Source organism: Moschus berezovskii, chromosome 17 (genome assembly GCF_049115385.1).
Source record: "Moschus berezovskii isolate FMDL1 chromosome 17, NW_MosBer_1.0, whole genome shotgun sequence".
NCBI lineage: Eukaryota > Metazoa > Chordata > Mammalia > Artiodactyla > Moschidae > Moschus > Moschus berezovskii.
The window spans coordinates 81,789,887-81,861,975 of NC_142476.1; the positions used below are offsets into that span (position 1 = coordinate 81,789,887).

The following is a 72,089-nucleotide window of genomic DNA, read 5'->3' on the forward strand; positions in this document are numbered from 1 at the left end:
CACTGTAGAGTTTTCCAAATTTGCTGGCTTATTGAGTGCAGCACTTTCACAGCATCATCTTTTAGGATTTGAAATAGCTCAACTGGAATTCTATCATCTCCACTGGCTTTGCTTCCTAAGGCCCAAGTGACTTTGCATTCCAGGATGTCTGGCTCTAGATGAGTGATCACACCATTGTGATTATCTGGGCCATGAAGATCTTTTTTGTATAGTCCTTCTGTGTATTCTTGCCACTTCTTCTTAATATCTTCTGCTTCTGTTAAGTCCATACTATTTTTGTCCTTTATTGTGCCCATCTTTGCATGAAATGTTCCTTTGGTGTCTCTGATTTTCTTGAAGAGATCTCTAGTCTTTTCCACTCTATTGTTTTCCTCTATTTCTTTCCATTGATCCCTGAGGAAGGTTTTCTTATCTGTCCTTGCTATTCTTTGGAACTCTGTATTCAAATGGGTGTACTTTTCCTTTTCTCCTTTGCCTTTCACTTCTCTTCTTTTCATAGAATTTGTAAGGCCTCCTCAGACAACCATTTTTCCCTTTTGGATTTCTTTTTCTTGGGGATGTTCTTGATCACTGCCTCTATACAATGTCTGTCCATAGTTCTTTGGGCACTCTGTCTATCAGATCTAGTCCCTTAAAACTATTTCTCACTTCCACTGTATAATCGTAAGGGATTTGATTTAGGGTCATATCTGAATGGTCTAGTGGTTTTCCCTACTTTCTTCAATTTAAATTTGTATTTGGCAATAAGGAGTTCATGACCTGAGCCACAGTCAGCTCCCAGTCTTTTTTTTGCTGACGGTATAGAACTTCTTCATCTTTGGCTGCAAAGAGTATAATCAATCTGATTTCAGTATTGACCATCTGGTGATGTCCATATGTAAAGTTCTATACATGTCAATTTGATTAAGTTAATTGATAATGATGTTCAAATTTTCCTTGTTATTAATGATTTTTTACTATAGGTTGTCTCAGTCACTTAAGGGAAGTATCTAATTTTTCAAATGTAGACATAAATTTGGCAATTTTACCCTTTATTTCCGTCGTTTTTTAGTTCACCAATCTTGGAGCTCTGTTATTAGATATGTGTAAAATTTAGGATTTATGTCATCTTCCTGAAGTGATTAATTCTTTGGCATGAAATCTCTCTAGTTATATGTAGGTTAAACATCTTGTCTAGACATCTTTAATAAGAATTAAAAAGTCCATGTTACTTTCTTATGCCTAGTGTTTATGATACGTATTTTTTGTACTTTTTCTTTTATTTAATATTTATATGTGTAAAATGCATCTTTGTGAACAGTTTGTAGTTGTATCTTGCTTTTTCCTTCAATCTGACCATCTCTGTCTTTTAACTGTAGTGTTCAGTTTATTTATATTTCAGAAAATTCTAGGCAATTTGGGACTTACATCTACCATCTTGCTATTTGTTTCTTATACTTCTCATTATTTTTGTTTTCATTTTATTTTTTTCTGTTTTCTTTTGCATTAAGGAAATTTATATTTTTATTTTAATGCTCAGTCTATTTGCTATGGACTTTTAAGTCATAGCTTTTTGTTTTATTATTCTGTTGACTGTGGTAGGAATTGCAATTTAAATCCTTAACTTCGTGACAGTTAGTCACGCAGTTGTGTCCAGCTCTTTGCGATCCTGTAGACTGCAGCCCAACAAACGAACTACCACAAATTAAGAAAGAAAACAGATACCTCCCGCTGTTACTACAGTAATAACTTGAAAGTGTGATCAGAATAAATTATGTAATTGACTTATAAAATCACAGTAGGGCTTTTTTCTTTTGATGATAACAAAATAGCTTATATCATATCAATTCTCAAGATGAGAAAAATATGAAATCTATCTAAAATTTTAAAAGTACTCATTTGACAACATTAGAGAATAAACGATGCTTTATTCCAGAAAGGAGCACAGTTCATTAGTGTGAGTACTACAGTTCACGCTACCTTTCCCTTGTAGGGATTGCACCAATTTTTCCATGGTGCACAGAGACTGCATAGATAATAGTGACCTGAACTTTGTGGTAGGCTTACTGGATTGGAGAATTTAAAATAGAGTTTAGGGCTAACAGGGAAGCCAGAATTGGAAGAATATATCATAAAGGAGGCAGTTTGTAAATGGAAAATAATTAAAAATATAAAATTCTTTATTAAGAGTGTAAAAAAGGTAAACTGCAGTTTGAGATCAAATATCTGGAAAAGTTTTTATATTAAGAATTTGTAATTTACTCTGACTAATAAGCCAATAAAAATCCAATAAAAAAGGGAAGACAACCCAATAGAGAAATGGGTAAAGAATTTAAAACCATCACTTTGAAAAAGGTAATGCCAAGTATTCAATAATGACTGGGAAGGAGAATGCTACAAATATTCAATGCCTTATATTAGATTTGTATATTCAATCTGTAAAAATTTATTGGCCAGAGAAATAGTGATTTGTGTTATTTTCTCAGACTTTTCTACAGTTCGCAACAATGCTGTGAAAACATACATATTTTCCAATTACTTCATCAATGGAATGGTGTGACTCACACAGCATCTCTCTTTTTTTGTCTGCCAACTTAGGTAAGAATCCATCAAACTGAATTTTCTGTATCATAATTTTATTTTCTCTTTAATTATAATCTTGAACTTATGGCATTTTCATGCCTAAATGCTTTCTTTTAAATTTTTTTATTGAATATAGTTGGTTTACAGTGTTGTGTTAATTTCAGGTGTACAGCCAAGTGATTCAGTTATATATGTTTATATATATGTATAGGTAGATTGAAAGAGGTAGAGATTCTTTTTAGATTCTTTTTTCATATAGGTTGTTACAAGGTATTGAGTATAGTTCCCTGTGCTATACAGTAAATCTCTGTTGATTATCTCTTATATATTTATATAGTAGTGTATATATTTTGACTTCCAAGGTGGCTCAGTGGCGAAGAAACTGTCTGGCAAGCAGGAGACATGGGTTTGATCCCTAGGTCAGGAAGATCCCCTGAAGAAGGAAATTACAGCCCATGCTAGTATTCTTCCCTGGGAAATCCCAGGGGCAGAGTGGCCTGGGGGGCTACAGTCCATGGAGTTGCAAAGAATCGGACATGACTTAGCCATTAAGCAACAAAAGTGCGTATATTTTTAATCCCAATCTCCTAATTTATTCTCTCTTCCTTACAGTTTCCCCTTTGGTAACTATATTTGTTTCCTATGTCTGTAAATCTGTTTTTATTTTGTAAATAAATTCACTTGTATCATTTTTTTTTTAGACTCCACCTATAAGCAATATCATGTGATATTTATCTTTGTCTGACCTACTTCACTTAGGATGATAATCTCTAGGTCCATCCATGTAGCTGCAATGGCATTCTTTATTTCTTTTTATGACTGAACTGAACTGAATAATCCATTTTATACATGGACCACATCTTTACTCATTCTTCTGTTGATAGACATTTGGGTCACCTTCATGTCTCGGCTATAGTGCTGCTGTGAAGATAGAGGTGCAAGTATCTTTTTGAACTATGCTTTTCTCCAAATACATGCCCAGAAGTGGGATTGCTGGATCCTATGATAACTCTGTTCTATAACTTCTCAATTTTTATTATTCAGATTTTGAGTTATTAGCCATTAGCAGACTTCTCTAAAATCTGACAAATCTATCGTTGAATTTATCATGAATTGCTTCATCAGTACAGTTCAGTTCAGTTGCTCAGTCCTGTCCGACCCTTTGCAACCCCGTGAACCACAGCACGCCAGGCCTCCCTATCCATCACCAACTCCCGGAGTTCACTCAAATTCACCTCCATCGAGTCGATGATGCCATCCAGCCATCTCATTCTCTGTCGTCTCCTTCTCCTCCTGCCCCCAATCCCTCCCAGCGTCAGAGTCTTTTCCAGTGAGTCAACTCTTCGCATGAGGTGGCCAAAGTATTGGAGTTTCAGCTTTACCTAGACATTATTTAAGCTGCTTTTCCCTTCTGTTGCCAACTGAAAGAAAAATTTATCCACATTTATCTTGAATTTGACTGCCACAAACATTAAACTAGTTAATGACCACCCATTCAGAGATAAATAATGAGAGAGGGCACATATTAGTCTTTGTATCTGAATACAAAGACTGTTGGAATAATGGGGCTTCCCAGGCGGCACAGTGGTAAAGAATCCACTTCAGTGTAGGAGACCCAGGAGACTCAGATTAGATCCTTGGGTCAGGAAGATTCCCTGGAGGAGTTATCTGGTCACCTACTCCAGTAATCTTGCTGGTAAAATCCCAAAAACAGAGGAACCTGGCAGGCTACAGTCCATGAGGTTGCAAAGAGTTGGACAGGACTGATTAACTAATACACACCTGGAATAATGCAGGTATACATGAGAAGTGCTTTGGTAATACAGCATAAAATTTCATGTGTTTTTCAAAATGCTTTGAGCTCAGGTTGATTTTCTAGTCTTTTCTGAGCTAATTGTCTTTCCTTCTCTGAGTATTATTTCCATTTTCCCTCTAGTTCAACAACATATTGTCACAGTCACATAAATAATTGAGCAAATATGTTCAATTTTAGCCAAAATTCAAATTAATTTTGTTCCCTCCTTTAATAAGCATTTATGAAGAATCTTCTGTTTAATTTCAAAATGCACAGATCTAGATCAACTTCTTTGCCATTAGCAAGCAAATGGTCAAAAACAATTCCATTCTGCCTGTATGAGAACACCAGATAATTTAGAGACAGAAAATTTCCTCTGTCAGAATTATATTCGCATATAATTATGAATAATACAAGTGGAAACAAAAATAAAAAGATAAGATTTTGAGATTCCCTAAAAATATTACTGTTTATTTATTTTCTTGAAGAAATATAATTATTTAAAGATACTTGAAACATAGACCTATAGCTGTGCATTTTACTAATAATCATATAATATATTGAATAATCTTTCAGAGATGCAACCTTAAAATAGTCAACCTTTCCCTACTCTTTTATGGATGAATTCTATGAAAATTTCAATTAACAGATAATGTCTCCATTTATTTTCTTTCACTACCTTAGAAGGTCATCGTCCACATAAATAAAATCAATAGTTCTCTTAACTACATACATTGTCTTAAAACTATTAAAATTCAGTTAATTGTGGTTCTTAAAATCACGTGCAACATAGTAAATCAATGCAGTAACATTTTAATATTCATCTCTTTACCAAAAGAACTTTTAAAAACTGCTTCCTATACTCTTTTAAGTATGAAGCTTTCATTGATTAAATGTAGTTCCAATATTTCGATTGGAGTGTCTATTTCAAGAAAAAACTTATTTCTGAGACCAGATTCCCAAATGCAGTTTTTCAAAACCAAGTTTATTTGCAAGTTATAGGATTCTAAGTCTCTGTTCCTTTTCATATGCAAAGTTGTTAACATAGACTGCTACTTGCTAATCCAATATCTTTTTGCCTTTTTATTACTTAACACAGATATTATTCTGAGTAGGAATGATGCCAAGTAAGAGCCTAAATCTTTCAGTCTTTCTTGCAGTTGGAAATATCAATGGAAGTTATGTAAGCGGTGATTTCAGAGCATCCTTAAATGGACTGGCTCCCTTCAGTATTGTTGCTGTTTTTCTTTTATTCCCTTATATCATCTTTTTGCTTAGAATATTGGTGGATGCTCACAGTATGTGAACAAGGATATACTGTACAGCACAGGGAACTCTATTCAATATTCTGTGATAATCTGTATGACAAAAGAGTCTTAGAATGGATATATGTATGTGTATAACTGAATAACTTTGCTGTACCCCTGAAACTAGACAACATTGTAAATCAACTATACTCCGGTAAAATTAATGTGTTTTTTAAAAGGCAAGCAAATAAATAGCGGTTGGCTCCTGCATAGATTAAAATGAAGCTGGTGAGAATTCAATCAATATGTTATTAATGTTTTTCTTTCCTATGGGATCTACCTGCTTTTGACTAATTCCTACACACACAAACACACTTTCTTTACAGAACAAGCTAGAGAAGTGACTGTTTATATCAACTTTTCTCTGCTTCAGTCTCACCCCTTGGCACATCTATAAACTTGGCAGTTATTCAATATTTGTCTAAGAAGTTGTCAGCTACCAATCTAGCTGGTGTTGAAGGCATACTTTCATGACACACGTTACTGTGGTTGATGTCTCCACCCCATAATATCAGGCTTTTTTACCCTTAAACCCAGATTTCTCAGCTGCTCATTCCTTGTTTCAAAATTCCCTAGAAAGCCTCTAATGCTAGAATTCACAAGAGTAGTCTGAACATTTTCACTGTGGTCATTTAAGATTGCTATTTGTTTTCAGTTCAAGGAAATAAACAACTTGGGATCAAGGGAGAACTGGATTTAGGCCATTAAAGCAATTGTACCTTAATTTTCCAACAACAGTATTGTGATCTTTTCACAAAGCTGGCACAGCCTTTGATGACACTTGGTTTCCCTGTGGTTTCTCCCCATCCCTCTCAAAACAGTTTATCTCCTGACTCAGTTATATTTTGATGTCTTCAGCACAGTCACTAAGATACAGTGCTATATAATAGAGTCTAGTGTAGTTGGAATGTGTATATGTATATTCCTTATTAAGATTATTCCTAAATATTTCTAACAATATTTCTAATAATATTTTTGTTTTATTTTATGAATGGAATTTCCTATCACAATTTTTCAATTAGTTATTGTTTGTTTGCATAAAAAAAATATTTCAATATATTCAAATTTCTAATTCAGTGAGTTCTCTATTAGTTGATTAAAAGATTTTTTTTCCAGTTTCTCTTCTTTTTTAGCTTTTTACTTTAATTGAAATATAGGTGATTAACAATGTTGTTTTAGTTTCAGTGTACAGCAAAAGTGATTCAGTTATGCAATACATGTATCTGTCCTTTTTCAAATTATTTTCCCATTTTGGTTATTAACATATTATTATGTAATTTGGTTCCCTGTGCTATAAGTAGGTCCTTGTTGATTTTCCACTTTAAATATAGCAGTATGCATGTATCAATTCCAAACTCCCTATCTCTCCTTTTCCTACCTGCTCCCATAACCTTAAATTCATTCTCTAAGTCTGTGAGTCTGTTTCTGTTTCTCTTGATTTTCTTGTGAAACAAGCCTATTAGGTGCAAATAATTGCAAATTTATTCTTTTATTTCCAAGAATTCCCTTATTGCATTGGTCACTATTTCCAAGAGCACATTGCAGTCGACATCCTTATTTTGGTCATAAATTTAATGTATTACATTTTATTTTAAAATTTAATTCATAAATCTTTAATTTTAGTTATAAATTTTATTTAATAATATTACTTTGAACAATATAGAAATAAAAATTTGCAGCAATACCTTTATGAAAGTAGAATTCAGAATGTAAAGTGAATACATAAAAATTGAAGAACTAAATTTGAGGAAATTGTGGCAATTGTATATGATATAAAAGTTTCCACATTTTATCTGCTTTAAAAAATCCACTGTATACTCCAGAATCAATCTCTCCTTATCAAAAGGTCTTACATAGTCATGGGGAATAGATTCCCCTTATTTTATACAACTGTTGATTCTTTTATGTCTGTATTAGGAATTATTACTTACTGTTTTCAGTTCAGTTCAATTCAGTCGCTTAGTCGTGTCCGACTCTCTGAGACCCCATGAACCACAGCATGCCAGGCCTCCCTGTCCATCACCAACTCCCGGAGTTCACTCAAACTCATGTCCATCGAGTCGGTGATGCCATCCAGCCATCTCATTCTCTGCCGTCCCCGTCTCCTCCTACCCCCAATCCCTCCTAGCATCAGACTCTTTTCCAGTGAGTCAACTCGTCGCATGAGGTGGCCAAAGTATTGGAGTTTCAGCTTTAGCCCTTCCAATGAACACCCAGGATTGATCTCTTTTAGAATGGACTGGTTGGATTTCCTTGCAGTCCAAGGGACTCTCAAGAGTCTTCTCCAGCACCACAGTTCAAAAGCATCAATTCTTCAGCGATCAGCTTTCTTCACAGTCCAACTCTCACATCCATACATGACCACGGGAAAAACCATAGCCTTAACTAGACACACCTTGGTTGGCAAAGTAACGTCTCTGCTGTTTAATATGTTATCTAGGCTGGTCATAACTTTCCTTCCAAGGATTAAGCGTCTTTTAATTTCATGGCTGCAATCAGCATCCGAAGTGATTTTGGAGCCCCAAAAAATAAAGTCTGAAACAGTTTCCACTGTTTCCCCATCTATTTCCCATGAAGTGATGGGACCAGATGCCATGATCTTCGTTTTCTGAATGTTGAGCTTCAAGCCAACATTTCCACTCTCCTCTTTCACTTTCATCAATAGGCCTTTGAGTTCCTTTTCACTTTCTGCCATAAGGGTAGTGTCATCTGCATATCTGAGGTTATTGATATTTCTCCCAGCAATCTTGATTCCAGCTTGTGCTTCTTCCAGCCCAGCGTAAACTTACTGTTTTAGTTATTTCTAAATATTTATGTGCCCTCACTGGATTGTGAAGTGTTCAGAACTATAAACAGTGTTCTATGGTTTGTATTCATCACATAATCTAGCTTTAATGACTTGTACATAGCGGGTATTCAATATGTGTTTATGGTGGAGAATACTGTGTTGTTTATTTTGCAAAATTCAGAGTCATATTATTGTTGTCAGCAGCAGGGTCTGTCTATCCAAATGTGTTGCCCAGTTAATCTGTGAGTCTAAATGGTTCTGGTAAGTTCTGCAAAACCAGAATCATGAAAAATATAAAAAGAGTAGAAAGTATTTTAGGCGACTGTTTTTTTTTTATAAAATTATATTTTTAATGTGAGTTGAAATGAGAGTAGGTTATGGATTTTTTCAGTTTTTCACAATATATTTAAAATAAAGTGCTCTTAACTGGCATTTCTTCCAAGCTATTTTTAAAATACCAGGACAAGTATTTTAAGTAAAACTGTACACTGTATTAATTAATTATGATCTGAACAATAAATACAAGAGGTATCTTGCAGGAAAAAGATCTATTTCTTTGTCCAGAGGCATTTATGTTTCTGGCAGAGAAGGTTTAGAGAATCAGGGACTTTCTGCTCAAGGGTGTCTTCATTTTTTTCTTTTGACAGAGATTTTAGGCTCTGAAACTGACCTCCTGCTAATGCGTCTGAAACTGGATGGGTATCAGAAGCAGCAGCCACTTAAGACTAAAGCAATGAAAGATGTGAATTATATTGCTCTTCCCTGTACAAGAGACTCAGGGTAGAAAGAAGTGTAAAGTTGTTTCATTTTTTGAACTAGGAAAATAAAATATATATGTGTGTATATATATATATATATGGGGCTTCCCTGGTGGCTTAGAGGTTACAGCGTCTGCCTCCAATGCGGGAGACCCGGGTTCGATCCCTGGGTCGGGAAGATCCCCTGGAGAAGGAAACGGTAACCCACTCCAGTATTCTTGCCTGGAGAATCCCATGGACGGAGATGCCTGGTAGGCTACAGTCCACGGGGTCACAAAGAGTCGGACACGACTGAGTGACGGAACGGAACGGATATATATATATATAAACTGCCTCTAACTGGACCTTATGACCTTAGAGTTCTTCCTGATAAATTGTATTTTGACTTATTTTATACATGAGAAATCTGAGTTCCAATTAAAATGGCTTATCTAAGTTTAGTATTGATAAGGGGCAAGATACCATTATTGATGTGGACCTCAACTCCCCTGAATGCCAAAAGAACACTTTGTGTTAAATGAAGTTTATGAAGTACTGCTTCAACTGTTAATCATATTTACCATTTGCTGAAAAAAAATCTATGTAAGTAGTTACATAGATTATTTCATCAAATTTTCAGAACAAATGTTAGCTTTCATACTGATATACTATATATAGATGAAAAAAAAATGTGTTCCAAGAAATTGTAATTAAAGTTTTCCAAGGTCACGTAGTTGTCAAGTAGGAAGGTTGTACAGTCATAAGAAAAGTAAATAGCTTATTTATTAAAAGTTTAAAATTTAAGTGTATATGAATTTTGAAATTAAATATTACATATTTAATTAGAAAATTTCTATTACCTGTATAAATAATTAAATAAGTCCTAAAAATTTCATTATTTTGTGACAATACTGTGTTGCACACATATCTTTATCAGTCATGTGAGGTTTGCAGGAAGGGAAATTTGTTCTGAGTTAATTCTGTGGGAATACCATTTCTAAATTTATACATGCTGTAGCTGAGTGATTATAAGCAAGCAAACTACAGAACGAGACTTTCTTCCTCATCAAAAGAACCAGACAAACTTCTAGCATATGGAAGCATTTCTGCGCTACAAGTTATTCTGAGAGGGATGCACATGATTTATAAATACTGTCAAATAAAATATGCATTTCCAAATGCTAGTTATATGGCAAAATATATAGCATGGATAAAATGCCCTTCCACACCTTCTTATAATAACTTCCTGATGCACTCTGCAGTTGGACCAATTCAAATTCATATCTGACTGCACCATTCATAATCCATGTGGTCTGGAGTGAGTTACTTGACCTCTCCTGGTCCTTCTCCTTTTTCTTATCTGTAAAATGTAAGCAACAGTAACTTCTATATACGGTTGTTGTAAGATTCAAGCTAGATAATATTTGTAAGGCAACTAGCCCTGTGCCTGATATCTAGCATTCAAAAGGTATTCATTCTCATCTGTCTTCTGTAAAGCTATTACAAGTATTTCTCTTGCAGGAAAATCCAGGCTGAATAAGGTAACATCAGTGTTTCTAGTTTTCTTGGTAGGAGTCTTTATGCCTCTACTTATGAGCAGGATTATCAACACACAAGATATGATCAACATTCATATCTTAACTATTAGACTGGTGCAAATCCGAAAGGTATTTGACACCACCTCTGTTGGTGGATTGTGAGGAAAGCCACGATCATAGAGCGTTGGTGTATGTAAAGTGTCAAACCCCAGTGGAGGGCAATTTGACACTTTCTGAAAAAAACTCAGAAATACATACATTCTTGGAATCAGTAATATCTGTATCTCTATATATAGATATATGGAAATTGGCTTACATGATTATGGAGGCTGAGAAGTCCCATGATCTGCCATCTGTAAGCTGCAGACCCAGAAAAGCCAGTGATATAATTCAGTTTGTATTCAAGGGCTGGAGAATTAGGGAAGTCAGCGGTGTCAGTTCCAGACTAACAGATAACATTTATCCAGGACTAGATAAAGCGAGGTGAGGTGTCCCTGCTCATACAGCGAGGTAGGAGAAAAGGGATCAATTCCTTCTTCTGCCTTCTGTTCTATTCGGGGCTTCCATATTGGGAGAGATGATCTGTTCTGCTGAGTCCCCTGATTCAAATGCCAATTTCAACTAGTGACAACCTTATGCAAATTCACCCAGAAATGTTTAATCTGGGAACCCTGCAGCTAGTTAAGTTGATGTTAACCATCACAATGTTTATCTATGTAAAATACATATGTGAAAAGAAAAATATCTACATATGTATACAGATATCTCTCTATCTCTATTTACCTATATTTATGGAAGGACTGATGCTGAAGCTAAAGCTCTAATACTTTGGCCACCTGAGGCAAAAAGCCGACTTATTGGAAAAGACCATAATGCTGGGAAAGACTGAGGGTAGAAGGAGAAGGGGGCAACAGAGAATGAGATGGTTGGATGGCATCACCAAATCAATGGACATGAGTTTGAGCAAGCTCTGGGAGATGGTAAAGGACAGGGAATCCTGGCATGCTGCAGTCCATGGGGTCACAAAGAGTCGGGCATGACTTAGTGACTGAACAACCTATCTACTGTAGCCCCCCAGGCTCCTCTGTCCATGGAATTCTCCAGGCAAGAATACTGAAGTGGGTTGCATCTCCTTCTCCAAGGTATCTTTCCGACTCAGGGATCAAACACATGTCTCTCTCATTTGCAGGCAGATTCCTTACTGTCTGAGCCACCAGGGAAGCCCCAGCTATCTATCTGTCTGACTCCTGAGTGGAATATATCACAGTTTGATTCTTTACCAGCTGAGTCAACAGGGAAACCCATGAGTGGGTTGTTTAGGAGAAAAAAAATAACTCATTTAAATTTTCTTGTTAATACAGAAAAGAATTTGGGGGAGATCCACAGGAAATGAATGGGAGTGAAATACATAAAAAATGTGTGGGAAATAAGGGTGGGAGAAAGTTTTCAGTTTGCCATTATAATATTTAGGTATTTGATAGAACTTGGGGCTTCCCTGGTGGCTCAGAGGGTAAAGCATCTGCCTGCAATGCGGGAGACCTGGGTTCGATCCCTGGGTTGGGAAGATCCCCTGGAGAAGGAAATGGCAACCCACTCCAATATTCTTGCCTGGAGAATCCCATGGACCGAGGAGACTGGTAGGCTACAGTCCATGGGGTCACAAAGAGTCAGACACGACTGAGCAACTTCACTTTCTTTTCTTTCTTCTTTCTTTCTATATAGAATTTGAAGATTAAAGAGAGGTAGAAAATCAGTAGGAGGGCTCTCAAGCAGCATTCTAGAAACCAGATATCTTACCAACGTGGCCACTCGGATAGTAAATACGTTGTTTAAACCATGTGGATACAACTTAAATCTTTTCGTTTTCCTTTTTAAAAAAATGAATAGTTTGAACTTCATAGTGTGTTGCATATTATTTACATACTTTAATTGTTTGAAAATGGGTTTCTTTTTGGCACATTCTGCTTTCTTTGTTTTAAATGTTTTTTTATTGTGGTAAAAGTCACATAATATAAAACATACTTTTGAAACCATACTTAACTGTACACTTCAGTGGCACTACATATATTCCCATTTTTGTGCAACTCTCATTATCCATTTCCTGAACTCTTCACCCTCCCAAACTAAAATTCTGACTGAATTACGCACTAACTCCCTCTTCCCCCTCCACAGTCCCCCTCCCGACACCCCTGGCATCTACTCTTATACTTTCTGAATCTATGAATTTGACTAGTCTAGGTGTCCTGTATAAGTGGAATCAGACAGCCCTTGTCTGCACCCAATATATATTGGGATGCATTTTTAAGCTTAATATATGTCCTACAGATTGCACCTTCTTCACTTTTCCCCCCTATGATATACAGTAGGTTCTCATTAGTTATATCTTTCTGACACATGCAATGTTTATACATAACCGAATGCAGGTATTCAACTCATGAAGATAAAGTGTACATCAAGTGAGGCAATGTGCTTTTGTTTATAAAACGAGATATGTCTATAACTTGGTTAGTCCCTGCTGTGACTCTGTTGAATTAGCATTTGTTAAGTAGAGCCCAGGGATGTTGGATGGTGAGCTTGGGTTTAGTAAAATGCCACAAAGGAACAGGAATGCCTATGGGCTCAGTTACGTCTGACTCTTTGCAACCCCCTGGATTTTGCCACCCCATGGACTGCAGCCCACCAGGCTCCTCCTTCCATAGAGTTCTCCAGGGAAGAATACTGGAGTGGGTGGCCATCTCCTACTCCAGGAGATCTTTCTGACCCAAAGATTGAACCTGTGTATCTTGCATCTCTTGCATTGGCAGGCAGATTCTTGATCACTGCACCACTTAGGAAACCCCTTATTAGTCAGAAGTCTTGGAAGTGGTGCCAGTTAAGCCTTGAGGAGGGTCACATGGGGAGACCAAGGCAGGGAGAGAGAGGACCTGGGGAGAACGCGTCATTAGGGTCCGAGGGTGGAAGACTTTGGACTTCCTGGGTAGAGCTGGATTGATCAGTTCAAACCAAAAAGAGTGGGGCTCTGGTAAGCACTGTCAGAGGTTTATCTAAGAAGCACACAGTGGAGGGACCTGGGAGGCAGCAAGTCCATTCCTCACAAAGGCCTTTGGGCAAGCCATATCAGGAACTTGATTCCAAAGCCCACATTGTATCCTTAACCACTTCATAATGAATACAAAGCAGAATGTGTATGTTGATATTCAAGAGTCAAAAAGTATTTAAAGAAAAAACAAATCTCCAGACTTCCTAGGTGGCCCAGTGGTTGATTCTGGGCTTCCAGTGCAGGAGGCGTGGTTTCCATCCATGGTTGGAGTAGTTCTCACATGCTGTGCAGCATGGCCAGAAGGTTAAAAAATAATCGCTAAGACTCTGGCCATATTCTTTTTGTTGTTGTTGTTGTTGGAATATAGTTGTAACTCCTCTTCCTTAAAATAAGGTGGCCATTATCTGAGATTACAGACATTTGACCATGCTGTAAATCCTGTTCTCTGTAGTACTTGGGGGATCAACAGTGAAAGGGGGAAAATCAGCATTTAATAAGGGCCACTCTGAGACTAACGTGATACTAAATATTTTTCAAGTCATTTCACTTAATGTTCACAGTCATTTAGATAATATCTATTACCACTGTAATGAAAATTGATACAGAAAGAGGATAAGTAAGCCTCCTTAGGGCCTGTAGACTGTGGTGATGGAGCAGGAATTCAAGTCTATTTTCTATTAAAGCCTTGTTTCCACCACATTTCATGAATTCTCTATACATACGCAGTAATCTTTTTCTTAATTTTCTACTCAAACATAAAGACATATAGAGAATGGTTTTTAGATAAGACACTTGAGAGTCCCTTGGACAGTAAGGAGATCAAACCAGTCAACCCTAAAGGAAATCAACCCTGAATAATCACTGAAGGACAGATGTTGAAGTTGAAGCTCCAATACTTTGGCCATCTGATGTGAAGAAGCAACTCATTAGAAAAGACCTGATATTGGTAAAGATTGAGGGCAGGAGAAGGGGGCGACTGAAGGTAAGATGGTTGGATGGCATCACCGACTCACTAGACATGAGTCTGAGAAAACTGTGGGGGAGAGTGAAGGACAGGGAAGCCTGGTGTGTTGCAGTTTATGGGATCACAAAGAGTTGGACATGACTTAATGACTGAACAACAATTTAAAGTACGTATTTACCTTTCACCAAGTAAGTAGTTTTAGAGACCAAATAGAACATGTTCTCAACTTTTGAAATTCCAAACATATTTTGTGGAAGTTGTTAGAAACTTGGATCAACTTTTCTCAGAGGAAGAACATGACAAATCATAATTAAGATGTCTGGTTAGTCCACAGGACCTGATAATGTAGCTGGCCAAATAGGCTCATAGGACCATACAACTTAACAGTCATTTCAGAAAAAGACAAAAACAAAAACAGAAACTTCATATTCCCATTGTTCCCATATTTCCAATGCCTTTTTATCTCATCCCTAAGTTTGGGAACCCCTCTCTTCCCATCTCCATAGTTCGTTCAGGGAACAAACTCCTTCCAGGATAAGTATCTGTGAGAGGGGAGATGGAACATGTATGTATCAGGGGAGAAGAAATGGAGGGCAAAGTGTCTCACGCTGATACTCATGTGTTTAGGTCTGATGAGTGTTTCTAAAATGTTCATGTGAAAAACTATGATTATAAAAATGTTACTGTATCTCAAAGGTAAAAGTTAAAAATGTCAAATAAAAATATATATTCCAGCAGCAGTGGCTTTCAGAAAGGGGCAGGCCCACTTAGAGGTGAAGTGTTCATAAGAAGAAGCCTGCTTGGGGTTATTTAATCTATTTTAAAAGTTTCTATCTGTTTTATGATTACCCAGAGGTTGGGTCAAATAAAGCAATCGTATTATAGGTAACTGAATTTTCCTCTTTTCTACGAAAGGAACATATTGAGGCAATTAAATAGATAATATAAAATAGCTGAGAAACAACTAAACATGAAAAAAAAATACACTGAAGACTAGGAAAGACAGCATTCTTGGTTGCCAAATCGTTTTAAGTGTTACGGAATAAAGGCCATCGGAAACATTTTCTTTATAATGAACAGCTGCTAGCTGAAATCAAACTTTGTGTGTACACAAAAAGCTTTTGCCATGGTCCTTGTGTGGGTGGAATAATAGTCAAAATGATTCTAATAATCGAAATGAAGTAGGCTGTACAGTTCTCAACTGCCACAACAAAAACATTTTAGAAAATTGGATCTTTCACACGCCTGAAACATGTAGCAATTTGTTTTTATGGAAATTACATTTATAAGCGCAGTGTTAAACTGAAAGCAAGGTCCTAGCCTAGACCTCTCTTCGAGATTTAACATATCCAAGTAAATTAACCTACTGAAATTCTTCATTTGTTTAAATTGGTTCACTTAAGAAGTTGTAAAAGCCTTTATTAAAGAACTTTCTGTAAGGTTCTTTACATCTTTATATAGTCTGGGTAGACTCTATCATTCATTACCCTGTGGCCATGTTTCCAAATATAGTTACTAAGGAACAGACTCTACTATCACACTTTGATATGTAAATATAACTGGGGGAAAGGGACGTGTTTGTGCGTGTGTGAAAGAGCTGTTGAAATATTTTAATTCATCAAAGGAACTAGAATTGTGAACCTGCTTGTTTTGTGTCCTCTAAGACCAACTTCTAAGGACAGAATCAAGCAGGCTCATTACCCAGTGTTTTCCATTAGGATTAACCATAGTCATTGCCAGGGGCCCGGAGGACAGGGTGGGCATCAGGTGGGCACCTAACCCCCTTGTTTCTTCCTGCTGGGCTGGAGTTTGCCAGTGGCTGGCTCCGTTCCTCTGCCAGAGGGTTCTGTCCCGTGTCTCCAGCTGTCTCTGGGTCTGGTGTCTGCACAGAGGACAGTGTGAGGACCCAGGGAGGGGACAGCCATCCACAGGCTGGGGAGAAGTTCCTGGAACCGGTCTTTCCCTCACAGCCTTCAGAAGGAACTAACCCTACTTGACCTCTGACTTCTGGCTTCCAGGACTGTAAGAAAGTAAATGTGTCTGTATCTGTAAGTTCCACATCAGCTGATTCAACCAACTGTGGGTCAAAAATATTGGGGGAAAAAAAAATCCCAGAAATTTCCAAAGAGGAAAACTTGTATTTGCCATGCACCAGCAACTATTTACATAGTATTTATATTGTATCAAGTATTACAAGTCATCTAGAGAAGATTTAAAGTATATGGGAGTCTATGCATAGGTTATATGCAAATATTGTGCCTTTGTATATAAGATGCTTGAGCATGCCTAGATTTTGGTACCTGGTGGGAGTTCTGAATCCAACTCTCCAAGGATATGAGAGATAACTGTGTGTTATTTAAGTCCCTCAGTCTGTGGTATTTTGTTTGGGGAGCCTTTATAAACCACTACAGATTCTTCTCATTGCCCCTTCAGAGATAGGCATGGTAACAGCTTTCTGAGTCGGGATGTTGAAAATGAACTTGACACAGACTAATATACCATGAAAGGTTGTTGAACATGAACCACAACATACAGAATGTTCATGTGAAAATGTTCTAGGAGAATATAATAACCTAAGATTGCTTAAAGATTTAGGAGAAAACCTCACAATACCTGAGTGTATTCATAATAAGAAAAAATTGAACTGTTAAACTTTGTTACTTTTCTAGAGAAAGCTTTCTGATATGTATGGTCCTCTCTTTTCAGTTTTTGTATTATTCAAAAGAAGTTTTAAATTTCTTACAGTATTTCTTAAAGTAATTTCTGTGTTCTATTATTTTGCTACAGTGAGAATATTTAGGGTTTGACTGAGCTAAATGCTCAATTTGGGTAACTAAATGACATTTTCAAAAACTGATTAAAAGTTGTGAATAACATTAAAAATGACCACATAGAAACTGCACTGTCGAAGTTTCTACCTTACGTCTAGATTTTGGAAGATTAAATCATTTCCTGATTGATTTACTTATTTGATTTTTTTTTTATTGTAGGTGAAGTAAAAACATGCAATCTGTATGTTAGGTTTGTTTCTGATGCTGTCCATAAAAGTAGAGACCTCTGTGAATGTCTGTTGTAAACAGGATATTACAGACTAAAGTAAATGCAAATAAAATTAAAACAGACATTGTTAAAACATTTTAGGTATCAAAATTTTGCCCTGACATTTACTTTAGGTGGTGTAGGGACTTGATTACCTAAAGGGTTTTCCTATTAAAAAACAACAATAACAGCCTCTTGAGGAAATAAAAAAATAATATTCTTTATAGTATATTGATAGTCTTATGAAAATAAGTTAAAAAGAAAAAAATAAAAAAAACAACTAAGGTGTTGTTGTTTAGTCACCAAGTCCTGTCTGATTCTGTGCGGCCCTGCGGACTGTAGCCCTCTAGTCCTTCTGCCCATGGGATTTCCCAGGCAAGATCCTGGAGCCAGTTGCTATTTCCTCCCGCAGGGTATCTTCCCAACCCAGGGATAGAACCCACATCTCCTGCATCTCTTGAATTGGCAGGCAGATTCTTTACCACTGAGTCACCAGGGGAGCCCGCTATAAAAGCAAAAAATGAAGGTAACAGAGCAATGAGCACTAAGCATTTGTATTTGTATTCATTGATGATGGAGCCTTTTGACAGAGCACCACAAGCCTAGGCAACACCTGCATTAGTCAAGAGAAGGCTCCAAGTGCTGTAAACGTTTTGTAGGAAGGCAGAATACCTAGCTTCTGGATGAAACAATCACAAATTTCTGTGCATAAAAGAATCTTCCATTTTGATACTTAGCATTCACACAAACTAAGATTACAGTACAACCATACATAAACTATTATTTTTTTTAAAGAGCGAGAAATAAGGGGAAAAAAAGCAGAATGAAAGATTTGCATTTATTGGCGAGCTATGAAAATAAAAGAAGTCAAACTCTTAGAAATACAAAATCAAGATGCATTGGACATGTGAATAAAATGATGGAAAACAAGTTAGATTTAGCTAAAAAGAAAACACTTTCATCAGAACATGAATCAGAGGAAATACTCAAAGCAGAGCTAAAAGAAATAAGGATATGTAAAATGTGGAAAACAGATAAAGAGGTACATAAAAACTCAACAACTTCTATATAACTCTTACCAAAATTGAATCAAGAAGAAATAGAAATCTGAATTATTCCTATTAAAGGAATTAAATTTGTAACAATAAATAAAAATATTCCCAGGGAGAAATCTTCAGAATAAGGTGATTTCATTGGTGAAATCATTGGTGCATCTTCACAGACATTTAAAAAAGAAATAACATCAGCTTTGCAGAAAATTTTAGAAAACAGAAGAATGAACAATTTCTAGCTTATTTTATTAGGCTAACATAACATCTATAAATAAATTTGACACATAATGAAAATAAAAGAAAAATTGCAGATCAATATTCCTATTCACATAGAAGTAAATACATTCAACAAAATTTTAGCAAGTAAAATTCAACAATATTAACAAGGATAGTAAGCCCTGATAAAAATATAATTCATTACTAAATTTAGTCAAGGCACAGACCAGTGGTAAACAATCAAAAATAACGTTATTTCTAGATAGTAGCAAAAATCAATTAGGAAAAATATTGAGATATAGGGGTCGCGGAGAGTCAGACACGACTGAGCGACTGAACTGAACTGAACTGAACAGAACCAATAAAATACCATTAATATCATAAATTACTTTGAAATATAATTGATAAAGAAGTCCAAGCCCTTTACCCAAGACAGAATAAAACAATGAAGAATTAAGATGTTGTTCAGTCACCCAGTCATGTCCGACTCTTTGCAACCCCATAGACTGCAGCATGCCAGGCCTCCCTGTCCTTCACCTTTTCCTGAAGTTTGCCCAGATTCATGTCCATTGCATCGGTGATGCTGTCCAGCCATCTCATCCTCTAATGCCCTCTTCTCCTTCTGCCCTCAATCTTTCCCAGTATCAGGGACTTTTCCAATGAGTTGGCTGTTTGCATCAGATAAGGAAAATACTGGAGCTTCAGCTTCAGCATCAGTCCTTCCAGTTTTCAGGGTTGATTTCCCTTAGGATTGACTGGTTTGGTCTTGCTGTCCAAGGGGCTTTCAGAAGTATTCTCCAACACCACAGTTCAAAAGCATCAATTCTTTAGCATTCTGCCTTCTTTAGGGTCCAGCTCGCACAACTTAATGTGACCACTGGTAAGATCATAGCTTTGATTATATGTTCCTTTATCAGCAGAGTAATATCTCTGCTTTTCAACATACTATCTAGGTTTGTCACAGTTTTCCTGCCAAAAAGCAATTTTCTTCTGATTTCATGGCTACAGTCACTGTCTGTAGTGATTTTAGAGTCGAAAAAGAGGAAATTTATTACTACTTCCACATTTTTCCCTTCTACTTGCTGTCAAGTAATGGGGTTGGATACCATGATCTTCGTTTTTTTGTTTTTGTTTTTTTTTATTTAGTTTTAAGCTGGCTCTCATTGTCTTAGCTTTCTGCCATTAGAGTGGTATCATCCACATATCTAAGGTTGTTGTTTCTCCTGACTGTATTGATTCTAGCTTGTAACTCATCCAGCCTGGCATTTCTCATGATGTGCTGAACGTATAGGTTAAACAAACAGGGTGACAGCAGACAGCCCTCTTGTACTCCTTTCCAAACTTGAACCAGTCAGTTATTCCATACAGAGTTCTAACTGTTACTGCTTGACCCGTATTCAGGTTTCTCAGGAGACAGGTAAGAGGGGCTGGTATTCCCATCTCTTTAAGAGCTTTCCATGGTTTGTTATGATCCACACAGTCAACGGCTTTAGTGTAGTCAATAAAATAGAGGTAGAAGATCTTCTGGAAATCCATAGCTTTCTCTATGATACAGTAGCTGTTAGCAATTTTATCTCTGGTTCCTCTTCCTTTTCTAAACCCAGCTTGGACATCTGGAAGTTCTTGGTTCACATAATGTCGAAGCCTAGCATGCAAGATTTTAAGCATGACCCTATGAGCATAGGAGATGAGTGCAGTTGTCCAATGGTTAGCACATTCTTTAGTACTACCCTTCTTGGATATAAATAAAATAAAGAAGCTTAAATAAATGGACAACTACACCATATTTACTTTTTATTGTAATCAATAGTATTGAGTTCAGTATTCTCAAAATTGATTTATAGACTCAAAACTGTCTTTACACTTTTAAAAAAAGGCCAACACATTTTTTTCTTTTAGAATTTGTTAAATGTATTCTAAAATTTGTATGAAACTTCAAGACTTTCTTAATAATTTTGAGAAGGAACAATTTTGAAAAGGAAGAAGTATGTAGAATATATAAAACCTCATCTGAAGCTCAGTGGTAAAGAATTTGCCTGTCAATGTAGGAGACACGGGTTTGATCCCTGGATTTGGAAGATCCTCTGGAAGAGGAAACGGCAAGCCACTCCAGTATTCTTGCCTGGACAATCTCATGGACAGAGGAACCTGGCCGGCTATGGGGTCACAAAGAGTCTGATGCAACTGAGCATTCATGTGCACCCATCTGAAGCTGTGCCATAAAGCTATAATATGTGGCGTTTGTATGAGGATAGTCAGTTAGGTAGATGAAGCAGAATTAAGTTCAGAAATTAACCCACAGTTAATATAGTTAAGAAAATAAATACAATGTTATCTATTTACTTAGGAAATGCAAATTAATATTATAATTAGATATCACTTCTCATCCACTAGAATTGATAGTTAAAATAATTGGCAATATTAAATGCTGACCAAAACATAGAGCTACTGAAACACTTGTATCACTGACCAGATTGTGAAATGATACAACTACTTTTGAAAATGCATTGGCAATGCCTTTGTAAATTTAAACTTATACTTACCACATATTTCAAAAATTATACTTCTTGTAAATAACCACAATAAATGCAAATGTGTGTCTACAAAAGGAGCTGCACTTGGTATTCACAGCATCTTAATTCATAAGACCCAAGTACTGGAAACAAGCCAAATGCACAGCACCAGGTGTATGCATAAGCAAATTGTGGGACAGTCACATGGCGGAATATAAATGGGCAGTAAAACAAGTGAGCATTGATAAGACAGCAATAATTGAGTAATGGAAATCAGAATCGGATTTTGCATATTTCATTTGAAATTTTAGAATAGGTAAAGCTAATCTATTTCGACTGAGTGACTGAACTGAACTGAACTGAACTGAATTTATTAAAAGCAAACATACCTGTGGTTAATTGGGGCACAGGTTTGGTGGAATTGATTGTAAATGGACAAGAAAATTTTTTTACTTAAAAATGTTCTATACATCTATTGAGCTAGTGGTTAGAAGGATTTAACCATTTGTCAAAAACTCATCAGACTATATACATATATATTGTATGTTAACTAAACCTCAAATGTGTTGATAAAAGACAAACAGCTAAGGGAAGTAAGATAGATTCTCTACAAAGAAAGGACAGTTGTACTCAGAGCAAACTTTTCAGTGTCAAAGAATGAAACTAGGTAAAGTGGAAAATAGCCTTAAAATCTTCTGAAAAAATAACCATCAACTCAAATGGTGTATTCAGCAAAAGTATCTTTCAAGAACAAGGGCAATAAGGACATTTTCAGATAAACAAAAACTAAGACCACCCTCAGAGCTTCACTAGAGGAACTACTAAAGGATATACTTTAGTAAAAGAAAGAAAAAGAAACAATGAGCCCTGAAAATGAGTCTGAAATTCTAGAAGCATTTTTTATAAAGAAATTGGTAACCATATGGGTATCAGAACACATATTATTTGTATGAAGTAATGTTGTAATGTTCAATTGAGCTAGGCTAAAGAGACCAAAGCCTTTGACTGTGTGGATCACAATAAACTGTGGAACATTCTGAAAGAGATGGGAATCCCAGACCACCTGACCTGCCTCTTGAGAAACCTGTATGCAGGTCAGGAAGCAACTGTTAGAACTGGACATGGAACAACAGACTGGTTCCAAATAGGAAAAGGTGTACGTCAAGGTTGTATATTGTCACCTTGCTTATTTAACTTATATGCAGAGTACATCATGAGGAACGCTGGGCTGGAAGAAGCACAAGCTGGAATCAAGATTGCCGGGAGAAATATCAATAACCTCAGATATGCAGATGACACTACCCTTATGGCAGAAAGTGAAGAGGAACTCAAAAGCCTCTTGATGAAAGTGAAAGAGGAGAGTGAAAAGGTTGGCTTGAAGCTCAACATTCAGAAAACAAAGATCATGGCATCTGGTCCCATCACTTCATGGGAAATAGATGGAAAAATAGTGGAAACAGTGTCAGACTTTATTTTTTTGGGCTCCAAAATCACTGCAGATGCTGATTGCAGCCATGAAATTAAAAGACGCTTGCTCCTTGGAAGGAAAGTTATGACCAACCTTGATAGTATATTAAAAAGCAGAGACATTACTTTGCCAACCAAGGTCCGTCTAGTCAAGGCAATGGTTTTTCCCGTGGTCATGTATGGATGTGAGAGTTGGACTGTGAAGAAGGCTGACCGCCGAAGAATCGATGCTTTTGAACTGTGGTGTTGGAGAAGACTCTTGAGAGTCCCTTATACTGCAAGGAGATCCAACCAGTCCATTCTGGAGGAGATCAATCCTGGATGTTCATTGGAGGGACTGATGCTAAAGCTGAAACTGCAATACTTTGGCCACCTCATGCGACGAGTTGACTCACTGGAAAAGACTCTGATGCTGGGAAAGGTTGGGGGCGGGAGGAGAAGGGGACGACGGAGAATGAGATGGCTGGATGGCATCACCGACTCTGTGGACATGAGTTTGAGTGAACTCCGGGAGTTGGTGATGGACAGGGAGGCCTGGCGTGCTGTGATTCATGGGGTCGCGGAGAGTCGGACACGACTGAGCGACTGAACTGAACTGAACTGAAAGAGACCAAGATGACACCACCCTTATGGCAGAAAGCAAAGAATTACTAAAGAGTCTCTTGATGAAAGAAGAGAGTGAAACAGTTGGCTTAAAACTCAACATTCAGAAAACTAAGATCCTGGCACCCGGTCCCAAAACTTCATGGCAAATAGATGGGGAAACAATGGAAAGTGACAGCCTTTTTTGGGGGGGCTCCAAAATCACTGCAGATGGTAACTGCAGCCATGAAATTAAAAGACGCTTACTCTTTGGAAGAAAAATTATGACCAACCTAGACAGCGTATTAAAAAGCAGAGGCATTACTTTGCCAACAAAGGTCCATCTAGTCAAGGCTATGGTTTTTCCAGTGGTTGTATATGGATGTGAGAGTTGGATTATAAAGAAAGCTGAGTGCCAGAGAATTGATGTTTTTGAACTGTGGTGTTGGAGAAGACTCTTGAGAGTCTCTTGGACTGCAAGGAGATCCAACCAGGCAATCCTAAAGGAAATCTGTACTGAATATTCATTGGAAGGACTGATGCTGAGGCTGAAACTCCAATACTTTGGTCACCGAATGTGAAGAACTGAACGTGAAGACCTTTACCTTCCAGTGAAGGTCTTTTCCAATGAAAAGACCTTGACGCTGGGAAAGATTGAAGGTGGGAGAAGAAGGGAACGGCAGAGGATGAGATGGTTGGATGTCATCACCAACTCGATGGACATGAGTGAGTAGGCTCCAGAAGTTGTTAATGGACAGGAAACCCTGGCATTCTGCAGTCCATGGGGTCGCAAAGAGTCAGACACGACTGAGCGACTGAACCGAATCAATCTGAAAAAACACAGGAAAATTTCAAGTAGAAATAATTATTTATCAACAATAATGGATAAAAGTACTTATCAAACAGAGGTGGATCCCAGTGAAAGCAGTTCATCAAGGACAATTTTTTTTAATCAAGGACTATTTTCTGTAATACAGAAAGGAGTGGTTGTAGAAAAAATTATTATTATAATTATTAAATTAATAAATTTATAAATTAATAAATTATTAAATTTAATAATGTTAAAATTTAGAAAACCTGTCTTCCAAATTGAGAGTGGGAAAATAGCCTTATAGTAATGAAATAAATAACACATTATTATAACAAGAGAAGAAAAAGAAGCCAAATAGCTATAGAAGCTATTTTTCAAGTAGGAAATCAATAGAAACTCCAAAGAAGAAGGACGAGCAAGATGTGGAAGAAGCCAAGGGTGAGCCAGCTCAAGAGGTCAGGAGAGAACCACAGTCAGATGGAAGAGGCAGGGAAAACAGAGGAGGAGGTTTTCAGGAGGCAGACTCTGGGGGTGGGGGCGTGGACAGGCGGAGAGATGGAATAAAAAGGTATTAGCACTTTAAAGGATAGTATGTTTTCATTCTTAAATTAGGAAGTAGGTAAGCACCTATTCGTTTTATTATTGTAATTCACATGTTCATACTATTGTACATATATTATTTGATTTTTTATTGCACAATAAAAATGTATTAAATGTAGGAAAACTTCCATGTTCTCACCACCCAGATCAATAAATATTGGATTTAGTCTTCCTTAATAAATGGGCACAGAATGAAAATAGATGAGGAATTTTTTTTTTTAAGACATTGGGTAACCCTTCTCACAGGGCTTGATGAGTGAGAAGGAGAATTCCACCCTCTGTGTGTGCCTTGTATTCATCATGATTTTCTACCTCGGTACACAAGGAGGTGGAGCCCAGAGATCAGTGATCTCATTAGGGAAAAAAAAAAAGAAGAAACTAGAACTTTCAGGGTCTTGAAAAGAAGGAGCCCAGACATCTGTACAGGGTTTCCTTGAGTTTTGACTAAGCATTAGGCTGTGTTTGTTCATAGAGATGTTTTTGTATGCATTTATTTAAAAATACATGCATGTGCCAAAAAGAGGTTGAAAAAAGAAATGTGAAATATTAACTACAAAAAAAACCCTCATATTTGTACAAAATATAGTGATACAACTGAAGTAAATGTAACTGGAGAAGGCCATGGCAATGCACTCCAATATTTTTGCCTGGACTCCCTCTTATTGGAGGGAAAATTTCAATATTTGAAGATTCAATTCTTCTCCACATTTATCCATAAATTCTCAGTGGTGTCCAACTTTTTGTGACCCTGTGGACTATACTGTCCATGGAATTCTCTAGGCCAGAATACTGGAGTGGGTATCCTTTCCCTTCTCCAGGGGATCTTCCCAACCCAGGTCTCCCTCATTGCAGGCAGATTCTTTACCAACTGAGCTATCAGGGAAGACATAAGTCTAACTTAATCCTCATTAAAATGCAAAAGATCTTTTAAAAAGTTTGACAAAATGACTCTTATTCAGAAGGGTAAATATACCCGAAAAATCCAGAACATTTTTGGATAAAAATAATGTTGGAATGATTTATGCTATCAGCATATCAAAATTTACTATAAGGTTCCTTAACTAAAATATTGTACTGTCTGGCACAAGGACTCATGAATAGAATAATGAAACACACCATAAATTGAACCAGGCCTATATGGAAATTTAATATTTTCGTAAATGGTATTTCAAATCTCTGACAAAAGAACAGATTATTAAGCCTATTTATGTATGTTGAATTGTGAGTATTTAACAATTCAAAATGTATTAAAGAAAAAGTACCTGTCTCATAACCTCATACTATGGAAATATATCAAAATATGTTTGTAGTGGAAATTATTACATTAGAGTAAAACATACATAGAAAAATTAAAATGTACAATATTTGGCCCTACCTATATTTATAGTCCCAGTCACAAACTGAAAGATAAAAATCATATGATTATCTCAATAGATGCAGAGAAAGCCTTTGACAAAATACAACATCCATTTATGATAAATAAAAACCCTCCAGAAAGTGGGAATAGAAGGGACATATCTCAACATAATAAAAGCTATAGATGACAAACCCACAGCAAACATTATCCTCAACGGTGAAAAACTGAAAGCATTTCCCCTAAAGTCAGGAACAAGACAAGGGTGCACACTCTCACCACTACTATTCAACATAGTTCTGGAAGTTTTGGCCACAGCAATCAGAACAGAAAAAGACATAAAAGGAATACAAATTGGAAAAGAAGAAGTAAAACTTTCATTGTTCGCTGATGACATGATCCTCTACAAGAAAACCCTAAAGACTACGAGAAAACTACTAGAGCTAATCAATGAATACAGTAAAGTTGCAGGATATAAAATCAACACCCAGAAATCCCTTGCATTCCTATACACTAATAATGAGAAAACAGAAAGAGAAATTAAGGAAACTATTCCATTCACTGTTGCAACGAAAAGAATTAAATACTTAGGAATATATCTACCTAAGGAAACAAAAGACTTGTACATAGAAAACTATAAAACACTACTGAAAGTAATCAAAGAGGACACTAATAGATGGAGAAATATACCATGTTCGTGGATTGGAAGAATAAATATTGTGAAAATGAGTATACTACCCAAAGTAATTTATACATTCAATGCAATCCCTATCAAGCTACCAACGATATTTTTCACAGAACTAGAACAAATAATCTCACAATTTGTATGGAAATACAAAAAACCTCGAATAGCCAAAGCAATCTTGAAGAAGAAGAATGGAACTGGAGGAATTAACCTGCCGGACTTCAGGCTCTACTACAAAGCCACAGTCATCAAGACAGTATGGTACTGGCATAAAGACAGAAATATAGATCAATGGAACAAAATAGAAAGCCCAGAGATAAATCCACGCACCTATGGACACCTTATCTTTGACAAAGGAGGCAAGAATATAAAATGGAGAAAAGACAGTCTCTTTAACAAGTGGTGCTGGGAAAACTGGTCAGCCACTTGTAAAAGAATGAAACTAGAACACTTCCTAACACCATACACCAAAATAAACTCAAAATGGATTAGAGAGCTAAATGTAAGACCAGAAACTATAAAACTCCTAGAGGAGAACGTAGGCAAAACACTCTCCGACATAAATCACAGCAGGATCCTCCAAGACCCACCTTCCAGAATATTGGAAATAAAAGCAAAAATAAACAAATGGGACCTAATTAAAATCAAAAGCTTCTGCACAGCAAAGGAAACTATAAGTAAGGTGAAAAGACAGCCTTCAGAATGGAGAAAATAATAGCAAATGAAGCAACTGATAAAGGATTAATCTCCAAAATATACAAGCTGTTCCTGCAGCTCAATTCCAGAAAAATAAGTGGCCCAATCAAAAAATGGGCCAAAGAACTAAACAGACATTTCTCCAAAGAAGACATAAAGATGGCTAACAAACACATGAAAAAATGCTCAACATCCCTCATCATCAGAGAAATGCAAAGCAAAACCACAATGAGATACCATTTCACACCAGTCAGAATGGCTGCTATCCAAAAGTCTACATGCAATAAATGCTGGAGAGGGTGTGGAGAGAAGGGAACCCTCTTACACTGTTGGTGGGAATGCAAACTAGTACAACCACTATGGAGAACAGTGTGGAGATTCCTCAGAAAACTGGAAATAGAGCTGCCATATGATCCAGCAATCGCACTCCTGGGCATACACACCGAGGAAACCAGAATTGAAAGAGACACATGTACTCCAATGTTCATTGCAGCACTGTTTATAATAGCCAGGACATGAAAGCTACCTAGATGTCCATCTGCAGATGAATGGATAAGAAAGCTTTGGTACATATACACAATGGAGTATTTTTCAGCCATTAAAAAGAATGCCTTCGAATCAGTTCTAATGAGGTGGATGAAATTGGAGCCTATTATACGGAGTGAAGTAAGCCAGAAAGAAAAACATCAATACAGTATACTAACACATATATATGGAATTTAGAAAGATGGTAACCTGAACCCTGTATACGAGACTGCAAAAGAGACATAGGTATATAGAACAGTCTTTGGGACTCTGTGGGAGAGGGTGAAGGTGGGATGATTGGGGAGAACGGCATTGTAGCATGTGTATTATCATATGTGAAATGAATCACCAGTCCAGGTTTGACGCATGATACAGGATGCTCGGGGCTGGTGCACGAGGATGACCTGGAGGGAGGATATGGGGAAGAGGGAGGTGGGAGGGGGGTTCAAGAAAGGGAACACATGTTCACCCGGGGCGGATTCGTGTCAATATATGGAAAACCAACCAATATATTAATGTAAGGTAATTTGCCTCCAGTAAAATAAATTTTAAAAAAAAGTTTATCTTAAGGAAATTTTATTCTCAAAGTTATTTGTGTGGTGAAAAGAATGAAATAAATAAATGTATGTAGTGCCATGAAACTGAATTCAAGATATAATATGGAGTCAAATACAGAACTATATGTTATGAAAAGTATATTATATAGTATAAATCATAAATTTTTATAATATTAAAGAGATACTGTGTTTTTTTAAAATGTGTATAAAATGCCAAGAAAGGACACAAAATATTAACTTTTGTTCCTTCTATGGGTTATAAAATAAATGGTTTGGGGACCACAGTGGAATTGAGAAAATGTGAACAGAGATTGGATTTACATCAGGGAAGGTATATGTTACTCTAAATCCTATAAAGCCTGTATACAAAGTTTTAAATTGTTTCTCTGTATATGATTTATAATTTTAAAACTAACTTAAAAAATAAGTGGTTATCACATATGCAAACTATATCCAGATATAAGGCATTTTAAAAATAAAAGCACCATTTTATATAACCACACAGAAGAGACCATACAGAGAAAAGTGAAAGTGAAAGTTGCTTAGTCGTGTCTGACTCTTTGCAACCCCCTGGATTACACAGTTGATGAAATTCTCCAGGCCAGAATACTGGAGTGGGTAGCTGTTTCCTTCTCCAGGGGATCTTCCCAACCCAGGGATTGAACCCAGGTCTCCTGCATTGCAAGTAGATTCTTTACCAGGTGAGCCACCAAGAACGCCATACTAAAGCAAAATAACAAAATGGGAGCCATACTAGGAGCAAAATGCTAAAAAAAAAAAAACCCAAAAAAAGGAAAACAGCTGTGCAAAACTTTAGCAAAATGCTAACAAACAAACAACAAACAAAAAACTGTGCAAAACTTCCATGAGGAAATCTTTAAAATATTCCTGGAGATCCTCAAAGTAGACCTGAATAGATAGATATGTTGGAAGGCATCCCTTTATGAATCAGGAGTGCACATTTTTGGTTTTTAGAGCCCACTTTATCCTGATTATTAGGCACTTTCTGCAGTGTCCACTTGACTCACATAGAAGCATATATGTTCTTGCTTCGTTTTTCAATAGAACATAGAATGTCAACTGGGCACTCTTTTTCTGCTTCATCATCCCTTTGCTGTCAGTTTCATCATGTTTTAGCAGGCTTACCAGCACAGATCTCTGAATGGCGAACCCACTGTCTCAAGGATTTTAATAACAGAAATTATCATAGAGCAAAGATCTAGAGTCTGTGGAGAGGTGTGTAGGGGGTGAGTGTTATTGTGTTAGCTCTGTTCAAACAATATGTCTCAACCAATCCCATGATTAGGAGCTGTGCCCAAGGCTGATATTTACTTAGACTTAGAATGTATTAAGGCCTTTTGTTTTCAGCTGTGAATTTTAGTTAGGAGTTTTGGGAACAGAAATGACATCACTTGTTGCTGTACATCATTACAGCACACACACACAGCCCTAACAATAATTTATCCAAATTTTATATGTAGAAACTGAAGCTTGGATAAGATGTTAATTTTTTTTAATTGAAGCATAATTGCTTTACAAAATTATGTTGTTTTCCATCAAACCTCAACATGAATCAGTCATAGGTATACATATATCCCCTCCCTTTTCAACCTCCCTCCCATCTCCCTCCCCATCCCACCCCTCTAGGCTGATGCAGAGCCCCTGTTTGAGTTCCCTGAGCCATACAGCAAATTCCAGTTGGCTATCTATTTTACATATGGTAATGTAAGTTTCCAGGTTACTCTTCCCATACATCTCACCCTCTCCTCCACAGCTGCCCTGTAAATAAATTCTTCAGTACCATTTTTCTAGATTTTGCAAATATGTGTTAGAATACGATATTTATCTTTCTCTTTCTGACTTACTTCACTCTGTATAATAGGTTCTAGGTTCATCCACCTCATCAGAACTGACTCAAAGACATTCCTTTTTATGTCTCAGTGATATTAATATTCCATTGTGTATACGTACCACAACTTCTTTAATAACATTCATCTGTTGATGGACATCTAGGTTGCTTCCATGTTCTAGCTATTGTAAATAGTGCTGCAATGAGCAATGGGATACATGTGTCTTTTTCAATTTTGGTTTCCTCAGGGTATATGCCTAGGAGTGGGATTGCTGGGTCATATGGTGGTTTTATTCCTAGTTTTTTAAGGAATCTCCATACTGTCTTCCACAGTGGCTATATCAATATACATCCCCACCAACAGTGCAAGAGAGTTCCCTTTTTTCCATACCCTCTCCAGCATTCATTGCTTGTAGACTTTTTGATGACGGCCATTCTGATCGGTATGAGGATATCTCATTGTAGTTTTGACTGGTATTTCTCTAATAATGAGCTGTGTAGAGCATCGTTTCATGTGTTTGTTAGTCATCTATATGTCTTCTCTGGAGAAATGTCTGTTTAGGTCAATGTTAAGTTTCTTAAGGTATAGTGTTTAATGAGTGACAGGATTAGAATTTAGCCCCAAGTCTGTCAGAGGCAAAAGCTCATGTTATAACCTCCAAACCACAATGTCTCAAAACACTATGTTCTTTCCTAGCAATATCAACATGAAATGTTATTAAAATATTTCAACATTTATTTTATTTTTTTGAAATATTTTTTAGGATACTTTTCTTAGAGAGAACTCAAGAGATCATGCATCAGAAAGACTGAGAGAGAAAAAAGTGAAAAGAAGAAAAGAGAGGGAGGGAGTAAGAGAAACAGCCCTTGTAAACAAAGATTCCAAGATTAGGAAACCTTTAATTTTAATGATTTAAGGAGATAAAATGGAATAAAAAATGAATGGAACCTAAAAATACAGAGGGAAATGAAAATATGTGAAAAAAGTAGTGCTTTATGGAGCCAACAATAGCAAGAGTTTCACCAAGGTAACGGAAATCATGGAGAAAGCAAGAGAGTTCCAGAAAAACATCTATTTCTGCTTTATTGACTATGCCAAAGCCTTTGACTGTGTGGATCACAATAAACTGTGGAAAATTCTGAAAGAGATGGGAATCCCAGACCACCTGACCTATCTCTTGAGAAACCTGTATGCAGGTCAGGAAACAACAGTCAGAACTGTACATGGAACAACAGATTAGTTCCAAATAGCAAAAGGAGTACGTCAAGGCTGTATATTGTCACCTTGCTTATTTAACTTATATGCAGAATACATCATGAAGAAAGCTGGGCTGGAAGAAGCACAAGCTGGAATCAAGATTGCTGGGAGAAATATCAATAACCTCAGATATGCAGATGACACTACCCTTATGGCAGAAAGTGAAGAGGAACTAAAAAGCCTCTTGATGAAAGTGAAAGAGGAGAGTGAAAAGGTTGGCTTGAAGCTCAACATTCAGAAAACGAAGATCATGGCATCTGGTCCCATCACTTCATGGGAAATAGATGGAAAAACAGTGGAAACAGTGTCAGACTTTATTTTTTGGGGCTCCAAAATCACTGCAGATGCTGATTGCAGCCATGAAATTAAAATATGCTTACTCCTTGGAAGGAAAGTTATGACCAACCTTGATAGTATATTAAAAAGCAGAGACATTACTTTGCCAACAAAGGTCCATCTAGTCAAGGCAATGGTTTTTCCCATGGTCATGTATGGATGTGAGAGTTGGACTGTGAAGAAAGCTGATCGCCGAAGAACTGATGCTTTAGAACTGTGGTGTTGGAGAAGACTCTTGAGAGTCCCTTGGACTGCAAGGAGATCCAACCAGTCCATCCTAAAGGAGATCAATCCTGGATGTTCATTGGAAGGACTGATGCTAAAGCTGAAACTGCAATACTTTGGCCACCTCATGCGACGAGTTGACTCACTGGAAAAGACTCTGATGCTGGGAAAGGTTGGGGGCGGGAGGAGAAGGGGACGACAGAGAATGAGATGGCTGGATGGCATCACCGACTCTGTGGACATGAGTTTTAGTGAACTCCGGAAGTTGGTGATGGACAGGGAGGCCTGGCGTGCTGTGATTCATGGGGTCGCGGAGAGTCGGACACGACTGAGTGACTGAACTGAACTGAACTGAACTGAAAGGTAATCAATGCTGACCAAAGGAGCCTTAAGGTGAGACAGATTGAAGGCAAAAACGTCTTCATAAGAACAATGTGAGTTACTTTTAGTCAGCAACATTATTTACATTATCTCAACAGCTTTCCAAGTTGACTTTTCAAACCACCTTCCAAATATTTTATCTACTTTTGTCACCAAGATTTCTTTCAAAGGTCCTTAAGGACTTCTCTAGGGTGATCTTATCCTTAATTGTATTTGTGATAGAGACACTAGAGGAAAGAGAAAGTTAAAGTCTCATCATGAAGCTAAATTATCACCAGTGTTTAAGTTTGGTGGTGCTAATATTCCAAAATGGACTTCCCAGGTAGCTCAGTGGTAAAGAATCCACCTGCCAAAGCAGGAAATTCAGGTTCAATCCCTGGGTCAGGAAGATCCCCTGAAGAAGGAAATGGCAACCTACTCCAGTATACTTGCCTGGGAAATCCCATGGATAGAGGAGCCTGGCAGGCTACAGTCCGTGAGATTGCAAAAGAGTTGGACACAACTTAGCAGCTAAACGACAACAACAATATTTCAAAATATTTAAGCCATGATTTATGTTCATAATAATTTATCTACAGATGTATCAAATTATTAAAGATTTACTCTTCATAATTTGATGGAGAAATGCATATGATACTTAAAAAACCATACTTCCTAAGCTTATATAGTATCCTCCTGTGATTCTAACTGTGTTTTGAAGAAGAGATGGAGAGACTTATCACCGCACACTCTTTTGGGTATCGAAAGGTCATTATTTCTTCCAATGTAAAAGTGCTACATTTTAACTCTTAACTCATGAAAGATGTCTTCTGGGAGTAAGACTCTTCAGGAGAAAATGATGAGACATGAATATATGAGTTGCTGAGTTGGTAAAGAGAGCAAGATATAAATTCAGGTTCGATAAAATTTGTTAGAGCAGTGAAAATGCTGGCTTTAGTGTGAAAAGTTCATTGTGATTTTTCTAGATAAACTGGTAAGCTGCCTTCTTTGTGTTTGTATAAGGCAGGTCTTTACTTGAACCAACTACCACACTATACACTGTTTTTTTGCCAAAGTTGCAGACCAAAAGAGAACACATTGTGGAAAAATTTAAATTGGTAAACAAATGAGTGTTTCTTTTGGTTTTTGTAAAATTGATTGTCAAATAGAGGATTTTTTACTTTAGGGAAAACATATTTCTTTAAAAAAACTTTGAGATATATTTCAGATATCATAAAATCCACTCATTTAAATTGTACAGTTCAGTAGTTTTAATATATTCAGAGTTATGCCACTACCACCCCTAAATTCATTATGTTTTAATTACCCCCCAAAGAAACTGTGCTGTGGCAGTCACTCCTTATTACCCACATATCCCCAGACATAAATAATTATGAACCTACTTTCCTATCTACAGGTTTGTCTATTCTCAACATTTCATATAAACAGAACCAAGAAATGTGTGGTCCTTAGGGACCTGCTTTCCATTCAGCAAAATCTTTTTAATATCATTCATGGTGTAGCATGTATCAGTATTTTATTCCTTTATTTATCTTTTTTTTCCCTGAGGTGTAATTTGCATATTACAAAAAAAAGCAAGAGAGTTCCAGAAAATCATCTACGCCTCTGTACTCACCCTCTACAATGACCCATGCTCTGTCTGCACAGTGTGTTTCTCTCTGAATAAATCCACTTCTTCCCTATCACTTTTTCTCCAACTGAATTCTTTCTGAGATGAGACATCAAGAACCTGAGCTTCATTAGGTCCTGAAACCAGGTCTGTGATCTCAGTTGGAAGACTGTGTGATTTGGGCTCAGTATGAGGTGGTGGCCAAGAGGAGCTACCCCATGCCCGAGGTCAGGGTGGCGGCCTAGATGAGCAACCCCATGTCTAAGTAGCGGCTGTGCGGGTGCAGGACGGTGAAGAGGAGCTACTCCACGTTCAAGGTCAGGAGGCGCGGCCGTGAGGAGATACCCCTCGTCAAAGGTAAGAGAAACGCAAATAAGACTGTAGGTATTGCGAGAGGGCATCAGAGGGCAGACACACTGAAATCATAATCACAGAAAACTAGTCAATCTGATCTCATGGACCACAGTCTTGTCTAACTCAATGAAACTAAGCAATGTCATGTGGGGCCACTCAAGACGGGCGGGTCATGGTGGAGAGGTCTGACAAAATGTGGTCCACTGGAGAAGGGAATGGCAAACCACTTGCCTTGAGAACCCCATGAACAGTATGAAAAGGCAAAATGAGCTATTTCTGGAAAGAGCAAGAGAGTTCCAGAAAAACATCTATTTCTGCTTTATTGACTATGCCAAAGCCTTTGACTGAGTGGATCATAAAAAACTGTGGAAAATTCTGAAACAGATGGGAATACCAGACCACCTGACCTGCCTCCTGAGAAACCTGTATGCAGGTCAGGAAGCAACAGTTAGAACTGGACATAGAACAACAGACTGTTTCTTAATAGGAAAAGGAGTACGTCAAGGGTGTATATCGTCACCCTGCTTATTGAACTTCTATTGAGAGTACATCATGAGGAATGCTGGGCTGGAAGAAGCACAAGTTAGAATCAAGATTGCTGGGAGAAATATCAATAACCTCAGATATGCAGATGATACCACCCTTATGGCAGAAAGCATAAAAGAACTAAAAGGCCTCTTGATGAAAGTGAAAGAGGAGAGTGAAAAGGTTGGCTTGAAGCTCAACATTCAGAAAACGAAGATCATGGCATCTGGTCCCATCACTTCATGGGAAATAGATGGGGAAACAGTGGAAACAGTGTCAGACTTTATTTTTTTGGGCTCCAAAATCAGTGCAGATGCTGATTGCAGCTATGAAATTAAAAGACGCTTACTCCTTGGAAGGAAAGTTATGACCAACCTAGACAGCATATTAAAAAGCAGAGACATTACTTTGCCAACAAAGGTCCGTCTAATCAAGGCTATGGTTTCTCCAGTGGTCATGTATGGATGTGAGAGTTGGACTGTGAAGAAAGCTGATTGCCGAAGAATTGATGCTTTTGAACTGTGGTGTTGGAGAAGACTCTTGAGAGTCCCTTGGACTGCAAGGAGATCTAACCAGTTCATTCTAAAGGAGATCAATCCTGGATGTTCATTGGAAGGACTGATGCTGAAGCTGAAACTCCAATACTTTGGCCACCTCATGCGATGAGTTGACTCACTAGAAAAGACTCTGATGCTGGGAGGGATTGGTGGCAGGAGGAGAAGGGGATGAAAGAGGATGAGATGGCTGGGTGGCATCACCGACTCTGTGGACATGAGTTTGAGTGAACTCCGGGAGTTGGTGATGGACAGGAAGGCCTGGCATGCTGTGAATTATGGGGTTGTAAAGAGTCGGACACAACTGAGCTACTGAACTGAACTGAGTTTGCATATAACATTATGTTAGTTTCAAGTCTACAGCATAATGACTCTATACTTGTATATATTGAGAAGTGATCACCTCAGTAAGTCTAGTTAACATCCATTGTTCCTTTTTATTGCTGAATAGTATTCCATTGTATGGGATGCCACATCATGTTTATCTATTCATCAGGACAGTGGGTGGCCTTAACTTTTTTGACTATTAGGAATAATGCATTTAGTTGTGTACAAGTTTTTGTTGAATACATGTTTTCATTTCTCTTGGGTATATAACCAACAGTGGAAATGCTGGGTCTTACAGTTACTCTATGCTTAACATTTTGAGTAACTGCCAAACTGTTTCCCAGTGTGGCTGCATGAAAAGAAGGCCCTTCTGATAGTATAAAAATAATTCTTTGGTGTACAAGGGAAGTCAGCAGAATTAAGTAGAAATTAAGCAGGGAATGTGAAAAATTTGGACCTAGTCCCAGCTCTACCACTAATTAGCTGCTTGACCTTAAGCAACTCATTTACATTCTCTAAACCCAAGTTTCTTCATTTGTAGAATAACTCTGTTTTCTCAAACAAGCACGACTTTTGAATATAATTATATAATTATAGCTAATTTACTTTTTGTTTTTTGTTGTCTCTTTAAATTTGCTTTGAGGTCCGTTTCCTTGGCCCTAAAAAAAAAAAAAAAAAAAAAAAAGGCTCAATAGCGCCTGTGACATCTCTGACTATTATTAGGTTTTATAAAGATTTCCAGTCACTTTCTGTCACAAAACATGACCTCAGTTCAGTAACCGAATTGTCCATCGTATATAATAACCAAAACTCTGAATTTTATGTCAGTTAGAGATTTCTTTCAGCCTCAAATAAACAAGGAGGGCAAGTGATCTTGATCCCTCAAGGGTTAGAATATCAAGAGGAGTAGGAAGAGAAGGGAGCAGATAGTTTTCTCTTTGTCGTGATCTCTAGTGATGATATGACTTGGGCACACTCTGTATTGACAGATGTTTAAAACTAATATTTTCTCCTGGTGATTTGTGATAAATCAGATTATTATTCCTGTAGTAGTTTGCTAAGGCTGCTGTAACAAAGTACCACAAACTTGGTAGCTTAGCAACAGAAATGAGTTATCTTGTTGCCAAAATCTTGGCCCTATGTCGGATGGCAAATAGAAATACAGAGACAGCGTCTGGAGGAGATGGAAAGATGGCTTTACTCCTCTGCCAGGCCCTGGGGGAAGACACAGCAGGCTAGAGCCTCCTGGTCAATAGAAACTGATCAGAGGCCAGACAAGAATCTTAGACAAGGCTTTACTGGAGCCCCTGCCACATGGTGAAGGAGTGGGAACAAGCAATAGGTTCCCTTGCTCAATCTTTGAAGAGGGTGAATGGTTCCTTTTATGGGGTGAGGGTAGGGGGCATGTCCAGCGGTTGGGTCGGAGGGGTGACTTAGGTGGTTTGCACACCTTTCTGGTGGTGTTGAGTGCATGGGTGTGCACAGTATCCTGCTTGTGCTCCCAGCTCTTCAGAAATGGCAATTGGATTTCTTTGGCCTTTCTGTATCTTCTGTCCATAATTTGCCCCAACTGTTCATGCATGCAGTTATTCTTAGTTCCTTATAATTTTGTATTTTGTTGTTCAAGGAAATGTTTGTCCAGATGCTAGCGCTGCAGCAAAGGGTCCTAGGTCCAGCCAGTCTCAGTAGGATTATTCTCCCGTGCCCCTTGCCACGTGACTTCATCTTCCTTCCCTAGCGGCACTTCACCCTGGTGGCTGTGGTCTTGGCATACACTTTTCTATGTCCATTCAAATGGGCAGGTGTGACAGTGTCGCCATGTTTGTACTGAGCATGTGTGTTCAGCTCCTCTCCTTGGGATTCTGTTGTCTGCCATGAGAACAGCAGGCCCTCCACATTCCTCCATAGTCAGGAAGGAGAAACACAGACAGAAGAACTTCTGAGCTCTCAGAGACACAGAAGAACTTCTGAGCTCTCGCAGAAGTTAAGCTGCAGTGAAATTACAGATATCGTGTAACAGGAATGAGAAATATGCTTTGTGATGATAAGCTGTTGTGGTTTGGGTGTTACTTGTTGCCACAGCAGAATGTGGCTTCAGTTCAGTTCAGTTCAGTCGCTCAGTCGTGTCCGACTCTCCGCGACCCCATGAATCACAGCACGCCAGGCCTCCCTGTCCATCACCAACTCCCGGAGTTCACTCAAACTCATGTCCACAGAGTCGGTGATGCCATCCAGCCATCTCATTCTCTGTCGTCCCCTTCTCCTCCCGCCCCCAACCTTTCCCAGCATCAGAGTCTTTTCCAGTGAGTCAACTCGTCGCATGAAGTGGTCAAAGTATTGCAGTTTCAGCTTTGGCATCAGTCCTTCCAATGTGGCTTACAGAGTTTTACTTTGTATTTGAAGACACCCTCCTCACTGAGGCTTCTCACCTATAGGTCCTCAATTCCAGTGATGCATCTCTGGGTTGTTGTTAATGCCTTCTTCAACCCCGGCTCATTGATGATGTCGCTAGTCTCTTACCTTAGGTCTTTCCTAGCAGTCGTCTTTGACTGACAACATAAGTCATCCTGCATTGACATCATCCCTTTCTGGGCCATCCTTACCTTGGAAAATGCATGCACATTCTTTGCCAGGACAGACTGAGGAAATGAAGAACATCCGGAGCAGTGAGTTCCTTTTTGACTCCTCCACTTTGATAGCTAGCCAATTTGTCTCCTGCCTTCTAGGTTCTTCAGAGGAGAGTCAGATATCAGCCCACAAGGTGTCTCCTATCTGTAGGAAATGCATATTAAGTGCTTCTAGTTAGTCTAGCAAGTCTGGGGCAGCCAATGTAATTACCCTGCTCGCAAAGAGTCGGACACGACTGAGCGACTGAACTGAACTGAACATCTCCTTCAGGATAACCTACTGTGTGGAGTGAAGCTGACCGACAGTCACAGCTGCTACTTCTTTCTTTCAGTTACAATGTTTGTATCAAGGCCCTACTTCTCGTTGTTGCAACACCGTGACTAAGCACAGTGGGGTACTAGCACTGTTCTGTTCCTGCCTGCAAGGAATTCCAGTAAACAAGGTTGCCAAGTAAAACGCAGGACATCCAAATAAGTTTGAATTTCAAATCAGCAATTAGTAAGTTTTTAGTACAGATATGCCCGCAGCGGGCTTCCCTGGTGACCCAGCAGTAACGAATCTGTCTGCAATGCAGGAGACCCAGGTTTGATCCCTGGATTGGGAAGATCCCCTGGAGGAGATTCTTACCTATAGAACCCCATGGACAGAGGAGCCCGGTAGGCTACAGTCCATAGCGTCACATAGAGTTGGACATGATTGAAGTGACTAAGCAGCAGCAGCATGCATGCATCATTTGGGTAATATGTATTCCAAAAACTATTTGCTGTTGTGCATTTGCATTTTTAAAGGTACTTATAATGACAATTGTTGTTTTTCCATATGGAGGGGAGGGATTGGTTCCAGGACCTGCCAAAGTACCAGAATCTGGGGATGCTCAAGTTTCATGGTCAGCCTACAGCCTCATGAGTCATACTCATTGTTCTGTAGCTGCAAATTCAAACAATATTGGATTATGTATTAAGTTTGCTCTCCACGGTTCATCGAATCCTGGGATGAAGAACCAGGGGGTATGGACGGTTGACTATAGATTCACTGAAGAAAACCCTCATGTAAGTGGACTCTGGAATTCAAAAGCTTTCTTGCTCAAAATCATCTTCATCTCTGCAAATGGTACAATTTAATTTATTTTTATGGCTGAGTAATATTCATATATATATATATATATATATATATATATACCACATCTTCTTTATCAATTTGTCTGTTGATGGGCATTTAGGTTGCTTGCATGTCCTGGCTATTGTAAATGGTACAGATGAATCTCTTTGCAAAGCAGACATAGAGACACATGTACAGATAAATATATGGACACTAAGGTGGGGAAGGAGGGTGGGATGAATTGGGAGATTGGAATTGACATATACACACTAATATGCCTAAAACAGACAACTAGTGAGAACCTATTTTATAGCACAGGAAACTCTACTCAGTGCTCTGAACATCAGTTCAGTTCAGTTCAGTTCAGTTCAGTCGCTCAGTTGTGTCCGACTCTTTGTGACCCGATGAATCGCAGCACGCGAGGCCTCCCTGTCCATCACCAACTCCCAGAGTTCACTTAAACTCACATCCATCGAGTCGGTGATGCCATGCAGCCATCTCATCCTCTGTCGTTCCCTTCTCCTCCTGCCCCCAATCCCTACCAGCATCAGAGTCTTCCAATGAATCAACTCTTCGCATGAGGTGGCCAAAGTATTGGAGTTTCAGCCTCAGCATCAGTCCTTCAAATGAACACCCAGGACTGGTCTCCTTTAGGATGCACTGGTTGGATCTCCTTGCAGTCCAAGGGACTCTCAAGAGTTTTCTCCAGCATCACATTTCAAAAGCATCAATTCTTCGGTGATCAGCTTTCTTCACAGTCCAACTCTCACATCCATACATGACTACTGGAAAAAACATAGCCCTGACTAGACGTACCTTTTTTGGCAAAGTAATGTCTCTGCTTTTTAATATGCTATCTAGGTTGGTCATAACTTTCCTTCCAAAGAGTAAGCGTCTTTTAATTTCATGGCTGCAATCTCCATCTGCAGTGATTTTGGAACCCTAAAAAATAAAGTCTGAGGTGACGTTAATGGGAAGAAAATCCTGAAAAGAGGGGATATATGTATACATGTAGCGGATTCACTTTGCTGTACAGCGTAAACTCACACAGCATTGGAAAGCAACTATACTCCAACAAAATTTAACAATTGAAAAAGAGGTCACCTTGAACACATTCCAGGACCCTGGCTGAAAATTCCTTATAAGTGCATAAAACTCATATCCTATTCTTCTTTATTTCTCCCTTTTCACATGTGCCAGATCCACATCATAGTTTGAATGTTTGCCCTGCCTATTCCTGCATGTTTCATTTTATCCTTGACAGGCATCTCTCCATAAAAGCTCTTGGAAGTCTAATCACATCTTGGCATTTTCTCAGAGGACCTGAACTGACACATGGAATTTGATGGAATTGGTATATTTATCTGCACTGAAAATTCCACTGTAACTCTGCCATGTGGATATTGGACCAGATGATTTCTGACGTCCTTCCAGCTCTATCTCCTGATTCTGAGTTTCTCCCTCCTAGGCAGAGAGATCACACTATAAAAAATTCCACTGTGACTGTATGAAAATGAAAGTAAGACTTTAACTTATTGTAGATTGATTTCTTCCTCCTCTTTGTTGTTATTCAGTTGCTAAGTCGTGTCCAGTTCAGTTGCTAAGTTGTGACTCCTTGGGCTGCAGTACATCAGGCCTCCCTGTCCTTCACTGTCTCCTGGAGCTTGCTCAAACTCATGTCTTTTGAGTCGATGATGCCATCCAACTATCTCATCCTCTGTTGTCCCCTTCTCCTGCCTTCGATCTTTTCCAGCATCAAGGTCATTTCCAATGAGTTGGCTCCTTGCATCAGGTGGCCAAAGTATTCGCGCTTCTATAAGACTCTATGATCCAGCTTTCTCTAAGATTCTACGGAAATTGGTTATAGTGAAATGCTGTAAATGGAAGTTAAAAGAGCTGCAATCTATGTTTTGCATCCAAGCTTAGTGCCTCCCTCACTGTAAATGCTGAGGTGGTAGAACCAAGTCAGAGAGCAAGTTTCTGTTACCCTGGACTGCTGAGTCTCCAGGCTTGAACTTCAGCCTGCTGACCAAGCTCCAGGAGGAGCCAGCTCTTCTACAATCACACAGCTAAAATATTCCCACTATTCAGGTGCCAGGCTGCTCTCTCAGAATCCATATCTTGTCCTATTGAATTGAAGTGGACGATGAAAGACAGATCCACTGTTTGGGGGGTGGGTTCTTTGATTTTCTGCTGTAAAGGTTTTCCAGCAGAGAAAAGGTATCCTGTCTGATCATTGTCTTCATGTTATTGAAATCAGCATTATGACCAGAAGATTTATCTTGGCCTCCAATTTGGAAAGTTAGAAACAAGCCAAGTGACTGAAAGTCAAAATCTATGCCAAGAGTGGGAAAACTTGCCCTTTGGTTGGTGTGGTATGCATGACGTCTGAGGTGGGCTGCTGTTTCCACTTGCTCCATAAGTCAGTAAAATGGGAATCATGAGAAAGGACACTACAGCCCATGACCCATGTGACCTCCACCGTTCCCATCTATAAATAAAGGAAACAACTCCATGCAGACCAAATGAGTCAACAGAGCTACCACATGGGCTTGGCACATTTATTTTTGAAAAATGTGATGAAAATGATATTTCCCCATCCTACTTAAATAATTAACCACTTAGTACACAAGATATAAAGCATATTAGAAAAAGATACAAACAATCTGAAGGGTGGAGATACGGAGATTCCAAAACTATGTCCAAATCTTATTAGAATAGAAGGGGGATGCCTCTGAGAAGCTGTCTCCCTGGACCACATTATCAGGCTATGGAGTACTGGGGGATGTCGTTGTTGCCCCACCCAGATTTTTATTACCAAGTCGGTATCTTCAGCCTCTGATGCCAGAGTATTGGCTCTGAACAGTTCACACCTCTATCTTTCTGAGAATTGTCCTTGACTAAAGGGAATAATCGGAAGGCAATGGCAAGCCACTCCAGTACTATTGCCTAGAAAATCCCATGGATGGAGGAGCCTGGTAGGCTGCAGTCCGTGGGGTCGCTCAGGGTCGGACACGACTGAGCGACTTCACTTTCACTTTTCATTTTCACACATTGGAGAAGGAAATGGCAACCCACTCCAGTGTTCTTGCCTGGAGAATCCCAGGGATGGGGGAGCCTGGTGGGCTTCCATCTATGGGGTCACGCAGAGTCGGACACGACTGAAGTGACTTAGCAGCAGCAGCAGCAGCAAAAGGAATAATGGGCTTCCCAGGTGGCGCTAGTGGTAAAGAATCCGCCTGCCAATGCAGGAGACTTAAGAGATGCGGGTTTGATTCTTGGGTCAGGAAGATCTCCTGGAGGAGGGCATTGCAACCCACCCCGTTATTCTTGCCTGGAAAATCCCATGAACAGAGGAGCCTGGCAGGCTATAGTCCATGGAGCCACAAAGAGTGGGATGCAACTGAAGAGACTTAGCATGCACACATGTTTGGGAATAATGCATCCAGAAATACCAGAGACATTGCTGTCTCCCTCAGAGGCAGCCTATAGCCAGTTACTAATAGACACTGGCTGCAAAAGTCACCTTGGTTGCCTCAACCTGGGGAAATTCTATGATGTTATTCATGCTCCAGCATTGCCCCCGTTAGAACCAGCTATGGTTAGACTTCTGCTGAACCCACCTCTTTCCCTGAAGTTCTCTTCCATTAAACCCAGTTACCTGTTCCTATGGGGCTTCCCAGGTGGCACAGTGGTAAATAATCTGCCTTCAATACAGGAAATTCAAGTTCGATTCCTGGGTCAAGAAGATCCCTTGGAGAAGGAAATGGCAACCTATCCCAGTATTCTTACCTAGGAAATCCCATGGACAGAGGAGCCTGGTGGGCCACAGTCCATGGGGTCTCAAAGAGTCAGACATGACTTATTGACTCAGCACAGCAGACATGCTCCTGTTCCTGTACTAAATTCAGCTGAGATCACTTTTTCCATCAGTCACTTGCTCAAGAATCCTTGTCTCAGGTCTGCGTCTACAGAACCTGACCCAAGGCAGAAAGACTTATGTCCTCATGGTTGATAAATGGTGAAATAGAGGAATATGGCAGAGGGTTGTTATTTCTCAAGGTATGCTGCTGTCGGATCCCAGCACTCTTATTACTGGGATGGAGGTTGGTATTTCCCCCACTGTAAAACGTAGTCATCTCCATAACTTAAGGATCAGGATTGCTCCTCAGGAATCTGATGTCTGACAAGCCCTGCTACATTTCTCTGTGTCAATTCAGAAAGTGATAGATAATGAAGGAACATGAGGGAACACACAACTAATATTGCTTCTGGGTCTATGATTTATCCCTAATAAACATTAAACCAGAATTCTGATGAGAATCATGTATTATATAGTCTTTGATCAACAGAATATAGTCCCTCCAGCCACCATGAAAAGGACAAGAATTTGGAGGAAAGTATCTATGGAACTTCCAAACATTTTGTGTCCAAATTCTTTAAGAATGGATAGAAAGGTACTACAGATTAAACTATTCATATTTCTATCACTTGCATTAGCTTAAACTTATTAATGTAATTTTTTTTCTTTCTGCATGATCAGCTTGTCATATGCTGCTTAGAAATAATATTCACGTGCTATTACTCTCAGCAAACAAATGAGAAAATTGAAGTGGAATTTAAATCATGATTTTATGATTTCCCCAGAGTGGAAAACGTGGGCCTAGTTTTATATGCACAACTTTAGAAATAGAGTAATTGCAAGCTATAATTTTAGTCTCAGCTTTACTAATTAGGTTCTGTGGACCTCTGTGTATGCAAATACTTTACTAAACTTTGTCAAAGGGCTACTTCTCATGTTTCTATCAGATATCTCCCCAAATCTCTTAGGCTGTTATTACTTACTATTAATTTATTAATGAGAAAGGAAAACAGAGAAAGAACTGACATTTAGAGACCTAGGATTACAATTAGAACATATCACCCTAGGTTGAGAAGGGGAGAAACACTTCCACATTTTAAAGAAAAAAAGTGGAGCTTACCAGTGTGTTTCTAGGTCTATATCATTGTTACAGTTGGTTGCAGAGGCCCATGTAATCTCTTCTAATTTGTGTGAAACTAAGAAAGAAGACCTCTTACAGCTGCTGTATGCCTCTTCTCAGGTGCATCTTTTCTCCTTTGGTAACACATTCATACACTACCACTTACCAGTTTACAGGGAAATTGACTACATTTCTTTGTGTCAGATGTTTCGTCATCTGTAATATAGGAATAATGATAATATTTTCCTTAAGACGTTACAGAAAAACCCAAACAAACTTTTTTGGCCAAACCAATGTAATAAAGCTATCGGCACATGGTAGTAGATCAATAAATTTTACCTATTTTATGTTTCTGTTTGCTTTTTATTGCTTTTACTTGTGTGATCTTTTGACATAGTCAAAAAGGTCAAAACCCACACAACCACTTCAAAATATTTGGTCAAATAATAAATGTTTAATTCTACTCTTTTTTTCTTTCACATTCTTTTCAAATATTAAAAAAAGTTACTTTGAGCACGTTAAATATTCCCTTCTATTCAGAAAATTTACACTGTTTAAGTTTACTGTGTAATTACTGACTCTTTTTCTGCTTGATCTGTCCCTTTACCCACTGTACGTTTTAGATGTGGCTCTGTAAGCACTCAGTTGGACTTCCCTGGTGGCTAAGATGGTAAAGTGTCTGTCTACAATGTGGGAGACCCGGGTTCGAGCCCTGGGTTGGGAAGATGCCCTGCAGAAGGAAATGGCAATCCACTCCAGTACTATTGCCTGGAAAATCCCATGGACAGAGGAGCCTGGTAGGCTAAAGTCTGCTGTTGCTGCTGCTGCTGCTAAGTCATTTCAGTCATGTCCGACTCTGTGTGACCCCATAGATGGAAGCCCACCAGGCTCCCCCGTCCCTGGGATTCTCCATGCAAGAACACTGGAGTAGGTTGCCATTTCCTTGTCCAATGTGTGAAAGTCAAAATTGAAATTGAAGTCACTCAGTCATGTCCGACCCAAGGGACCCCACGGAATGCAGGCTACCAGGCTCCTCCGTCCATGGGATTTTCTAGGCAAGAGTACTGGAGTGGCTTGCCATTGCCTTCTATGGGCTAAAGACTATGGGGTCGCAAAGACTCAGACACCACTGAGCAACTTCACTTTCACTTTCTGTAAGCAGAATAGAGTTGTGTTTGTTTTGCTACCCAGTATTTTAACTGAAGAATTATATCTGTTTATCTTGTCTCTATTTACTCACATATTTGGACCTATTTCTGTTGTTTTATACTGTCCCTGGGACTTTCATTTTCCTTCTCTTTCCCTTCCTTTTTTTCTCCCTTCAATCTTTCTTCTATTCTCTTTTGGATTGATTGAGTTTCTCTTGCATGTCTTTTTTTTCTTTTTTCTGCTACTGGTGTGAAAATGTACATTCAGTTTCAAGTATTTTAAAGGTTACTCAAGTGATTTAAGTGTGCAGTATTTATATATCACTGTAAATTAAGATCATGGCATCTGGTCCCATCACGTCATGGGAAATAGATGGGGAAACAGTGGAAACAGTGTCAGACTTGATTTTTTTGGGCTCCAAAATCACTGCAGATGCTGATTGCAGCCATGAAATTAAAAGACGCTTACTCCTTGGAAGGAAAGTTATGACCAACTTAGATAGCATATTAAAAAGCAGAGACATTACTTTGCCAACCAAGGTCCGTCTAGTCAAGGCTATGGTTTTTCCCGTGGTCATGTATGGATGTGAGAGTTGGACTGTGAAGAAAGCTGATCACCGAAGAATTGATGCTTTTGAACTGTGGTGCTGGAGAAGACTCTTGAGAGTCCCTTGGATTGCAAGGAGATCCAACCAGTCCATCCTAAAGGAGATCAATCCTTGGTGTTCATTGGAAGGACTGATGTTGAAGCTGAAACTCCAATACTTTGGCCACTTCATGTGAAGAGTTGACTCACTGGAAAAGTCTGTGATGCTGGGAGGGATTGGGGGCAGGAGGAGAAGGGGACAACAGAGAATGAGATGGCTGGATGGCATCACTGACTTGATGGATATGAGGTTGGGTGAACTCCGGGAGTTGGTGATGGACAGGGAGGCCTGGTGTGCTGTGATTCATGGGGTTGCAAAGAGTCAGACATGGCTGAGCAACTGAACTGAACTGATATAAATTTAAGTCATATTTTACAATTTCAAGAATAATTTTATTCATCAACTCCCTTTCATCATTTATAACATGATTTTTCAGAATTTTTTAACTTGGCTTTGACCTTCAAGTTAGACATTAAACATTCATGTTTCATTTTCTTAGGAAATCATCTACCTATTTATTATTCCCTTTTTCAAGTGATTTTTTTCTCTGTATGATCAGATTTTTATGTTCTTTTTGTTCTTGTGTCACATTGTATGCCTAGTTGTGGAAATCTTGGGATTCAGTGGGTTTATTAAACAGGAGAATGACATTTAAAATTACTTTTTAGAAAAACCTAAGCTATTGTATCTTCTTTTATTGCCCCTTTCTCATAATTTCTGTCATCTCCTTTGGAATTCTGATAAGTTTATTACAGGTCTTTCCTCTCTAGCCTTGTAATATTCCCACCTCTCAAATTCAAGAGGATAGAGTCTTATCTCTTAGTGCTGTATCTTTCCATAGTACTGCCTGTATTTTTCAGCCCATCAACACTCTCTTTGCTGCTGCTGCTAAGTCACTTCAGTCGTATCTGACTCTGTGTGACCCCATAGACGGAAGCCCACCAGGCTCCCCCATCCCTGGGATTCTCCAGGCAAGAACACTGGAGTGGGTTGCCATTTCCTTCTCCAATGTGTGAAAATGAAAAGTGAAGGTGAAGTCGCTCAGTCGTGTCCGACCCTTAGCGACCCCACGGACTGCAGCCTACCAGGCTCCTCCATCCATGGGATTTTCTAGGCAAGAGTACTTGAGTGGCTTGCCATTGCCTTCTCCCAACACTATCTTTAGTTATGCCTTAATCTTCTGATTAAACATTTATTTGAATTTATGTTTTTAATCATAATTTTTCACATATAGTTATTTTAAAAGTCAGCCTGATTAATTTAAAGAGAAGCTTTCTTTTGCAACCTGTTCAGTTTATTTTATTACTGCAGTTTGACTCTATAAACCATCCACTGCTCTCCTTCATGTGGAAACTTGTTCATGACATCTGTAGTCCTCAATTAATGTGGGATTGTGAACACATGCTTCTTGTACCTTATTTTTGTGGAATTCTTTGAGTCCTCAATTTAGGGTGAGTTTACTCAGCAAGGATATGCTTTTGCTAGGCTCCTTATTTTCTTCCCTGGTGGTTCAGATGGTAAAGAATTTGCCTGTAATGCGAGAGACTCGGGTTTGATCCCTGGGCTGGTAAGATATCCAAAATCACTGCGGATGCTGATTGCAGCCATGAAATTAAAAGATGCTTACTCCTTGGAAGGAAAGTTATGACCAGCCTAGATAGCATATTAAAAAGCAGAGACATTACTTGGCCAACCAAGGTCCATCTAGTCAAGGCTATGGTTTTTCCTGTGGTCATGTATGGATGTGAGAATTGGACTGTGAAGAAAGCTGATCGCTGAAGAATTGATGCTTTTGAACTGTGGTGCTGGAGAAGACTCTTGAGAGTCCCTTGGACTCCAAGGAGATCCAACCAGTCCATTTTAGAGGAGATCAATCCTGGGTGTTCATTGGAAGGACTGATGCTAAAGCTGAAACTCCAATACTTTGGCCACCTCATGTGACGAGTTGACTCACTGGAAAAGACTCTGATGCTGGGAGGGATTGGGGGTAGGAGGAGATGGGGACGACAGAGAATGAGATGGCTGGATGGCATCACTGACTCCGTGGACATGAGTTTGAGTGAATTCTGGGAGTTGGTGATGGACAGGGAAGCCTGGCGTGCTGTGGTTCATGGGGTCGCAAAGACTTGGACATGACTGAGCGACTGAACTGAACTGAACTGAACTGGTAAGATATCCTAGAGGAGGGCGTGGTAACCCACTCCAGTATTCTTGCCTAGAGAATCCCCATGGACAGAGGATCCTGGCAGGCTGCAGTCCATGGGGTCACAAAAAGTCAGACAACTGAGTGACTAAGCACAGTCTCCTGATTAGCAACACCAACCCAAGGCCAATTTATGAAATATTTACCTCAAGATTTTACAGGTCACATATGTAAGATGAATTCTAGTTACAACCCCTTGAATGGAGGGTTCCTCTGGGAAATTCTCAGGGAGACTTTTATTTCTATTTTTTCTCTCTCTCTAGAGCCCAGACTGAAAAAAGAAAGGGTATTCTTCTGCTTTGCTCTCCTTTCACAGGAGAGATTTCTATTAAGTTTCTATTTAATAGAAAATTTCTATTAAATTTTCTACTACTGAAATCTACTGAAAAGTTTGGATTGTGCCCATTTTTCCCCATTTGCTTGCCCACATTCATCCTTCAGTCTTCTCTAAGCAGCTGATCTCCAGAGACCACATTATCCAAGCTTTTTGCACATTGGCTTCTTCTTGGATTCAGGCAGTATATAGACCAGAAATGGTTCAGAAGTTTGGAGAGAAGGATTCCTTCTCTTGTTTTTTTCTTGCCTGATGTAGATCTGGGAGTGGTGTTACATTCTCATTTAAAACCTGCCTTTTAAAAGTTTTTTTTTTTGTTGTTAAACTGCCTTAAAAAAGAAGGGGAATGCAAACTAGTATAGCCACTATGGAGAACAGTGTGGAGATTCCTTAAAACACTGGAAATAGAATTCCAATATGACCCAGCAATCCCACTACTGGGCATACACACCAAGGAATCCCAAATTGAAAGAGACACATGTACCCCAATGTTCATTGCAGCACTGTTTACAGTAGCTAGGACATTGAAGGAACCTAGATGTCCATCAGCAGACAAATGGATAAGAAAGCTGTGGCACATGTACACAATGGAATATTACTCAGGCATTAAAAAGAATACATTCGAATTAGTTCTAAAGAGGTGGATGAAACTGGAGCCTATTATACAGAGTGAAGTAAGTCAGAAAGAAAAACACCAAAACGGTATACTAATACATATATATGAAATTTAGAAAGATGGTAATGATGACCCTATATGCAAGATAGCAAAAGAGACACAGATGTAAAGAACAGTCTTTTGGACTCTGTGGGAGAAGGCAAGGGTAGGATGAATTGAGACAATAGCATTGAAACATATATTACCATATGTGAAACAGATCACCAGTCCAGGTTCGATGCATGAGACAGGGTGCTCGGGGCTGTTACACTGGGATGACCCTGAGGGATGGGGTGGGGAGGGAGGTGGGAGGGGGGTTCAGGATGGGGAACACATGTACACCCGGGGCAGATTCATGTCAATGTATGGCAAAACCCACTACAATATTGTAAAGTAATTAGCCTCCAATTAAACTAAATTAATTTAAAAAAGAAGAAGAAGAAGGGTAGTCCATCTTCCATGGCCTGTGCATCTCTGGCCTTCTCTAATACCATTCCCTACAGATCCTGGGATAGGTGTAGTGAATATCTGTTGGTCTCTGGGTTCTTCATGATCCTTTTTGTTCCCTAATGTGAATCACCCCTGTGGACCAGTGAGCTGCGTCAGAGGCATTTTTGACTCCCTAAATCCCATGCAACTTTAGTAATTAGTGCTTCCATTAAATCCCTTACCTTTGAGAATTTCACCTGTTTCCTGCTGGGACCCTGCATGCTGTACTACTAATATTTCAGTTTTGTAGGTGATGGAAGTGAGATACAGAAAAACAAAGTGCTTTTTTCTTTTATTAGACTACAGTTGCTTTACAATATTGCATCAGTTTCTGCTGTACAACATTGTGAGTCAGCTACATGTGTACATATATAGTATCTGTATACCTCTTAAGCCTCCCTCCCAAACCCTTCCCATTCTACCCTCTAGGTCATCACAGAGCACCAAGCTGAGGTTCCTGTGATATACCATAACTCAAAAAGACACATGTACCTGAATGTTCACTGCAGCACTATTTACAATAGCCCAGGATATGGAAGTAGTCTAGATGTCCATCAACAGAGGGATGGATAAAGATGATGTGGTCCATATATACAATGGAATATTACTCAGCCATAAAAAAGAAGTTATTTTTTAAAGAGAGAAGTATGGTTATTGCATTGTTTCAACCTGGGTAAACTGAGATCTATGTTTTCAAGAGACTCCTTGGAATGTTTCTAGATCAGAGTTGGCCAAGTGAAAACTTTCCTGGGACTTGGAAAGCATTAGTAGGGTGATGTCTGTCACTCCCTGAGGTTCCTGGTCCTAAGATGGAATGATGGACAAACCACAGGTGCCTAGTGGTTAACGTCTTATCCTCACACTCTTTTGTACTTTTTTCTGACTGCTGAGTCCTTCAATAAACAGGACCCTCAGACCAACCACCAGAGATTTCACTGCAAACTCACAAGGGTAACTGCTACACAGGAGCAAAAACTTCTGTTTCTCACTGTGAAGATGTCTGGGATAAAAGACATCTCAGCAGAGAGAATCCCAGAGATCACTGCCATTCCAACCATCCAGGGTTGGCCTCAGACTTGTGAGCGAGGTCATTTTGTACCTTCCATCCCCCATCAAGTCATCCAGGTAACTAGCGCCACATGAGTGACCCCAGGCAAGACCAACAGAAGAAACACACTATCAAACCTTGAGACAAAAATATATATCATTATTATTTTAAGCCATTAGTTTTGCGGATTTTTTTAAATGTAGGCTCTAGACATTAGTATATATAAGTGCAGTATTGCTGTAATAATAATTGATAAAAGACCTTAAGACATGTGACATTGACTTTGGGACTGGAGGATGGGAAAAAAATCTAGGATAGTTTTAAAGAGGGTGCTACCGGAGATGATAAAGTCCTGGGGAAAACAATCAGAGGCAGAGAAAAGGCAACCTGTGTTATTTAGTGGCAGAAAATTGGCCAAAATGTTGCCTGTGCTAATTTGGAAGCTAGTGTGAACTGTTGGATCTGCCTGCAGGCAGTTTCAGGGAGAAAGCTGAAAAGCTAATTGGCTTCTTTTAGTATCATGTGGTCAGATATAGGATGAAAGATGATACAAACATGGAACTATACATTTTAAACAGAGTTGATAAAATGAGAAGGACCAATATTTTTATGTTGGAAAATAAACCCATCTCACCCGTCATCTCCCCAGCCAGTAAACCATCATCAAAGTAATATGAGACCTAGGGCTACACATGAAATAAAGGTGCATTTCAAAGACCTCCTGCTAATACTTGCAAAAGATGTAAGGTGGTGTCAAGTATACACTGTAAGCTAGAACAAAAGCGTTACAAAAATAAGGATTATTGTCAAAACAATCTCATCTGTGCCCCCAAAAGTGTGAGGTCATCTTGAACCCCCCAGCACCAGTTAAACTGTTAGATGCAATCTTAGGTGACGGGGGTAATCCCAAGTGATGCCAACAGAAGAGCTACTCAGATTTCCAGCAATACTCTATCATGTGATGTGTTATGTAGTCCCAGGGAATTCATGCAAGCTGCTGCTGCTGCTGCTAAGTCACTTCAGTCGTGTCCGACTCTGTGTGACCCCATAGACGGAAGCCCACCAGGCTCCCCCGTCCCTGGGATTCTCCAGGCAAGAACACTGGAGTGGGTTGCCATTTCCTTCTCCATGCAAGCTACTCTTCACAATTATTTGCAACCAGGGGTATGATTTAATGCTGAGTCAATTATCCTTTTTGTTTGTTTATTTGTTGTTCAGTCTCTAAGTCATGTCCAACGCTTTGTGACCCCATGGGCTGCAGCACACCAAGCTCCTCTGTCCTCCACAATCTCCCAAAATTTGCTCAAATTCATGTCCTCTGAGTTGATGATGAGCTATCTAACCATCTCATCCTCTGCCACCTTCTTTGCCTTTTGTTGTCAATCTCTCTCAGCTGCTGCTGCTGCTGCTAAGTCACTTCAGTCGTGTCCGACTCTGTGTGACCCCATAGATGGAAGCCCACCAGGCTCCCCCTTCCCTGGGATTCTCCTGGCAAGAACACTGGAGTGGGTTGCCATTTCCTTCTCCAATGTGTGAAAGTGGAAAGTGAAAAGTGAAAGTGAAGTCGCTCAGTCGTGTTTGACCCTTAGCAACCCCACGGACTGCAGCCTACCAGGCTCCTCCATCCATGGGATTTTCTAGGCAAGAGTACTGGAGTGGCTTGCCATTGCCTTCTCTTCTCTCTCAGCATCAGGGTCTTTTTCAATGAGTTGGCTCTTCGTTTGTTTGTATATAAAATGCTAAAGAACAACTTAAATGATCAGCTGCTGCTGCTTAGTATCTTCAGTCGTGTCTGACTATGTGGGACCCCATGGACTGTAGCCCACCAGGCTCCTCTGTCTATGGGGATTCTCCAGGCAAGAATACCAGAGTGGGTTGCTATGTCCTCCCCCAGGGGATTTTCCCAACCCAGGGGTCAAACCCAGGTCTCCCACATTGCAGGTGGATTCTTTACCAGCTGTGCTCATGATCGGCCTACCATAGGAAAAATATGCAACACCAAAGCATTTTGTATTCTCCTTTTAAAATTGACAGATGAAGAAATTCAACTAGGAAGAGTTTAGAATTACATAAGAAGATATGGTAGTATTTCATGTAGAATAGAATATAGATAGAAAGGATTTAGCAAAAGTTTCTTTTGCTTTGGAGTATTATTGTTTATCTTCGTTTTGCCAGTTTATCTTTTTTCTAAATACAAAAAAAAAAGTTGTGTGTGTGTTCAATAATCTTATAGAATAATAAGTAGCTTAGTCATTCAGTCATGTCTGACTCTTTGTGACTCTTTGAACTGTAACCCACCAGGCTTCTCTGTCCATGGGATTTTTCAGGGGAGAGTACAGAAGTGGGTTGCCATTTTCCTCCTCCAGGGGATCTTCCCAACCCAGGGATCAAACCCATGTCTCTTGTGTCTCTGGCATTATAGACTGATTCTTTTTCAGCTGAGCCATTGGGGAAGCCCATAATAAAATTAACCTGACCCCCAAACTCCATCTTAGAACTAACAAATCATCTTTCTCTTATTCTTAAGCCTAGTCTTTCTGGGACAATAATACTCTCCAAAGGACTTATGATGTCAGCACCCATCATTTTTCCTCAGCACTGTGGCATGAGCCCCTCTTGAGAGAGGGAGATTCACAATCATTTTTTTTTTTTTCAGCATGGTAGCATGAATCCCTCTTGAAAGAAGGAGATAATCACTACCTGATGCTAGAGATATAGAAGCATGCTAGTTGGCACTTGTGGTAAAGAATCTACCTGCAATGCAGGAGACCTGGGTTTGATCCCTGGGTCAGGAAGATTCCCCAGAGTAGGAAATGGCAATCTGCTCCAGCATTATTGCCTAAAAAATTCCATGCCCAGAGAAGCCTGGCAGGCTATAGTCCATGGTGTTGCAGAGTCAGACACGACTAAGGAGCCAAGCACACACAGACACTACTTCAAATTGGGAAGAGGCCTATTTTGGCTCTTAACAGTACATTCAGATTTTTCCAGTTTCAGCTCCCAGCACCATCATTCTCATTGCTGTCAGAGAACCAAATGTGTGGTCCCCAGTCTCAGACTGGGTCTCTCACCCCCAACTAGAATCAAGGTCTCCTTGCCCTGTGCTTGGCGGCTGCAGGATGCCAGCCTTGTGAGACTTGGAGCCACACACAACTGGCAGGTCGTCTTGGAAACGCTTCCGGCTCAGCACTGCCAGTCTCTCTTCTCTCTCTGCCAAGGCACTGAAACCCATGATTTCTACTGAAGACAGACAGGCAGGCTGTTCCCTGTCGGCCCTAACCAGGCTGTGATGATGACATTTGCAGTTTAGCAGTGTTTCTCAAGGTCCAGAAGGGAAATCTCAGTGGTCCTCCTTCTGGTGTCTAACTTAGGGTGTGTTTCTTCCACCGAGCCATGCTTCTTAAAATCTGAATATCAGATTTTTGTGTTTACCCTCAGAATCACAGCTACTGTTTATGAGGCAGATCTGGAGTTATAGGTGTCTTAAGGCTACAGAAATGTCTAGACTCAGCAGGAAGCTACTCCCTGGACCTATCCTCTCTAACCAGCATTGAGTCCATCTGGATTTCTCTAAGTGATGAGTCCCTGCTTACGAGCTCTTAGTATCTACTTCTGTTGCTTAACATAGGCTGCACTGTGTCAGCCTGGCATAGGTGACCTAATACTATTGAACCTCAAAAGGGACTAAATCAGTCTTCCTTTTTGCTCTATGGTACGTTGGTTTATATGAAAATTTGCTCTTCCTAAGCCAACAACGCTTTCGAATTGACCCTTTGAACTGTGGTGCTGGAGGACTCTTGAGACTCCCTTGGACAGCAAGGGGATCAAACCAGTCAATCGTAAAGGAAATCAGCCCTGGATATTCATTGGAAGGACCGATGCTGAAGCTCCATTACTTTGGCCACCTGACGGAATGAGCTGACTGATTGGAAAAGAACCTGATGCTGGGAAAGACTGAGGGCAAGAGGAGAAGGGGGAGACAGAGGATGTGATGGTTTGATGGCATCGCTGACTCAGTGGACATGAGTTTTAGCAAACTCCGGGAGATAGTGAAGGGCAGGGAAACCTGGCATGCTTTAGTTCATGGGGTTGCAAAGAGTCAGACACGACTTAGTGATTACACAGCAACAATAAGGCAAACAACACATGTCTTCTACCTCTAAAAGAAGAGAAGTAGTATAGTCAACTATAACAAAATAAAATGTGGCAGAAAATTATTTCCAATAGTGGGGCTGTCAGCATCAAAATTGATTCATTATTTCATTCTCTGTGCCTGGAGAAAGAGTCAGAGCCCACTTAATCGTTTTATGCTGTTAAGTGGGCTCATGATTTTCTGTGTCTGAAGTATGCGAGAAAGAGGTTCTTAGGAAATCTTTTAAAGGTGCGAAAAATGCTGGAAGGATTTCCTGTCATAAAACCTAGAGTATGATTCTGTTTCTGAACTGTCAATCTAACTTTTGCTAAAACGTGTTGGCAGCCACTTCTCTCAGAGCTGTCAAAAGTGTCATTGATAAGAGTTTTGCATCACAGAAGGGAAAGGGGATATTAGGAACTTAATTCTCAACACTTGTCAGCAGTGTCATCAGCAGCTTAAAACAAGAAGTAGTCTAATTCCTCTGAACATCTAATCCGAAATCTTGCAAAGTGATGGAGTGTGTGAAGGGGAGAAAGGAAGAGGTGTTTGTTGAAGATTTATGACTTGTTTAGTGTCTCTTTATTTCAGATTCAGCACAACCCTACAGGGCCAAATTAATTCTCTTCTGGTTTCATAAGAAAGGGATGAGGCATGTCCCATAGCTGTTGGTGTCTCTTGGGAGAACCGGAGTGGACACCAGAGGCCAAGCCATTCTCATTGAATCATGTTGCTAAGCACGTGTTCAGTGCCTGTTAGTTTGCTGTCTCTCTTCATCAAAATAGGTAAATAACAAGTACGGTGATCAATGTTATTAGAAAATGGAGATCCCTAGTAGTATAATGTGTGTGTGTGTGTGTGTGTGTGTTAGTCACTAAGTTGTGTCTGACTCTTTTGCAACCCCATGGACTATCTAACATGCTAGGCTCTTCTGTCCATGGGATTTCCCAGGCAAGAATACTGGAGTAGGTTGCCATTTCCTTCTCCGGAGGATCTTCCCAACCCAGGGATTGAATCCGTAGCTCTTGCCCCATCTCTTGCTTTGTAGGTGGATTCTTTACTGCTGAAACACCAGGAAAGCCCAACTAAAAGTCCTAAATGACAATATCACTATTTTATAAGTTATTCAGTGCTACAACAGTTTGGACTGTCATAGGTAGGATTGCTACAGCCAGTCAGACTATCATGTTTTCCCCCACAGAAAATTATTTTTAAAAATGTGGTATGTTTATTGTAAAGCCCCTGGGCATAGGTACAAGAATGCAAACATCATTTACATATCTATTATCTATTAACTGACACTGCATTTGCCAGGCATTTGACACAATTAAGCAAATGCTTGACTGAACAGATGGGTCTTATAAGGATCCCTAAGGGCATGTCTGCATTAACTATGCCAAGGGGGGTTAATGCTCTCATTTGGCATCTGCCTGTATTTTCCCATAAGCTGTCTTGTGTTGCTGCAAATGGGTCCGTTTTTTGTCTCAGAGGACTAAGTGTAAATGAATTGAACTATTTCCAGTTTATTCCATTTTTGTCTTCTGTTTGAAATGTATCCACAACAGTAGTACGTTACATTCCATGTTTGTGTCTTGTATTCATTACTTGAAAATAGCCTAATGTTTTTATTTAGTTTACTAATGATGTCAAGGAAATAGAACATTTTTTTTTTTAAATCAAAAGACCTAGTTTTTGAACTTTATGACTTGCTTTGTATAGTTTCTAATGCTAGGTTACAGTAGGTAGAGGAAGAAAACAGCAACAACAACATAACTCAGATCTTAATAGTAAAAATAAAAAAAATTATATTATAAAAGCTGATAAGTATTTGGCTTTCACTAAACTATATCATTGGAGAAGGAAATGGCAACCCAGTCCAGTGTTCTTGCCTGGAGAATCCCAGGGATGGGGGAGCCTTGTGGGCTGCCGTCTATGGGGTCACACAGAGTCAGACACGACTGAAGCGACTTAGCAGCAGCAGCAGCAAACTATATCACAGGGCTTCCCAGGTGGTGCTAGTGGTAAAGAACCTGCCTGCCAATGCAAGAGATATAAGAGAGATGGGTTTGATCCCTGCACTGGGAAAATGCCCTGCTGTAGGATTTGGCACCCCACTCCAGTACTCTTGCCTGGGAAATCCGATGGACAGAGGAGCCTGAGGGCTACAGTCCATGGGACCACAAATAGCCAGACATGAGTGAGTGACTGAGCATGCACAAAAACTATTTCATGATGTCTGAAATAAAAACACAACCCCAGACGTACATACTGAAGTCAGTACAGTAGACTCTCCTTGCTGTCTCCTGGAAATCTCTCTGGGAAATGATCTCATCGTGTCAGGTAAACTTTCTAATTTTTGTTCTGGCTAAGTCTTCGAGGCCTCCTTTAAAAGCTCTCCTAAAAGAAGAACAGTTCAGGACCTACTCTGGGGCTAATACATTTTGTTCATTATAGGAATAATGCTGCTCCAAGAAACAAAACATGGATAGAGTAAGTGTTGGGGTTAATTATATGTGAAGCTGCATGGACTATAGTCTGAATTTTGTATCGATCTATAGCTTTATGAGAGATTTTTGGTCCAGTGGGCTTTGTGCCATCCTTGATACCTAGTAGAGTTTAGCACGAAAAGTAAAGGAGTCATGAAAATGTGTTGCATACTGCGGATCACTGTGTGGGAGGATGAAATTAAGCAGAAAACAAAATTGATGAAAAATCTCAATATAGATTCAGCTTTATGAGGCAAGTAAATGTACAGAATTACTAAATTAAGTGCCAGTCTTGTCAAATCAGGCATTAGAAATGGAAAGTTTTCTTTTCTATGTTTAAGAAGAGTCAGCAGTGTTTTATCAAAATATATGTTTGATTTATTAGCTGGAAGATAATCTCACGCAAAGAAGATCCCATGTAACATTTTTTCCACATCCCATGCTTTTATGTCCTTATTTACTAAAAAGAAAAGAAAAAATTCCAAAAATCCATAAATATGACCAAAAGGATTTGCTTTTTTGCACTGCCTAAGTTCTCAGGTTTTTCTATAGAGAAAACTGAAAATGGTATTTCATTTTTTTAAAGTATATTCAGAAATTCCAGTGTGTGCATTTTGAAAGTGAAAGTCACACAGTCATGTCTGACTCTTTGCAAGGCTCCTCTGTCAATGGAATTCTCCAGGCAAGTGTACTGGAGTGGGTTGCCATTTCCTTCTCCAGTGTCTATCTTAAATTTCTGTTAATATGCTAGCAACTGAGAGAGAAACAAAAGTTATCCAGGATTATTTTCATTGTTTCTATTTATTACTGTCATTGCAAGATATTTACTATTGTTTGGTTGAACATTTGGAGTTGCTGATTATAGAATGAAAAGAGATCTTTTTATTTTTCTACTATAGCACAATTATTTGAGAAACTGAGACTCACTCAGTCAAATAAGTAGTTAATGATATTCTAGTGTTAAAATTTACCCTATCAAAACTCAACTTTTTTTTTGAGCCTAGTGCAATGCTACCCAGAAGCCTAGATGAATTTGGACTTTATTTTTTTTAGATTAGTTATTACCTAGAAAATCCCATGGATGAAGCAGCCTGGTAGGCTGCAGTCCGTGGGGTCGCTAAGGGTCGGATACGACTGAGCAACTCCACTTTCACTTTTCACTTTCACACATTGGAGAAGGAAATGGCAGCCCACTCCAGTGTTTGTGCCTGGAGAATCCCAGGGACGGGGGAGTCTGGTGGGCTTCCGTCTATGGGGTCACACAGAGTCCGACGCGACTGAAGTGACTTAGCAACAGCAGAGCATTGTTGTTCAGTTGCTAAGCCGTGTCTGACTTTTTGGACCCCCGTGGATTACAGCATGCCAGGCTTCCATCCTTCACTGTCTCCCAGAACTTGCTCAAAATCATGTCCATTGAGTCAGTGATGTCATCCAGCCATCTCATTCTCTGTTGCCCACTTCTCCTCCTGCACTCAGTCTTTCCCAGCAGTAGGATCTCTTCCAATGAGTCAGCTCTTTGCATCAGGTAGCCAAAGTATTGGAATTTCAGCATCAATCCTTCCAATGAATATTCAGGGTTGATTTCCTTTAGGATTGACTGGTTTGACCTCATTGCTGTCCAAGGGACTTTCAAGAGTCTTCTCCAGCACCACAGTTCGAAAGCATCAGTTCTTTGGCACTCAGCCTCCTTTATGGTCCAACTCTCATATCCATACATAGTACATAATACATGAAATAAAATAAGTATTATATGCTCATGTACATGAGTGCATGCTCAGTAACTTCAGTTATGTCCGACTCTGGGACCCTACGGACTGTAGCCTGCCACGCTCCTCCGTCCTTGGGATGCTCCAGGTGAGAATAGTAGAGTGGGTTGCCGTGCTCTCCTCCAGGGGATCTTCCCAACCCAGGGATCAAATCCATATCTACTGCATTGCAGGTGGATTCTTTACCACTGAGCCACCAGGGAAGTCCATTATATGCTCATATAAGCACCCAATTAAACAATTAGAATTTGAGCAATACTGTTAAATAAAACTTTATATTTATCCTCATAATAGTAATTAAAATTTAGTAAAATTAAAGCATATATCATTTCCCTAGAGATGTTATCTCCACTGTTAACAATTTTATATTCATCCTGAAAGCCTCTGTGTATTAGTATATGTTTAAATGTTTAATTTTACAAAAAATGGTCTCACACAATAGATATTTTTCATTTTACTTTTCACTTTACAATAAATTGTAGATATAATTGTCTGTATATGTATCTATTTTGAAATAAATATTGCAGTGCCCTTTCTTATCTATATTTCTGTACTTAGTTGGGCTAAGTACTTTTTATGACAGATTTGTAGAAAAGGTATGCTGATGTCACTGCATTAGACCCTCATCACTTTTGAGTTAATTAGTCAAGAACAGACATATGAGCACATCTTGAAGATTAAATAAAATTCATCTTTTCCTGGTTTATGCTAACAAAATATGGCTATAGTTCTAATATTTTTGTCTCAGTTCTAATGTAGACCTTATATTAAAATTTAAGACCCATTCAACAAAATACTGAAAATGAAACTACCATATCTTAAAATATCCCACTTGATCCCTGGATGCTAAGGCCAGAACTTCATGATAATTAATCCGTGGAGCTTTGGCAGCGAATCTAGGGAGAGCTGTCAGCCCAAACACCCAGCCTGCCTGGCACCGTGGTCTAAAGACTCCGTGGAGAGCAGAGGCTTTCAGTTGTGTGACCTCCCTCCTGCCCTGGAAATATATCAGTGTCAGTCACGGCCTGGAGGTGAAGGCAGAGCATCTCAGAACTCAATCTAGCAAATCGCACTCAACAGAGTGCTGGCTTGCCTCTCAGGGACTGGATCGGGGATTTACATTCACTGCCTCCTCAAGTTTTTCCTTTTTCCTATTTTCTCATTTACACAACACATTTTATATTTAATGAGCTCTTGGCAGAGATGATGCACTTCAAAGCCAAAACCACACATTTCTCTCTTAGAGGCTCTATTAATATAAGTTAATAATGTAACATAGTATCTGAACTGCATCTATTAACAGGCTTTCTTATTCCAGGAGCTTCATAGACCAAAGTGTGATAGCCCTACCCCAAGAACCAAGTTAGTTATAGTAGAATATCAGTGAACAGTGAATAAATTTTCAAGGTAAGTTCATCTATGATTTATCCTTTCTATTTGAACTATCACAAAGATACTAAGTGCTTACATTTGCTCAAGGAAAAATACTATGCATCATCAGAATATACTGCCTAGTAGTAAGGGCTTCCCAGGTGTCACTTGTGGTAAAGAATCCATTTGTCAATGCAGGAGACATACGTAAGAGACACAGGTTTGATCCCTGGGTTGGGAAGATCCCCTGGAGGAGGGCCGAGGAAACCCCTCCAGTATTCTTGCTTGGAGAATCCCATGCACAGAGGCGCATAGGGGCTTATGTGGGGTCACAACGAGTCAGACACAACTGAAGCGACTTAGCACGAATGCAAGGAGTATCCTTCATTATTTGCCATAGATGGATAGATATCACTTATTTGATCATCTTGAGAGTACTTCTGGCAGAAGTAGACCAGCTTCTCAGGTACATTGAGAGTTGATCCTGCAAAGTGAAACTATGGGCACAGTTTCTTCAATGGTCAGTCACGTGATTGCTTTCTCTTTTTATTGGTCATCTTCTACACACACAGACAAACACACACAAAGGATGCATTATTTAAGAGTTTATAAAATATTCCTGATTAGCTTATTAGGAGAGTTATACCCTGAATCCCATATAAAAATAGTTGTTTGTTCTACCCTATTTCTGATAAAACTTTCACTTTCCTCAAGATTAGTTTTGGGGGAAATCACTATAATACAGAAGCTGCAAACATTGTTCTGTGTGTACTCAAGTCTGTAATGGAAATGAATATCCAGTTAAATGGAATCTGCAATTTTATTTTCAGGTTTCATTTTAGAGTCATTTCATAGTTCTTCTCTGGTTAAGTTCTGGCAGTATAAGAGTTGTATAGAGTAGCTCAGAATTCATGGAGCACAGAGCAGAACCATCATCTGCTCAGGTTTCCTGTAAGAATTCTGAAGGAGCTATATGCCAAGGTAAGGCAAGAATTTGGTTTATGTAGCTACCTGTATCTTGATCCAAGAAATAGCTTAGATTTTATCACAAAGTGAGAAACTGCAGGTTTTTCAGAATAATGCCACAACCATCTTATTCAAGTTTTGTCAACTTAGTCCTTTCTTCATAAGTAATAATTTGATCATAGTATTTTACAAGCACATAGCACATTATTGAAATGAAATAAGAAAATCAAAGTGTTTCGTTTGCAACTTCACTTCTCTTTTGGTCAGTAGAATGAAATAGAATTATGGTGAGCTAAATACAATTTACTTTTTCTTAAAATAAATCCTTGCTTTCAGAAAGAAAGTGCAGCGGTACAAAGTCTCTCCACAGTAATTTTTCTGCCCCATTTGAAACTTTAAGTCAACTCTTCAGTAAGAAATTCTGTTCAAACAAAACAGCAGGTGGAAGAGTTGGAGCATTGTTAAAAACTGCATAAGAATATGTGATTTGTTCCATTTTCAAAATACGGTAAAGGGAAATCTATAGTTCTCTTCCTGTGTAGGAAGAAACCCAGTTGTTTCTTCCTGAGACTCTGTCATGTATGTCCTTTGCTCCACACACAGGACACTTGACTTCTGATGCTTCTGGTCACCACAAGTGTGAGGATCCATCCCCCCGCTCCCCGCCACACCAAAGCAATTCTCTGTGACACTGTCTGAGTGTTCCACAATTTAGCTCAGTTCTGACACTGTCTATCGAAAGAGAGTGTCAGATTCCACAGATTCAGGGCTCAGTCCCGTGAGACTGCTCCCATCCTGCTTCTTTTGCCAGGTTACCCACAACTTCTGTCCAATTTGGCAGCAATCAGAGGTTCAGACCCTTTCCATGGGTTTGACTGTTTTACTAGAACAGCTCACAGAACTCAAGGAAACGTACTCTTGCTTGCCAGTTTATTAAAGGATATGATAAAGGATACAGATGAACAGCCAGGTGAAGACATCCATCCAGTACCTATCTTGCTGTTCATAAGTATCCTTCATCTGGAAGGTCCTGGAGTATCATTGCAGGAGTGCTGTCCCTGTAAAGTTGGGGTGTGTCACCGTCCTGGTGTGGATGTGTTTTCCTACCTAGGTGCTCTCCAAACCCTATACAATTCATGTTTTATGGATGCTTCCTCACATTGCAGTCATCAGCTCTGAACTTCATTTCCAGCTCCTCTCCTCTCTCTGAGGGGTGAAGGGTGGAGCTGCAAATGTCAAGCTTCTAATCCTGGCTTGTTCCTTCTGCTGAATAGCCTCCTCCAGGAGCTAGGCAGGAGCCTACTAGGATTGCCTCATTAGAATAAAAAAAGCTCCTAATGCTCTTATCAGTTAGGAACTTATGAGGTTATGGGAGCCCTGCATCAGGAAAGAGGAGAAAGACCAAATATTAGAATAAGAGATACTCTTATCACTTAGGAAATTGCAAGTGTTTTAGAGGCTCCATGCCAGGAACCTGGAACAGATATACATACATACCTACATACATATATATATATATATATATATACACACACACACACGCACATATATACATACATATGGAGGCTTCCCTGGTGACTCAGATGGTAAAGACTCCTCCTGCCAATGCAGGAGACCCAACTTAGATATATGGCTTGTGAAGAGCCCCTGGAGAAGGAAATGGTAACCCACTCCAGTATTCTTGCCTGGAAGATCCCATGGACAGAGGAGCCTGGCAGACTGCAGTCCATGAAAGGGTCAGACACAACAGAGAGACTAACCCTTTCACTTTTTCATACATACAGGTTCTAATCTATAATTTATTTCTAGTCCTTTTAAAAAATTCTCTATGCTTGAGCCTGGTGAAAAAATATCAATCTGTTATCTTTTAAAAAAGATTGTTTTCTGCTTCAATATGTGACATTTAAATGACCACTAAATTGAATGTATTTTAATGTCACTTTCTCTAAAACGGATGTGTGCTATTTTCTTCTGCTCTATGCTTAATATTTATCTTTATTAGCATTATCCTGAACGTCAATGTTAAATTTCTGGAGCAGACTAGGTTACTATTTACTTGAAGCAAATGAATAAGCGCCTCAACTTCCGTTTGCCCAAATTCTTACCCCTGAAGTGGTGATATGAGAAGCAGATGTAGTCCCTTCCATGGGGTGGGGCCCTGTATGTGAGGAGCTCCAAAATGAGCCCAGCGTTTATATAGGAAAGAGAGATGGCTGACCTTGCTCTCCCATCACCTTGGCGACATAATGGAGACAATATTGATTCTTCACTTTTGGGAGTGTAAGCAAATTTCTCACAGAGGAAAGTAAGACAAGTGTCTCTAGCTTAACAAAGCAAGGGATGCCCTTTTGCTCCCAAGTCTTCTCCCTCTTGAGATATAAACATGTACCTCCTGGGAGGTACATCTCTCTGGAGTGCTCATGATTCATAGTTTAGGTCCTTTTAGCCCAGGTCTTAATAAAATTTTCTCAGAAAGATCTAACTATGTATAAATATATAAAAGAAAATATTTTCTCTGCAGTACCATGTCTTCCAGGTATTCACTTTCCATTTGGCTTGTCCAGCAAATTTGTGGAGCAGCTTTTATTTTTCTTTTACATATATACGATTAGGACAGATCAGATACCATTTTGGACCTGACTGTGGAAAGTGACACTAAAATACATTAAATTTAGTGGTCATTTAAATGTCACATATTGAGGTAGAAAACAATCTTTTTTAAAAAAAGATGATAGACCAATTTTTTCACAAGGCTCAAGCATAGACAATTTTTAAAAAAGACTAGAAATAAATTACGGATTAGAAGCTATCTTTGTGATTAAATATATAGTTCCAGGTTGAGTAATTTCATGGTTAACTAAAGTCAAGCAGGTTGAGGAAAAACGCCCATAGGGCTTTGGCTGATGGCAGAGACCATCAAGTTTCAGAGCTTGGTCTCAGCATTTTTATCCTACAAGTAATCCACCTCATGTGACGAGTTGACTCACTGGAAAAGACTCTGATGCTAGGAAAAGTTGAGGGCTGGAGGAGAAGGGGACGACAGAGAATGAGATGGCTGGATGGCATCACTGACTCTGTGGACATGAGTTTGAGTGAACTCCGGGAGTTGGTGATGGACAGGGAGGCCTGGCGTGCTGTGATTCATGGGGTCGCGGAGAGTCGGACATGACTGAGCGACTGAACTGAACTGAAGCGAATGGTTCGGCCAACAAGGCATCTTGAGAGTGATTGGTTTGGAGGGAAGTTGGAGAGCAGACTCTGTTTAGAGTATAGTCCTAGCCTGAGAGATAATTTTGGGTAATAATGGTAGATATTTTAAAGAGATTTCTATTCATTACACATTATGGGTAAACGGTGAGAGAAGGGTAGAAGTTAGATTCTGTGGGAACATTTATCATATTGCCATGTGTAAGAATGCAAGGTCTGTGAGGACAGGAGCTTCTGTTTTTTCAGTTGATGTATTTTCTTTACCCACAGAAATGTCTTTTTCATAGCAAGCCCTAAATGAATGAATGAATGATGAATGAATCATAAATGATGAATGAATAAACAATGGTAGAAGGAATTAGGGAATGTGAAAAAGACACTAGCATTATTTGAAGGATGCTGGTCTTTTGGTATCACCTTATTTTGATTATGTTTGGCATTTAACACCTTTTTCCTTATTAAATTTATATCTGTCTTTTGTTTCCTTTGACATAATTTCTAAAACATTCATTCCATCTCTACGGACAACCTCTTACTTTAGTAAATTACAACCGCTGAGCTCAGTTCTTTGAATATGAGGTTACCCCAGACACTTTGTCACTCCTCTTTCTCTGCCTTTCCCCTGGATGATGTCATCCCAGCCCTTGACCTTGACTACTCACTATGTATACATACCTTCTAAACTCTCACTTTAACACAAACATCCCTGCTAAGCTATTCCTTAATGTTTGGTACTCTAGTGTATAAAGTTGAATTTATCATCTTTCCTGTCTAATGCTTCTTGTCCTAAATGTCTTCCTTTTGTGTTTAGAACCAATATTTCGCTAAGTTCACAAACCCAAAACAAACTTCCTTCATTTCTCTCCTTTCACTTAGAGTCTATTATTCAAAATCACTGGCAGAGGAGGTCATAGAAGAGAGGATGCAACCCCTAGTTTATTCCAGAGCTGACTTCCAGCAATCAAAGGCTCCTCACCCTCCCCTTGGAATGTAGTACTGCCCACTCTTCCTGCAGTGGAAGCTGTTTTCCAGAATGCAGCGTGGAGAGAGCAGTGTTTTCCAGACCATCTGGATGAACCCAGTAAAGCCTCTGTCTAAACTTCTACATTACTGGCAGGCACGTTGGGGAGATCTACTTAACTTGTGTTGCCCAAGACAAGCCTTGTAAGTTCCCTTGCTTATTAAACCTGCCACCTACTATCCAAAGCTGTTCTGCTTCCTCCATCTCTCCTTGCCTTCCATGTCTGAGGCCAGTTTCAGATTCACTCAAGAAGTTCCAGGTCACCAGCAATCACTCATTTACTATACTTTCTGTTACCACTGGCGCTTTCTTCTCTCATCCACTCAATGATGTCCCTTTGTTTCTAGTTTTCCTTGCTTCCATCCTTTATGCTTCTGCCAAAGGGGTCATCCTAAAAAATAAATATGATCACACAGCTAGTTAAATTTTAATTAATAAAATCAACTTTCAGAGTATGGCTCAGATCTTCACTTTCTGTGCTCTACCTTCTTGAAATCCTCAGATTTTACTCTACCTACAGTTTATTTGTTCCCATCAATAATTTATTTGTTATTTTATTCAGTAGTTAAGTGTTCATTGTTTTTCTCACTCAGCAATCATTGAATGAGAACCTGTGATGACCCATGGGTTTTACTAGGAGCTGAGGATGCATCAGAGCACAACACAGTTAAAGTCCGTTTCTTTGGAGTATAGTACAAAGATCAGAGATTAAGAAGCCAAGCAATGACACATGTGATTAATGTGTAAAGAAGAATTACAGAGTGCCTGTAACAGGGATGCTCGATGGAGTCTGTGATGGAAGCCATAAATAATGAGGGACAGTGAACTAGATGTGAGGGGGGAAGCATCGTTTCAAGAAGGGGAATGGTGCTGAGAAGAGCCTGCGACAGGAACAAGCATATGTCTGGAGCAACTGGAAAGATAGGACGTCCATAGAGGAGAGAACAAAGGGAAAGGGGGCCTCTGTTCACTGTAGCATGCTGTTCTATTCCTCCTTCCAGTACTGGGTAGCTAATATTTCAGAACTTGTTAAAGTAGCCCCACCTCCTTTATGAGCATTTTTTTTGGAGTACAGTTTATTTATAATGTTGTGTTACTTTCTATTGTACAGAAAAGTGAGTCAGTTGTACATCAGTGCAGTTCAGTCGCTCAGTCATGTCCGACTCTTTGTGACCCCATGAACCGCAGTATGCCAGGCTTCCCTGTCCAGAACCAACTCCGGGAGTTTACCCAAACTCATGTCCATTGAGTTGGTGATGCCATTCAACCCTCTCATCCTCTGTCATCCCCTTCTCCTCCAGCCTTCAATCTTACCCAGTATCAGGGTTTTTCCCAATGAGTCAGTTCTTTGCATCAGGTGGCCAAAGTATTGGAATTTCAGCTTCAACATCAGTCCTTCCAATGAGCATTCAGGATTGAGTTCCTTCCGGAAGGACTGGTTGGCTCTCCTTGCAGTCCAAGGGACTCTCAAGAGTCTTCTCCCACACTATGGCTCAAAAGCATCAATTATTCGGTGCTCAGCTTTCTTTATAGTTCAACTCTCACATCCATACATGACCACTGGAAAAACCATAGCCTTGACTAGGTGGACCTTTGTTGGCAAAGTAATGTCTCTACTTTTTAATATGCTATCTAGGTTGGTCATAACTTTTCTTCCAAGGAGCAAGCGTCTTTTTATTTCATGGTTGTAATCACCATCTGCAGTGATTTTGCAGTCCAAGAAAATAAAGTCTGACACTGTTTTTCCACTGTTTCTCCATCTATTTGCCATGAAGTGATAGGACCAGATGCCATGATCTTCATTTTCTGATTGTTGAGCTTTAAGCCAACTTTTCACTCTCCTCTTTCACTTTCATCAAGAGGCTCTTTAGTTCTTCTTCACTTTCTGCCATAAGGGTGGTGTCATCTGCATATTTGAGGTTATTGATATTTCTCCCAGGAATCTTGATTCCAGCTTGTGCTTCATCCAGCCCAGCGTTTCTCATGATGTACTCTGCATATAAGTTAAATAAGCAAGGTGACAATATACAGCCTTGACGTACTCCTTTTCCTAGAACTGTTGCTTTCTGGCCTGCATACAGATTTCTCAAGAGGCAAGTCAGATGGTCTGGTATTCCCATCTTTTTCAGAATTTTCCACAGTTTATTGTGATCCACACAGTCCATGGATTTGGCATAGTCAATAAAGCAAAAATAGATGTTTTTCTGGAACTCTCTTGCTTTTTCGATGATCCAGCAGATGTTGGCAGTATGATCTCTGGTTCCTCTGCCTTTTCTAAAACCAGCTTGAACATCTGGAAGTTCATGTTTCATGTATTTTTGAAGCCTGGCTTGGAGAATTTTGAGCATTACTTTGCTAGCGTGTGAGATGAGTGCATTTGTGCGGTAGTTTGAGCATTCTTTGGCATTGCCTTTCTTAGGGATTGGTATGAAAACTGATATATATATATACATCTCCAGTCTTTTTTAGATTATTCGCCCATATAGGTCTTTACAGAGCTTTGAGTAGAGTTCCTTGTGCTATACAATAGGTCCTTATTAGTTATCTGTTTTATTTATTTGTTGTCAGTCCCTGAGTCATGTCTGACTTTTTTCGACCCAATGGATATGTGATGTTCCTCCTCCCTCCACTATCTCCTGGAGTTTGCTCAAATTCATGTCCACTGAATCGGTGATGCTACCTAACCGTCTCATTATTTGTTGTCCTCTTCTTCTCCTGCCTTCAACCTTTCCTGGCATCAGGTTCTTTTCCAATGAACCAGCTCTTCACATCATGTGTCCAAAGTATTGGAGCGTCAGCTTCAGCATCAGTTCTTCCAATGAATATTCAGGATTGATTTCCTTTAGGGTTGACTGGTTTGATCTTGTAGTCAAAATGACTCTCAAGAGTCTTCTGCAGCATCACAATTCAAAAGCATCAATTCTTCGGCATCCAGCCTTCTTTATGGTCCAGCTCTCGCATCCGTACATGACTACTCTATATAGTATATATAGTAGTGTGTCTATATCAGTCCCAGTCTTCCAATTTATCCCCCATCCTACCCTCTTGGGAACTATAAGTTTTTTCTATATCTGGAGCACTTTGATTTTTATCTGTTTCTTTTGTGCTCTTAAAGCACCCTGTGAAGACTCCAGTCATAAATTTACCATCTATTTCTCTCCCACTATGATTATTATCTCCTCATTGGAAAGAATTATCTGCATCCTTGAGGCTCTGCAGAGAGCCTGGTAGAAAGCATGACTATTTGATATAAGAATGAGTGACAGTCCTTAGGTGAGCATGGGCACTGTGGATGCTTGATGATGAAGTGCTACATGTAATAGCTCCTTTTATGACTCGATATGAGCAGATTTGTTACAATAATTATTAGTATTACAATCATACATATCTGTGGTTTAAACCATGTATCAATCTGGCAATCTCCCTGCCATATATATATATATATATATATATATATATATATAAAGATTTAAGCTCCCCAAATGTTCAGCATCTCTCTGAGAATCAAATGGGATGAAAGCACAATTTTCTTTCCTTCAAGAAGTTCTACAGAAACTGGAGAAGCTCTTCTATATGGATCTGCAGGGAATACATTATTTCAAGCATAGTTTTGCTCAGCACCTTAGAGACCAACTGCTGAGAAAGAAAGGGCCCTGTAGAAAGAAACCTGAGTTCTCATCAAATTGCTGCAGTTGCTGTTATTAACTTGGCAGGGCAGATCTTATATATATTAAAGCAAACATACCTCATCCACCCCAGCATTATATTCTGCATCTCACATTGGCTTACTCTACCTTTTGAACTCTTTAAATTTAAAATTTCCTTAGCATCTATAGTGACATCTTTCATATAGATTAATAAAACCTCATTGGTAGTGTGCATGCATTGTGTACATGACTTTCTTATACATGAATAGGATTTTGATTTTGTGTTTAAGACTCACTGACCATGTACTCTATTTAAGCATGGGTATGTATTGTAATCAATCATGGACCACTCTAAAAGCATTTTCTAAAAGCACTATAAGGTCCTAGCATAGCAGAAACTCAGGATTAAAACAAACAAAAAAACCCCCACCATCATTACACAACAAGGTTTCAATTTATACCTTCTACTCCAGTGTTCTTGCCTGGAGAATCCCAGGGATGGGGGAGCCTGGTGGGCTGCCGTCTATGGGGTCACACAGAGTCGGACACGACTGAAGTGACTTAGCAGCAGCAGCAGCAGCAGCAGCCTTTACAAATGAAACTTTAAGGTGTTAATTAAAGATGTATATTCTAACTTGTAAGAGCATTTATCTCCTTTATACTATGTGTGTGGTTTTTCAATATAAAGTCATGTATAACAGAATTCTTTTAGACTTGAGAGTTTGGTTGAATAGTTTATATCTCTAAGGAGAACACCAATCATTGATGAGATCTCTAAGCTACAGCCAATTCGTACTACAAATAAAAGTTTTATTGGCTACAATTTTGGATTATCCATTTACACGGGAATAGGACTGGGATGGTGCCATGAATTCCCAGTTGGGAAGGATGGACTCAAAATAGGTTTAAACAGTACATTTACATCATGTGCATTAGATTTAATTCAGATTCTCTGTCCATGGGATTCTCCAGGCAAGAATACTGGAGCAGGTTGCCATTTCCCTCTCCAGGGGATCTTCCTGACCAGGAATTGAACCCATGTCTTGTGTATCTTGTATTGACAGGCAGATTCTTTACCACTAGCACAATCTGGAAAGCCCTGTTAAATGAAATGTGATCTTACAATGTTACCTATTCTTCTTGAGTCTTCCTCAAATAATATCATCTTATGGGGTTGTTAATTAAGATAAATTATATCTATAGATAATAATAATATAATAGATATAGATATAATCTATATAGATATGTGGATATATATTTATATATAATTTATATAGATATATATATTTATTTATATGTATTTATAAAGTAAAGTAAAGTTGCTCACTCGTGTCTGACTCTTTGCAACCCCATCGACTGTGGCCTACCAGGCTCCTCTGTCCATGAGATTTTCCAGGCAAGAGTACGGGAGTGGGTTGCCATTTCCTTCTCCAGGGGATCTTCCCAACCCAGGGATCGAACCTGGGTCTCCTGCATTACAGGCAGATGCTTTACCATCTGAGCCACAAGGGAAGCCCATATATATTTATAGATATATAAATTATATATGTAGATAATTAAGGTATCTAATTAAGTTAATTAGATAAATTAAGTAGTATACCTAATGTGCTTTGCAAAATGCCTGACACATTGTAAATGCTCAGTAAATGGTATATCACTTTGTTATTATAAAATAAATAAAGGCATAACCACATATATCATGCTATTTTTTGGTGAATTTACCATTATTGCTGACTAGGACCCATTTCACCTTGCAGATGTAGCCTCTGTATTTACTTACCTTAGGTTTGTATACTTTTGCTTGAGTTAGTTTCCCTGGTTAGGGAAGAGATTAATTTGGCTTAACCTAGGATACAAAAAAACCCATGAAACTAAAGTAGTTATGAAAAGTTATTTTTAGGCAGCTTTACTGAGATATAGAGTCTTTGGATTTACCTTTTCTATACATTTCGTATAAAAAGATTCGTACAATATTTAATTCATGTGACTTGCTTTTTTCTACTTGTTGTTGTTGT

The 72,089-nt window shown here is 39.1% G+C and overlaps 1 non-coding gene across 1 annotated transcript; it reads right to left on the reverse strand.

The window, feature by feature from the left end:
- Positions 1–71,514: 71,514 nt before the first annotated feature.
- TRNAY-GUA (transfer RNA tyrosine (anticodon GUA)) lies at positions 71,515–71,586 on the reverse strand. The gene has a single exon. It is a non-coding gene; the product is annotated as a tRNA-Tyr (tRNA).
- Between the last annotated feature and the right edge of the window lie 503 nt (positions 71,587–72,089).